We start from the raw sequence: 56,896 nt of genomic DNA on the forward strand, positions 1-56,896 counted from the left end.
GCACCCATGCTTAACTTACATTGGAGTGAAAAGACTCCCATGTGATCTGTAAAATTAATTAGAAAACTTCTTATAACCTTGGTACTTTGCTGCATTATTGAAAATTCCTGACAACAGAAGCCAAATCCTCAGTGCATCAGCTCAGGCAGACAGCTGAATGGCTTTGTCTTGACATGTGCATCGATTCAAGAGAAATGTTATTATGCTTGCAGTTTTAAGAGTACAAAATAATTCAGAGACTAAATAGAATATATATAAAAATATTCATAAAATTTATAAAATAATTTTTATCTTGACACTAACTTTGTTCTTATTTATGTTTTTTGTTTCTTTTTATCAGATTTTTTTTTTTTTTGTAATGTGTGTTGTTGAGCCTGTGATAAATATTTATTATATTTTGTTCACTCACTTCACCTCTCTGTAGAAACTGCATTTTGTGTAGCTTATTTGCATTGCTCTGAATGTGCAATAAACCTGACTTTGCTTAAGTTTTGCATGCATAAAAATACCAAAGATATTTAAAATGAATCCTAAGCAAAATTTATTGGCAAAGAAAGTTGCACTTGCAAGGCGTTCAATTTGCTGGTTTGATCCAAAGGACAGAGCTAATTCAGAATAGGGCAAAATGCAAGTTATACACAAGGACTTGAAAAATTTATTTCTTTTTTAAATAATGATGGATCAAATAAAAATTCTGTCTTCAAAACAGCATTTTGAAATCTTTTATTTCACATTTTTATTAAATCAGATTAGATTGATTTTCTGGAGGATCATGTGACACTGAAGACTGGAGTAATGCTGCTAAATATTCAGCTTTGAACCACAGGAATAAATTGCATTTTACAATATATTGAAATATAAGCCATCTCTTTTAAAAAGTAATAATTTTCACAATATTACTGTATTTTTGATTGAATAAGTGCAAAGACTTTTTTTCCTTACAAAACATTAAACATATCTTATTATATTTTATTTATCCAAACCTTTCACAGACACAATACACGTTTAATCATGTAGATAAAGATTGCAACTAGAGTGAGCATATAAAGTCTAGCTGCTATAGGATAAGTGACTTAAAAAGAGAGAGGAAATGCACTGAACAACATGTGATACATCTAAGTCTGTTTTAATAATGCAGAAAGTCACAGCTTCTTGACTTCAACTTTTATTCAATTTTAAAAGACCTCGACTCATTGGGGCATTGAGGTGAATTGCTGAGCATCACAACGACCCAAAGTCCTCCATCTTCATCGATTTTTCCGAGGGGAGGGTGCTGCTCCTGCCTCGTTGACAAAGTAAGCCGGCGTATAAATAGAACCGGACAGAACGCAACCATGCCTTCATCACACCACCAATTCACAAGCACCATTCACCATGGACATGATAGTGACCTCCCGCAGAAGGGCTCTGGATCCACGGAGTATCCGTGCGCCGTCCTCCACTGTGCGCTCGTGGGCTAAAAGCAGTCCTCTGTCTTTCACAAGATCCTCAAATGTGGCCGCATCCAGGGCTGGGTACGGTCCTGCCGTGCTCGCGTCTCCGGCCGGGTTCGAGCTGAGCGAGGCGCTCAATGGAGATCCGGTGCGCAGTAACGAGAAGGAGCAGCTCCAAGGGCTCAACGACCGCTTCGCCAGCTACATCGACAAGGTTCGCTTCCTCGAGGAGCAAAACAAGCAGCTGGAGGCAGAGATCCAAGCGATGAAGCAGCAGAACTTGTCGCATTCCATACAAAGCGATGCGTACGACCGCGAGCTCCAAGACCTGCGCAGCGCCCTGGAGCAGCTCCACAAGGAGAAAGCGCAGGTGCTGCTCGACACAGACCACATCGATGAGGATCTGCAGCGGCTCCGGGAGCGCTACGAAGATGAAGCCAGGCTCAGGGAGCACATGGAGGCTGCGATCCAGGGTATGAAGAAAAACAAGGATGACTCGCTTCTGATGAAGCTGGAGTTGGAAAGGAAGGTCCAGGCGCTCGTAGACGAAATGGACTTCTTGCGACAGAACCACGAGGAGGAGATCAGCGAGCTTCTGGCTCAGCTTCAAGCCGCGCAGGTGCCGGTGGTGGAGATGAGGGACCTCCAGAAGACCGACATCACCTCTGCGCTCCGGGAGATCCGCGCGCAGCTGGACGGGCTCTCCTCCAAGAACCTCCAGCAGGCTGAAGAGGTGTTCAAGTGCCGCTACGCCATGCTGACGGACGCCGCGGAGCACAACAAGGATGCTATGAAGTCCATACGGGACGAGATCGCAGACTACCGCCGTCAGATCCAAGCCAAGAACATTGAGCTGGAGGCTCTTCGTGGCACAAAAGATTCATTGGAAAGGCAGCTGAATGATATCGAAGACCGCCACAGCACCGACGTTTCCAGTTACCAGGTCAGTAAAAAAAAAAAAAAAAAAAAAAAAATTAAATGCATTGTAAGTTTAACTTCAAATTTTAAATATATAAATATATAATTATAAAAAATTAATAAATTAATGCAAAAATTAAATACACAATTATGTATTTCATGCAAAGTTTTATATATACAAAATAATTACATTTAAGTTCATTTAAATTCGAAAGAATTCAAATGTGTTCTCGTTGTTTTATGATTTGTATCAGATCTGAAAAAAACTAAAACAAATCCTGCTGCACTAGTATGATGTAAGAGTAAACAGCGCAGTTATGCGTCGCGCAACCACTTCAAATAATGGCTTTCGGATGCTGTTACATTGTTTTCATGATATGACGATAATGTTTTATTCTTAGTGTGTGTTTATTTGCTGATTCAAAGGCAACAAAGGCACATGGCTGTGTTGCAAAATATAGGATTGCCCCAATGCTGCACACTAGGATTTAAACCGCAGCCATTATTTCACAGGTGGTTTGCGCAATGCGTGCGTAATCATGGGCAATGAGCAGTGCGCATAGTTTTTACTAGCGCTGCAAGATTTCATTTTACTGGCCCGTTGACTTCGTTTGAACCAGACCTGGTATAATTTATAAATCAAGCTCACCAAACGGATGTGGGGTGCTGCAATGGGTTCTAAAAGAACCAAATGAGAACTTTAATAAATATAGTTGTTTATTAAAAGTTGTTTAATAAAACTGTACAGATTATTTTAAAATCATTTTTATTTCTTGGTTAATTTTAAGTTCAATCTAATGAAGTTGTGAATGGATTTATTGTATCTTCTTCAACAGGAAATGATTCATCAATTGGAAAATGATCTGAAAGGAACAAAATGGGAAATGGCTCGTCATCTTCGGGAATATCAAGATCTGCTCAATGTCAAGATGGCACTGGATGCTGAAATAGCAGCTTATAGGTAGAGTTGGGCTCCTTTTTGCTTTATAGCATGTCATTGAGTTGATTAATGACTCTTTTCTCTCTCAAATATAGGAAACTGCTGGAGGGTGAGGAGACGCACTTCCGTACCATCTCCGGAAGTATTTCAAGCCCCATGTTTGCCTACAGCCAGCCGAAAACCTCTAAGATCAAACATAAAATAGTGGAGGAGATCATCCAGGAGACCAAAGGAGAGAGTGACCTTGACGATGATCTGGCTGAGGTGGCTAAAGAAGTGGAGGAAGAAGCTGGTGAAGGTGAAGAAGAGGAAAAAGAGGAAGAGGAGGAAGAGATTGTCACCACCAGTGAGGCCAAAGTGAGTTCTGCTGCTCCTGAGGCTGAAGAAGAGGAAGAGGCAGAAGGAGGAGAAGATGAAGAAGCAGCAGAAGAGGGAGAAGCTGCTGAGGAGGAAGAGAAAGAAGAGGAAGCGGAAGAAGGCGAGGAGGAAGAGAAAGAAGAGGAAGCGGAAGAAGGTGAGGAGGAAGAGGAGCAACAAGTGGAAGTGATTGAGGAGACAGAACTCAGCGGTGAAAAATCTCCAACAGCAGAGAAAGAAGGCAGTGAGAAGGACGAAGAAGGAAAGGAAGAGGAGGAGGAGGAGGAGGAGGAAGGTGGTAAAGAACAACAGGCCGAGAGTAAAGAAGAAACCAAAGATGATGAGGAGGAGAAAAAAGAAGCTGATGAAAAAGAGGAGACCAAATCTGAAGGAGATGAAGAGAAGAAAGAGGAATCTGGAGGAGAGGAAACAAAGGTTGATTCAGAGAAGAGCGACAAAAAGAGCGATTCAGAAGAAGTTGAGAAGAAATCACCAGAAAAGGAGAAACCAGAAAGCCCAGTAGAAGAAAAGCAGCAAGAAGAAAAGGAAGAAGCCGTTCCCAGCGGAGACCAGAAGAGTCCGGCCAAAGAAGAAATCAGTCCGAAAGAAGAGGTCCAAACCAGAACAGTGGAAACCATCACCAACGGAGACAAGGAGAGCAAACCTGACACAGAGAAAGAGAAAAAGTCAGAGGAAAAGCCCGAGGAGACAAAGAAAGTCACCAAGAAGGTGGAGAAAGTCAGTCCACAGGCAAAGAAGGAAATCAAAGGAAAAGACTGATGCAAATGACTTTGAAAGGGAATTAGTTATAATCAATTGTTAGAAATAATTCTATTTGATGCAAAGGGCGTTTGATGCTGCTAGCAAAAATAATTGCATGTGTGGTAATGATTGACTTGCATGTGTGGTCTGGAGGGATGTACTGAGCCATGCTGAGCCGTCGCCACTGAAACACAAACTATAGCGCGTTTGAATTAAAGTGCAAGTACATCTGTGCTGCTAATGACTCGAACGATGAGAGATTTTACACAAATGGGAAGTTCTACAGCAGTTGTATGGCAATAATGGTGCTATAATATCATCACCCGCAGGCGCACTTTGAGCTCTAACTGCATTTCATTATTTCAAATGATATGATGTCTTTCTTGTATACTTCTTGCCTTAAGACATAATGCACTGACTCGATGATAAGATTCGGTTTGTTAACATTAAACACAACAGCTGTTAGCAATGATACTGTGAAAGCTAAAGGTGCTGCTCTTTGCAATATCACATCACTCAATAAAAGCCCATCAAGTCCTTACAAAACTCCTAGTGTGGTTGAATTTATTCTACTGAATACTGGAGTTCAGAAGCTCAGGGTGGATTTTTGTCATGTTGGTGAAAGAAGTCTCTTATGCTCATCAAATACACTGTGAAAGCGGAAATATTGTTGCAATTTAAAGTAGAATTTTCTGCTTTAAAACTTTTTAAAATATAATTTTATTCCTGTGATGGGTAAAACTGAGTTTTCAGAAATAATTACTGCAGTCTACGGTGTCACATGATCCTTCAGAAATTATTCTAATATGATGATTTGCTGCTCGAGAAACATTCCTTGTGAATGTTGAAAACGGTTATTAGAGTAAGTAAAAAATTTAAAATAAGATACATTTGAATAAAATAATATCAAAGGCAACTTCGTATTTTTGTTTAGTTTAACTTTAAGTAAAATAACAAAAATAAATGAATTATAAATAAAAACTACAGATGCTTGTTTAAAAAAAAAACACCTAATGTAATAAAAAGATTAAAATAAAAAAAAACTATATGATTTTTTTTTATTAAAGTGATAACAGGAAATATATAATCATATCTTATTAATATATATAAACTATAATAGTATATCAATAATACACTGGAAAACAGTTACTGTACGCTGCTTAATATTTTGTATAGACCGTGTTTTTTTGCCACTACACTTCCAGATTTATTGAAATTTGTAACATCATAAATGTCTTGGCTGTCTCTTTTGACCCATTTAATGCATCCTCGCTGAATACAAGTATCGATGTCTCTTAAAAGAACCAACTAGCACAAAGATTTTCACAAAAAAAGTAATTTCATGTTGGAAAGTTCACACATAAACCTAAACATCTATATTTTGTCACAAAGTCACAAATCCATCCCACAATTAACACAGTTGCTTGTCTTACTGCTTTCATAAACTGCTTCCTGCATAATAAAAAGATTAAGAATTTTTTTTTACACGATTACAAGGTTATCCTTGCATTAGAAGATAAAGTCCTTTACTAAGATTAATAGTTGGCAATAAAACCTTCATTTTGGGCAAATGCAAAGAATGACAGCCAGACTGAAAAAGTGAAGCATGACTGATCTCACAAACGTTTCATCAGGACATAGACATTAATCACATTGATTTTCTCAAACAAGACCAGTCTCTATCCCCCTCCATTAGTGTGACTAGACATCAGTGTGTAGCTCTCAATTAGGATAATGGAGAACATGTGCTGCACTGGCTTGTTAGAGCTTGAGCCAAGTGCTCTGGATCATCAGGTAACCGAATTTGTCGCTGAGGGGGCAGTAATTGATTTGCATTCTTCAAAACACTAATTCTGCAATGCAAATGTTAAATCAATACAGATTTGTGCTGATCACTGGGTCTGGTTTGGGATCACAACTAGGGTGACTGTGGCAGGACGTTTGGCTGACACTCTTAGTGCACAGTGGTTATAGTTCATGGATGAATTCTAATAGGGTTAAAACCAACAACTTTCAGGTTAACAGCTCCGATTTTTACTGCTCACCTCATGCATGCGTGCAACTACGTGGGAATCCAAAGCTGTGCTTTCTGTGGATTCTGCTCTGTGCTGTTGTTCAAGTGCTGAATGTGCACAAAATGGTCACATGACATCACTCTAGTGAATCACTTTAGCTGAGCTCTGAGGTTTCTTGCATTATATTGATTACAGCTGTCATGAATAAATAATCAATGCACAGCTGTACTGGAGTTGATGGCTGCATACTAGCAGACTGTAGTGTACCTGATTGAGAACAGGGGTAGTGCTTGGAATAGCACTGTCTCTGCAGTATGCAATATATATTGTGTGCAGTATGCCTTAGATATATGAATTACCTTAATTGTGTAGCAAACAAAAGAGCACACTACATGGGATACTGCATCCCACAATGCATTTGGACTTTCATTTCTGGCATTACAAATGATCCGGAAGCAAATCTTCAGGATTTAAAGCAATAGTTCACCCTAAAAATAAATTTTGCCTGAAAATATCTTCACCCCTTAGACCATTTAAGATATAGGTGAGTTTGAAGAAATTTAGCATCACATCACTTGCTCACCAGTGAATCCTCTGCAGTGAATGGGTGCCATCAGAATGAGAGTCCAAGCAGCTGATAAAAACATCACAATAATTCACAAGTAACCCACACCACTCCAGTCCATCAGTTAACATCTTATTAAGTGACAATCTGCAGAGTTTGTAAGAAAAAATCCATTATTATGGTGTTTTAATTTAAAACCTTTGCTTTGGGCCAAAATACCAGTGCATAATCGATAATAATGCTTCCTCTGTAAAATATATATATATACTATATATAGGGCTAAAAGGTAAAAACAGCTTAATGAGTGATTTGTTTTTCACTTCACATGGTTTTAATTGATGGTCATGTAGATTTATCAGCTGTTTGGACTCATATACAAACTCATATACATCTCTTACAGCCTGAGGGTGAGTATATTTTAGCAAATTTTAAAGTTTTGGTGAATTATTCCTTTAATTAAAAAGCTAGATGCCACTCCATGAATTATGCATGCCACGCAACTTGATTTGTTCTATGTCACATAATACCATAGCATACATTATATACTGCACAGTTGGCATAGGCAGAAAAACAGCAACAGAGCAATACACCAAGTTAAGGAGGTTTGTCAAGTTTTTATTGGAAGACAATGAGCCTTTCTTTGAGGATCTGGTCTAAGGCATTTTGAATAATAAGCACACTTGTGTTATCTTAGGCAGTTGACAGTGTGATTAATGCTGAAGGCATACAGACACAATGCTCAAAGAATATTATTTGCTTTTCAATAAATAGAATGACAATTGTAACAACACAAGCAACAACACAAGCAACCTGCAATCACAGCTTTCCTGCCAAGCGCAAAAGTTAGGCATGTCTTCATGCATAGGCTACTCTTTCTTCGGCCGATCTCTATGGTTGCATTTATTATTCTTGTCTGCATATATGGTTCGCTTTTAATTTGAACTGAATCTGAAATCAAGCAGCAGGACACAGTGAAGTTGTGGCATGTGTGAGATTAATGCACAAGGTTTGATCACCTCCAGATAGCACCAGGGGGGTTGGTTCGGTGTGTTTACTTCTCTTTTGGCTTAGCTTTCTCATCTTTACTCTCTTTCTCCTCTCCTCCTTTCTTTTTCTCCTCTTCTTTTCCAGCGTCATCCTTCTCAGCCTCATCTTCTTCTTTACCTTCACCTTCTTCTTGATCCCCTTCTTCACCCTCTCCTCCTTCTTCTTCTGCTCCTTCTCCCACTTTTCCTTCATCCTCTTCCTCTTCTACTTTTCCTTCTTCCTCTTCCTGTTCTCCTTCATCCTTACCTTCTTCCTCTCCTCCCTCTTCACCTGTAAAAGAGACAATAGGGTACAAATGTCAGCACTGCAATAGGGTGTTACAAAAAATAAATGAGAATAAATTATATACAATGTATAAAAAACAAATGATCCTCACCCTCTTCCTTTTCTTCTTCCTCCTCCTCCCCCTCTTCTTCTTCCTCCTCCTTCTCACCCTCTTCCTCCTCTACCTCCTCCTCCTCTTCCTCTTCTTCTTTCTCTGGACTTGCCTCAGCCTCCTGTGCCTTGCTGGCTTCAATGATTTCATCTGGTGTGGCAGAGTAGCTCATCAGTCTGGTTCCTAGAAGATAGGGGGCGCCAGAGGACAGACTGGACTGAACAGAGAACACGGGACGACCGAAAGAAGGAGTGGCGGCGATGGAGGGAGAAAACACGCTGGAGATCCCGCCAATACCACCCACGTTGAAGCGTGTTTCTTCTCCTTCTAGAAGCTTCCTGTTGTTATGTGAACAGACTCATATTCAAGATATATTTAAGTTTGAGGTAGATCAAATGTATTCAATGTGAAAACCATATTGATTGACCAATTGTTATGGCCTTGGTTATACAAATTCTACATGTCAGTTGCAACTAAGTTGCATGTTGATGTTACCTGTAAGCTGCTATCTCAATGTCCAAGGCCATTTTCACATTGAGAAGGTCCTGATATTCTTTGAGGTAATGGGCCATTTCACTCTTCATGGTCCTTAGCTCATTCTCCAATTCACTGATGTTGTCCTGTTAGGGGGGGGGGGGAAGTATGTAAAGATCAAAGTTTAGCTTTTTGTAAAACAGAATTGCAGTGTTTAGCTTTCATGTAGTTAAAACACTGGGACTTGGCCCTAACAATGCCAAGGCCATAGGTTCAATTCCCAGGAAAAGCAAGAACTGATCAAATGTGTACTATGAATGTAATGCAAGGCACTTTGCCAAATGCATATATTGTACATATAGTTATCATTCTGACCTGTAGGGCGGCGATCTCTGCGCTCTGTTTCTCCTCAACCTCTTGCAATTGTCGTTCCAGAGCTTGGTTCAAACCCTGGCATGCTTCGATCTCCAGGTCTCGAGCTTTCAGGAGGCGACGGTACTCCCCAGCCTCGTCTTTAGCGCTGCGGATGTTGTCCGTGTGTTTGGCCGTGTCACCCGCCATGGTGCTCACCTTCCCACGGAACCACTCCTCCGCAGCCTGGATGTTCTGCTGCGCCAGGCGCTCATACTGACCTCGGATTTCTCTGAGAGCTACCGAGAGGTCCGGTTTGGCCACTTCCATCTCAACGGACACCTGTGCGCTGTATTGCACCTGGGCTTGGAGCTCGGCGATTTCACTTTCATGGAGCCTCTTGAGGAAGGCCAGCTCATCCAGAAGATTGTCAGCCCTTTTTTCGAGCTCACAGCGGGCCAGTGCTGCATCATCCGCCCCCTTCCTGGCATCCACAAGCTGTCTTTCGGCTTCCTCACGGGACAGGACTTCTTCTTCGTATCGACCCTGCAAGGCCTTGAGTGCATCTTCCAATTGGTCCCTCCTTTCTTGAGCCGCTTGACGCTCCCTACGGGCCTCATCTACAGCTGCACGGAGTTCCCTAGCCTCTTGCTCATACAGCCCCCTGAGACGGGAGGGTTCACAGTGCCTCTGACGCAACAAGAGCAGTTCTGCCTCCAGGGCACGGTTCTGGAGCTCCAGGCCATGCACGCGGTCAATGAAGCTGGCGAAGCGGTCATTAAGGTTCTGAAGTTGAGCGCTCTCCTGCGTCCGCACTGCTTTGAACTCTGAGCTCAGCTGAGTGGCCTGGCTCAGGTCCAGATCTGGTGATGCAGCAGAAAGCTGCAGACCTGCCGAAGAGGACAGAACCGAGGCACGGGATGGGGATGAATAGGTCGAATAGACGGAGCGAGAGCGACTGCTTCCTCCGCTGAAGGGCGTCCCGCTGCGTACCACCACCCTCCTCCGCTGCACAGACGGTAGATAGGGGTTGTAACTCAAGGAGCTCATGTTTGCTGAAGAGAGAAGAGAGCAGAGACAGTTTCCGCAGTGCTTCTGCTGCTGCTGTGGAGAGAGGTCTGCGAGGATGCAGCAACACTGGCAGGGCTTTATATAGCAGGCGGCGAGACTCTGACGCAGAGCTTTTTACTGACAGCATTAATAGATTACCTTCCAGTCCGGGCTGGGATGGGTTCTCGGGGAGTGGAGTGGGAAATTACAGAAATGGATTGGCAATGCAATTCAAGAACGAATGAGAGAGAGTGAGCACAGCAGAAAGGTCAATCAGGACAAAGCTTGTGGAGGAAAAACACAAGTCATCGTGTGGCTTCTCTGTACTGTGCGAACAGGGGATACAGGCCACAAGGAGCTGTTTCAACAAAATCCTCTTGTATTATTTCCCAGTCGTTTTCAGGCTTTAAACTGTTTCTGGCACTGAGATTTAAAATCTTCATAATATTTTCACATTTTTAAAATGTAAAATCGGGTGTAAGTTGTTTTTTAATAGTCTGTGTAATTGTGTATATTCAGTTGCACATGCTATTGAAAGCTCTCAGTCACCAGGGGCCATGAAGGCAAATCCACTATAGACTACATATAAACATTAACAGAAGCACTAACACAAGTAAATGCTTCTCTCTAGTGGTGGTTGAAGGTATTGTGACAAAAAAAAAAATATAAATAAGATCACAGTTGCAGTCATTGCAGAATCTGAAACCTAGATCTTTAAAAAAAAAAAAGGGTTCATTAAAAGCAACATTTCAGCCCAAAGGCAGATGCAGCAGGAAGAAGACAAAGTAATGTTTGAAAATAAGTTTATTGTACATGTGTTACACCTAAGGCTTAATCTGAACAGAAACAATTTTAAAAAGTGTCATAATATCAAGCAAAGAACATGCTGATGATTTTAAGCAGTATTAAATCCCAGAAGACCTTGAATGGAAACAAATGTGATCTTTTACTGTGCATAAATTAATAAAGCCCAAAAATATATTTAAAGATACTAGTAAACCTACAAAAAAATACAGTGAATGAGGACAGTAAGCCTAATAAAATATTTTAAATGTTTTCTAAAATGTAAATAACATACTTCATCAACTGAAAAATAACTCTGAAAATACCTATCCCATAAATTGTTCCTTGTGCTCAAATATCATAAAAAAATAAGCTTATATTTAAGGATGGTCCAGCCAATGTGCAAGTCTAGTCCTAACAGGGCATCTCAGGACACTGACTGTTTCTATGGCAACATGAGTCTCTAGTCAGTGGCTGCTTCTGTATTTGCCCACTTCCCTACTGTACAGTAGGCGAAAAACAGCATGGGACAAAAGAAGTATGTAAAGAATACACAAAAATGACCCAGAATAGGTGTTTCTGAAGTGTGCATACAACGGACGTTTTACTATCCCATGAGGCTACAGAAGAAGATGTCATGTGTCAATGACAACATGGCAAATGCATTACATCCAGATTACACTGAAACTACACATTCATACTATATAAAATAAAATATTCTTTTTGCTGTCATGAGTACCTACTCAAGAGAGTGTGCGATTTCAGATGCAGCCAGTGACTTCAATTCATTATATGCTCTTTTATTGAAAAGGTGGGATGCATTTCACCATACTTCATCTAATGCCTTCATTTATATATCATGCTGATAATGTGGGAAAACCTAACTCTGACTCATTAAATATCATATATATATATATATACAAATACACACACATATACATGCATACATACATACAAACAATAAACATCAAATACAATTAAACTTTGTCTGTAAACAATTTTAAAGCATATTTTTTTTTGCCCATTGTCAAACAGCCATCTAGATTAACTTCTCTCATAATCTGAACATACAAGAAAATAAATTGCTGCTACAGTTTAGCAATTACTAATGTTAGGATGCTATACACCCAGATAGAAACACTGAACCATAAACTGCAAACCCAGCGTAGAGTGGTTCAGTGAACTTGGTTTTAAAGGTATATATGTGTGTGAGAGTATGAGTTTCAGACACGTCGTAAAAGGACACAGCGCCGGCCAGCCTATCCAGATACACTGCTACTCTGTTTGAGGGTTTTGATGGGAAATTGGCATCTGTTTTCTTGTTATCATGCCAGGCACTATATCCATCAGGGGTACAGAAAAGACTCCAGGACTTATCATTCCACCCAAATCTGCATTCATTCCCTCTTTTTTTCCCTTTGTTTTCTTTATATGTCACTGCAGCATAAGCCCCCCCGCTCCATTCAAGCTCCCAGTAAGAGCGTTCAGACAGAGTTTCTCTACACAGAACCTGCTCTTGGTGCTCAAATCTGTCCGGATGATCAGGATATGGCTGCTCTTCTTCCACATTTGTTGCCTTTCTGTTCTCCTCAGACAGAGCGAGATGAGCGTATGCAGTGTTTGGATCCAGCGTGAGATCACAGGCATCTAAATACAAGAGAAATTAGAAAAAAAAGACAGGGTCATAACCACCATTAACATTGATTGTGATGTTTCATCAATGTCAAAATTGGCCATTTTGGGCCAAAAGCGAGCATGCTAGTGCATCCCAGGGCCTTGAAGAACGTAGACAAACCTTATATTACTACAATAGTGTATTTATTTGGTTACATATATGTTCTGTGTTCACTGATACCATACTTCTGCATAAACATATGTCATACATTTCATATACTCAGCGTTAACTCAAATAACTCCGATTTTCTGTCTGTGAGCTCCCTCTGCTGCTCTGGCTGAAAATTAAAACAGCATGCTGACACAAATAAATAAGTGACTTTTTTTTCGCATTTAATGTAATAGGACAGATCAGATCTGACATGAAGTGAATAGAAAGGGGGTGGCGGGATCGAGAAAGGTCCTCAAGTTAGGATTCGAACTCTGGATGCCCATGTAGTTGCTGTAGGTCAGTGCTGATAGCCACACATCCAATTTGTTCCCTAATTTTTACATTAACTTAACCAGCTTCATTTATGATGGGTATTTTGACACTAGTAAAGTGTGTGTATTTGACTGATCTTTCACAATGGAGTAAATAGGAGAAATGAATGACGGGTTGGGTGCACGTGCTTCAGGTGTTTGTTGTCAGCATGCAGGTGGAGAAGACCACGTGCTCCACACTTTGAAAGCTCCTGACATAGATCATACTAATATATATGTTAAATATGTGTGAGTATATGTGAAAGAGAAAATACCTACATTTTTGTAGTCCTGGTTTGATTCTGAAATCTCCGAAATGGTCTGAACTATAAAATACAAACAAAAAAGTGTTTTTAAGACTTTGTCATGTTTTTTTTTTTTTTTTTAAACAAAGAGATGGGTCAATAATTATCAGAATCAGAAAAAAATCTGAATCAGCATCAAAACAAAGAGCTGGATCAACATTTACCAGGTGGAGATGGCAAAATTAACTATTTACACTATTTTTCTCTCTCAAAAAATTTGCCATAAAGCCCAACATACTTGAGTTTTTCCAGTTTGCGATCTGGATTTTCTAACAAAGCAGAAAACATCTGGACTCCTGCTTCTCCTGGGTGATTGTAGCTCAGATCCAGCTCTCTTAAGTGTGAAGTGTCTGAATCAAGAGCAGAAACCAGATGACAACAGCCTTCCTCTGTCACCATACACCCAGATAACCTACAAAGAGAATAATTAAAAGTGAGATTAGGATTTCTGGTTGCATAAGAACTGCATTAGAATATTGAATGTTATGATGATGATGATGATGATGATGATAAAAGAAAATACCGGTCAATACTGATTAATTTATTGCAAATTTATACTGGCAAAAATCATTTATCAGAACTTGAACTTACTTAAAACAAAACGCATGTTTCAGAGATGTTAGTTTGCCGTTACGTCTCACGCACTGTACGCATGATGTAAACAGACTATGAAGCCTACATTATCTAGCCTTACACACATTCGCCTGTCTGAACACAAATGCACTAGGTATCAACAGTCCTAACTGGGCTGCATTTTTATTTTTTGTATTTTTTTAAGTATTCAAAGATAATAGAAAATGGCCATAAAACAAATGGAAGAAGTTCAGAAGCTATTTGTGAGTATTAGGAGGATAACACAGCTCAGTGCTGTTCTCTGCTGGTCAAGTGAAATATCACAAAGCAGTGCACACATAAAGACCAAGTGTACTCCAGATATTACTCTTACTTCAGTATCTCCAGCTGACAGTTTGGACTCTTCAGGCCGGCACAAATGTGCTTGACACCAGCGTCCTGTAGGTCATTGTTACTCAGGTCCAGCTCTCTGAGGGGCGAGTTTAATAATTGTAGAGCAGACACCACGATTTCACAGCACTGAACTGTGAGATTACAGCAGGCAAGACTGAAAGAGAGTAAAACAGTTTTAGTTGATTTAATGGACATTTGCAACAAGATGTTAATAGACAATGATATATATATTTAAAACAGAAATAATTTGTACATTTGTAAAACAGTTTAATAGATTGGGGTCAATATATTTTATTTTCTTGCTAAAATAAATGAATACTTGTATTTAGCAAGGATGTGTTAAATAGATTTTTTTAAGTGATCATAAAAACATCCATTGTTAGAACATATTTTTAATTATTTTTAATAAATGCTTTTATTAAATACTTATACATTTAATTCTTAAAAAAAAGCGTCCACATATCTCTGGTTCCAAAAAAAATATTGAGCAGCACAATTTTTTCCAGAACTGATAATAAATCAACATATAAGTATGATTTCTGAAGGATCATGTGACAATGAAGACTGGAGTTGTGGCTGCTAAAAATTCAGCTTTGCATAACAGAAATACATTATATTTGAAATTTATATTTATGATTTTTTTTTTTCAGAATTTCTGATCAAATAAATGTAGCCTTGATGAGCAATTAACTTGAAGCAAATTAATATTTGACTCTTTACTTTGCTTTTCTGCAGTTCATCACAGCTGGTACCAGTCTCCTTCTGCCCTCATCTGATGTGTTGTATTTCATGAGGTCCAGCTCCTCTAGAGCTTCGTCTGACATCTGGAGCATGTAGGCGATCGCTGAGCAGTGAGACGGAGAGAGTTTATTCTGTGAGTCTTCATCTGATTTCATAAACTCCTGGATCTCTTTAACCAGAGTCTGATCGTTCATCTCCAGCAGACAGAGAAGAAGGTTGATGGATCTGTCAGCCGAGAGACCCTGTTCCTGTTTGATCTTGTCTTTAATGTAAGCTGCGGTTGTCCTGATGCTCTCAGAGCTCTTCTCAGTGTGTGTCAGCAGACCCTGTAGGAGTCTCTGGTTGGACTCCAGTGAGATCCCCAGCAGAAACCGCAGGAAAAGATCCAGGTGTCCATTCTCACTCCGAAGAGCCACATCTATCGCTCCTTTATGGAAATTTGGGAGCAAATCAAACACTTTCATTGCATCTGGAGTGTCATTTGTAAAGCTGTAGAAAACATAAAACGCAGCGAGAAACTCCTGAAAGCTCAGATGTATAAAGCAGTAGATTTTCCTCTGATGAATCACAGCAGATTCCTCCTTAAAGATCTCGGTACAAATCCCAGAATACACTGTGATGTCAATAGCATCTATGCCGCTCTCAATCAGGTCCTCCTCATAGAACATCACATTGCCCTTCATCAGCTGCTTGAAAGCAAGTCCAGCAAGTTTCACAATCTTGTCTTTGTTGGACTGCAGGAGTTCCTCTGGATTTCTCTCACTGGATCTCTCCTCATACTTCTGGTTCCTCATGTTCATCTGAGTCAGCAGGAAGTGGATGTACATCTCAGTCAGAGTTTTAGGGATTTCTGCACCCTCATCTTGTTTCAGGAGGTTTTGAAGGACAGTGGATGAGATCCAGCAGAAGACAGGTATGTGACACATGATGTGGAGGCTTCTTAATCTTTTAATGTGCGAGATGATTCTGCTGGCTTGATGCTCATCATTGATTCTCTTTCTGAAGTATTCCTCCTTCTGAGAGTCATTGAATCCCTCAATTTCTGTCAGACGGTTGATGTATTTGGAGGGGATCCGACTGGCTGCTGCTGGTCTGGAGGTGATCCAGATGAGAGCATTGGGAAGCAGCTCTCCTCTGATGAGATTAGACATCAACACACCCACTGATGAAGACTCATTCACGTCAGAAACACTCTCATTTTCTGAAAACATCAGTGTGATCCTGCTTTCATCCAGACCATCTAAGACAACTACAACTTTACACTCCTCGAGAATCTTTGAGTCCAGATCCTGAATTTCAGGATGAAAGTCCACCAGAAGTTTGTAAAGACTGTATTGATCATCTTTAAACAAGTTCAGCTCTCGAAATGAAAGCACAAACATGAGATCTACATCCTGATTGGCTTTTCCCTCAGCCCAGTCCAAAATGAACTTTTGCACAGAGACTGATTTTCCAATTCCAGCGATGCCGCTAGTAAGAACAGTCCTGATTTTTTTCTGCTTTTCACATCCCGACAGAAGTTTAAAGATGTTGTTGCAGTCAATTGGAGTCTCTTGCAGCATCTTGTAATTTTTCTCCTTCTGTAAGATCTCATGTTCTTCATTAACCCTTTCACTATCCCCCTCTCTGATGTAGAGCTGTGTGTAAATGCTGTTCAGGATGGTTTTATTCTCTTGTAATTGAATTCCCTCAAATAAGCTCTCATATTTGCTCTTCATGCTTGTTTTGTGTCTCTCCTTGAGGAAATCAATTGTTACAGTGTTGTGGGGAAGAGAACCAGCAGGACTGGATTTAGACTGAGCACCTCTCTCCACACTGAAGAAACAGCAAGAGAAACCACATTTCTTGATTACAATCTTTTTTTTACAAACATTTTACAACTGCTATTATAAGTGCAAAATGTGTAATTCAATTAACAATAATACAATATAAAATAATACATAAAAATAAACACCCAACAGGCACGTGCACAGGTAGGGCTCAACCTGTGCAGAGCACATGCCCTTTTTGCCCTTACACTCCAAAGTGCCCTTTTTTTTTGGTGGTGTTTTTTTTTATCAATGCTACTGGTCACCCTTTACGTCTGTCTGTCTGTTTTACAAATATTTAGCAAATGAAAGTTCTTAAAACGAGCTTGTGTAAATCTTATTGGATCCTCAAGCTGTCAGTAAGCTGATAACTCCGCCCCCTCTATATTCATTAAATCAACTGAAGTTCCACAGCAGTCGCACAGTAGACAACAGGTGAGCTGAACAAAGTTTTGCGAAGGGTAAATAAATATCTTGTTGTTTTAATAAGTACTACTAAACACTATGTCTATAAAGGCTCATATTTTATTTATTTGATGTCTGACTGACTCACTGACTGAGACGTGGGACGTCGCCTGAGAGAGAGGGCTAGCATTTGCCATCTAGTCATAGCCAACACTTAAATAGCCTGTGCATACAGTTGCATTTCATCTTTTATAAAATGCTATTTTAGCCAAATGCATTTTACCACAGGAAAAACCGAGCGCTCCGTCTATATAGCTACAAAAACTAGTTTGTAACCTGTAACGTTAGATGAAAATGTAATGTGATGTCGGCAGGGGCAGGCGCCGTCGCCGTTTTAATGACGGACAAAAAAAAAAAAAAAAAAAAAAAAAATTACATTTGCTGGCCAAAAACAATATATTGATAAGTAATACAACAACATATAATTAGTTTTTACCATCGGGAAATCATAACAGGTGCGCCCCCGCGCTGTTTCGTACTGGAACTTACACAAAGCGACGAGTGATCCTCGTCACCTACATAACTATATTTCTAAGAAATTTCTTCATTGATTTATGATTGCTGATCCACTTAATTTATTAACATTTAGGCTAATCACGTGATGGTATACTCTCCGCTCGTCCTCACATGTATAAAATGTTGTAAAACATGGTTTTACTACAGTAATGTAGTAAGTTAGTAACAATTTTTTTTTACAGAAGATCACTGTGAAATCGTTATATTTTATCATGCAGAATGTAATTCATGATTCATTCCAAGGGTTCATTTATTTGATCCAAAATACAGCAAAATCAGTAATATTGTGTCATATTTTTACAATTTTAAATAACTGTTTTCTATTTGAATATATTTTAAAATGTGATTTTATTTTTGTGATCAAAGCTGAATTTTCAGCATCTTTACTCCAGTTCAGTACTCTTCAGTGTAACGTAATCCTTCAGAAATGCTTTTCACTGCAACTGTAGTTTTCACACTATTTTTATTTTTTTTTTTATTGCTGGCTTATTTTAGGGAAAGTGTAGTGAATAAGAGACCTTCAAGAAGAGACCAACATCCCTGGTCCACCACAGTGTCAAATTTTTGCCAGGTACATGGCTCACAGAATGTTGATGTTGTAATTAGGGTTAAAGAAGCCCTTAAAACCCTGTTTATCTATATTATCTAATTATCTAATATTATTATTATGGTTGTTATTAATCGTGAATAAATCTAAAGCTTTTGAGACTATTATTTTGTGTTATTGAATTTGTCATGAAGATGTGACCATTTCTTCCTTTTATGCAGGCTTACTAAATAATTTTGATATAAAAAAGGGAGGGGGTGCCCTTTTTCAGTTTCAGCACATGCCCCTCAAAAGGTCTGTGCACGGCCCTGACACCCAATATGTTTTTATAGCTTGTTAAAACTGCCACTTTTAGGATATAAGCCAACATGCGCTGTTTTTGTGTATGTCGCTTTAAATGCAAATGAGCTTATGCTCTTGACCCCATCAGAAGAGGGCAGAGCTTCAAGAGCTCAAGCTCCGGCATACAAATAAACATTACACTATTAGTATAAACCTGTTTTCTTTACAGAAAATGTACTCGGTTTAAAAGTCAGTCATCTGATTGTACTAGAGGTCGACCGATATATTGCTCGGCCGATATCCGTGTTTAGTAGCCCCGATTTAAAATCAGGCAGGTCGGTGGGCAGCCCCGCATTATTGGCGCGGTGGAAAGTGCTGCTGCAGCCACTGCATGTAAAGCACCCCGAGCCAAAACTTTTGGAAGATTCAAAAACAGACCCGCGAGATAAAGGTAGTCAAAGAATTTCACTCTGTAAATGGGGTGGAGAAGTTGTCAGCTCTCACAAACACTGCAGCGTGATTGAGGGCTCCGTTACTCCGCCCCGCTCACACACAGCACCGCGCTCGGAGAGACAGCTGTCCTGGAGCTGCCCAGAACGGTGAATGACATTTGTTCGGAAGCATGGTTTGATGCAGACAATAACCAGTTTTCCATCCAACTCATTTGTATTTAGGGATGTCAATATTTGATCATTTCCATGATCGATCGTCGTTTAAATTAACGATCAAGTAATAACCTTAATGCTGCAAAATGCGTCTGCAGCGTATTATTATTATGTGCAAAAGCCACTTGAAAAAAAAGCTTTCTCACCTGAATTAAAGGGGTTTTAGTATGAATAAAATGCTAGTAGCAGGACTGTAAAATGAATAAATGTGATTATGATCGTTTGATAAAATGAAGAGAGCGCGCCATACGTTTGAGATCATTTTACTTTGCTGAATGTTTCATTGATCCGTGATCCGTTCAGATCAATATCTTCAGTTCGGCATACGCGTGACCCGCGGATTGATTTATGAAAAAAAAAAAAAAAAAGTTGCGCATGTTCAGTCCACACTCAGTGATAATGCCGAGCGGAGGAGCTTGAACGCCCCGCGCATTTTGGCTTCCCTGTCAGATATAATGATGAAGGAAAGAGGTTAGAGTGAAAAGATTGTGCCAGATCTTTATGAACAGGAGAAGAAAAAAGTTGTGGATGAGCTATCCCGAGCATCCTCTGTTGCGCTGACGACAGACGGGTGGACGTCCAGGGGGACGGAGAGCTCTGTGATGATAACTGCTCACTTCATCACAGCATACTGGGAGATGAGAAGTCCTTATTATTATGTTAAAAAGAAGATATTATGCCATGTGCACTAAGTCCATACGAGGACGAGCGAGCGCGGGTTTGACTAGATGTATTTGGAGGTTATTGCTCACGTCTCGTTCTGCACATATCCAAATGTTTCCATATTCGCAATGTATCTGAATGTTAAACTATAATATTTATTTTAATGTAAACTAGACGGAAAAAATCATCCTCTTCACATGAGCAATAACGTCCTTGGCATAACAGCAGAGTGGTCCGGTATACGGTGTATTTAAACTGACCAGTGTAACTTTTTAAATGTTTGGTTGACTGTACTTTATTTTAATAATGAACAGACTGCGATGTAAGTTTGAAATTAGAATGAACTTTAGATGTGCTGTGTCATTTATACCAAACACAAATGTTGCTGGTTGCTAGTGTCTTTGCAGCACTACTGTTATTTATTTTTTATATATTTATTTTTTTTATATTTTTCAGTTTAATTGATTTTTATTTCTAAAATTGTATTTATTTAAATGTATATTTAAGTTTACATTTATGTTCAAACAAACTTGAAAAATTCTACTTGATACATGTAAATGCTCTAAAACTTTAATGTAAATGATTGACACACACACACACACACACACACACACACACACACATATATATATATATATATATATATATATATATATATATATATATATATATATATATATTACCTGTTTTATATATTTAATACTTGGTCAGTTTATTAATTTGTTTGGTTAACTTTGGATAAATTTTTTTTATTTTAATACAGTGCAGTGCACTAAATTAAGATGAATAAAGAGATGGTTCAAGTCAGTGCTCAATAAATTATGATAGGTTTAGAAAAAATGTGTTGTGCATCCACTTATTATTAGTGTGACATTTTAGCATGCAAATCAAGGGGAAAACTCCAAGATATCGGCCCTAAAAATCGGCAGCACATATCGGCCATCCGCTGACCCTGACCTCTAAACATCGGCATTGGCATCGGCTATAGAAAAACCCATATCGGTCGATCTCTAGATTGTACTGTGCATAATGAATGAGTGTTTATGAATTACACAGATGAGGAGCACGGGACAATAAAAATAACGACATAGCTGGGCTCTTGGTGCCTTGGCATGCTATCACAAACTTTATAAGTCCGTGGGCATGACATCTGAGGCTGAGACTGCTTACAGAGTGCCAAGAAACTCTTTCAGGAAGGCCATTTGGAAAACAAACGTGTGATGCTTTACTTTGTCTGGAGCTGACTTTTGCATACAAAGCATTGGTATTGATCTCTAAACATATAGGGGACTTTATTTTAATTTTGGGGATATTTCCTATGAAAATAACATTTAACCACAGTGACCTCAGATGGACGGAGTCTATAGAGACTCCTAGATTCATTGGTGATTCCCAACCATAGACTGTATAAAAACATGGACATAATGTCCATAACGTCACCCGTAGGATTATGAAGTGCATTTTTGAAGCTCAAAGTGTGCGGAGCCATTCATGGCCATCTTAGCAGCACTTCACCGCACATCACACCCAGATAATTGAAACTGGGCAAAGAGGCAGGATGTGGGTGGAGATGGTTGCTGAAGCCACGCCCACTGAGCTAGATGCTGGTGAAAGCAGTGGCAACAAGCAACAAGAAAACAGTAATGGCAGACTGCTGCTTCTAACTCAGGGCTGTGTCTACGAGTTCAGAGTCTTTTTTCCTATGGTGACATGTACATATGGAACTGTCACCATAGAGACTGTTTGTGTATTATTGATTTACACAAAGTGTAAAGTAATGAGATTAAAAAAAAATAAAAATGCACAACAAACAAGTATGGAGATTTTTCTCTAAAAATAAAGGGTGCACACTATTGCTAGAAAAAAACGCAATCACTACTTAGCAGTAATATAGAGTAAGTTTAGAGTAAATGCAATGTGGTTAATGAGACACAAAGTTGATTTATACAATGTTTTTTTTGTATAAACCAATGTAAAGTCTCTTTATTCTGTTCAGTTTGGTCACTGAAAGAGGTTTGAGCTTTGAGCTTTTGTTCTCAAAGTGCACCAAACTGCTGCTTTTATCTTAAAAATTTAAAACATTTTCTTCTGGCAGAGTCTGTCCCAAAGTCCACCCAGCATCGTCTCACAAAATCCTGTGGGAAACACCCTTAATATAGCTTATTCAAAAATATCAAACAGCAATATACTGTGTATAGGTACTTGATTTGAATGCATTTGAGCATATGCAACAACACTGATATATCGGGAGTTTACATTTTAATTGTCCTATATCATAACTGGGAGAGTCAACAAAGGAAATGTATACACATTCAGTTAGTTTCTTTTTTGCCTGTATAATGCAGTAATTTATAGAAGCAGCGCCTAGTCTTACCTGAGGCCAAAAGGCACTGAGCTATCACTGAAGTCAGGTTGTGGAACGATAAGACTGTTCAGTGACACACCACTGGGTTCTGGAGATCCTCTTCTCCGTCTCTTCGCCTCTCCTTCCATATCTTTCAAAAGGTTAGAATGTGTCAACCAAATGAAGTTAAAACTAATTCTATATAATAAATGATTATATTTAAGATTTACTTCCTATAGTATTTGCACATTTTTTCCAACCCTAGTACCAAAATTTTGAACAATTACAGTAAACACCTAAATTAAATAGGCTATACCAGATTTAGATAATTAAAGACCTAAAATTCTACACTGGAACAGGGTTATAACAGTGGAAAATAAGTGCAACTTTAGTCTAATTTAAGCGCAGTCATTTTTTGTAATGTTGATATTAATTATTGCTTATTAAGCAAAATGACAATTCTGATCCTGATCCCAAAATGTATTTTAATATCTAAAGAAAGCACTGTACTATATATCCATAAAATAAAATGAAATAAATAGTGCTGGCAAAAGATTAATCACATCCAACATAAAGGTTTTTGTTTACATAATATGTGTTTGTGTACTGTCTATATTTATTATGTATATATAAAAACACACACACATACAGTATATATTTTGAAATTTATATATATATTCTTATATTATATATAAAATATATATAATATATATGAACAGATTTTTCTTATTTTTTCTCTCTATATATATATATATATATATATATATATATATATATATATATATGCATTTGTTTGTATTTTTATATACATAATAAACATACACAGTATACAGACATATATTATGTAAACAAAAACTCTTGTTTTGGATGCAATTAATTGCGATTCACGATAAATGTCTGACAGCACTAGAAATAAACAATATTTTCTTTTCTTTTTTTATTATTATTATTATTATTATTATTATTATTATTGCCAATGTACCTGTATATAACACTGAATAAATAGTTCAAAACGAAGACTTACACAATTAATTAAAAAGATGAACTTACATACATACATACATAAAATACATACATACATACATACATACATATGTATATTTATATTATATATATATATATATATATATATATATATATATATATATATATATATATATATATATATATATCCCAAATGAAGCCTTAAAAACTCCGCAGCTACTATAGATCCTATTCCATCTCTTTAAGACATGCTTTGACCATGGTATAATCCCGTCAATATGGCGTAAGTCTATTATTAAACCTGTTCCAAAGTCATCAAGAAATGATCCTAGAATGCCCCTTAATTATAGGGGAATTAGTCTTCTTAGTACAGTCTATAAATTGTATTCCAATATACTGAATTATAGGCTTACAAAGTACTTAGAAATGGGTCAGTATCTTGTTGATGAGCAGAATGGATTTAGAAGGAAACGAGCATGCATCGATCATATAAATTCTGTATCAACTATTATTAGAGTTAGAATTGCTGAAAGTAAATCCACCTTTGCATGTTTTATTGATTTTCAAAAAGCCTTTGACTGGATTAATAGAGAGCTGCTTGCTTTTAAACTAATTGAAGCAGGAGTGGATGGAAAATTCTATAAAAACAATACAAGCAATGTATAGCGGTACAGTTGCTAGTGTCGAGATTAATGATTTATTTACTGATTGGTTTGATACACCACTTGGAGTAAAACAAGGTGATGTACTCTCCCCAACCCTTTTTGCTTTATTTGTGAATGACTTAGCTTTACAAATTAAGGATGCTAATTTAGGAGTATAACTTGATGGTATTAAATTGGGAATTCTATTATATTCGGATGATATAGTCTTGTTGGCTGAGTCTGAGTCTGAATTACAGAAAATGTTAAATATGGTGTTTTAAATGGCGATTAGCTATAAATCAAAGCATCACACACGTAATGCATTTTAGAAAGAAAGGCATTGAAAGAATTACATATATATTTAGCTATGGCTCAGTCAATTTGGACTATGTTAGTTCATATAAATATTTGGGTTTTGTTCTTGATGATTTTTTGACGAAGTTGGTATTAAGTCACTGGTTGATTCGGGAGGGAGAGCTTTAGGATCAGTTATTAACAAACTAAAAGTATGTAAAGATCTTGGATATTCTACAAGTTGTAATGTCAATTCGCTTAAACATAAGCTGTTAATGAAATATGAAGAAAAATGGTTTGAAAATGTTTTATTAAAGCCAAAATTAAGAACATATATGCATATAAAACAGAATTTTAGTCCAGAATTATATGTTACATCTCGTTTACCTAGGAGCCAAAGATCTTTGGTTGCACAGCTGAGATGTGGGATTTTGCCTTTAGCCATTGAGGTTGGTCGATTAAAAAATACTCCAGAGGGAAATAGATTGTGTGTGCTATGTGATCTTGGTGAAGTGGAAAATAAATCTCATTTCCTTTTGTATTGTACTCATTATGATGATCTAAGGGAATCTTTGTTTCTGGAAGTTAAAAGACACATTTCTGAAATATTTTGGTATGCTGATGATCAAAAATTATTGTTCTTGTTTAACTATGATGTGTTTAAGTTTGCAAACTTTGTTTCAAAGGCTTGGAAAAGAAGGCAAGCCAGTTTATTTAATTAGATTTAATTTTGTTCTGTGTAGGATTATGGGTTTTTATGGGTGATTATGTGAATAAATGAGAATACATGTGTATAGGATTACATACATGCATGAATTTGAACACATATGTACTATTATTATTATTAATTCTATTACTATTATTTGGGGAGCAATGTATTCTATGTGCTTTGGATCTGTCTATTTGGTACATCTATCTTGTATATTAATCCTCTTACCTATGATTATTAATGTTGGTGTCTTGTAAGTCCATGCGGGCTGGGCATAATTATACGCATGACACAATAATAAAACTTCATTCATTCATTCATTCATTCATATATATATATATATGAACAGCTTTAAGATTCTTGGAAGATTAATTCAATTAAATTCAATTCAAGTTTATTTGTATAGCGCTTTTTACAATACAAATCGTTACAAAGCAACTTTATAGAAAATTATGTTTCTACAATATTTAGTAGTAGCTAGTAGTTTGTGCACGTTTGACAGGATTTTAGAAAAAATACAAAATAATAATAATAATACAAGACGTAGTCAGCTAGACGATGAACTATCAATATTATTAATTAATAGTTATTATATGATGCAGTCACACATGTAGCAATAATTGTTAGTTCTGTTTGTTGATTCAGATTAAATAGTTTGGATATACTGTTGAACTTCTATATATATATATATATATATATATATATATATATATATATATATATATATATATATATATATATATAATAAATGATTTTGATGAGTGAGTTTACTGCAATGGATATAACATGTCTGATTTAAACCTTTTTTAAAACACTTTAGCAAGGTAAAAAAAAAAAAAAACTATTTGATAGGCTACTTTTTTTTTCTTTTATTTGTCAATATGCGTTGTCAAATGACGTTCACATTCTCCACCTCCATTGTGTTTACGAAGCCATGAACAAACAGGTTTTTCTTGTTACGTGCTAAATCTTTTTGAAAACATCTTGAAAAGTTTAATAAATTAAGTTTAATTAAAAATAGTATTTTAAAAACGACACAAAAAAGTTAGGAAAAAAGGATTTTAAAAACGTCAAAACTGAAACAAAAATTTAGTGATTAAATTCCACAATCTGCCTTTACCATAAGAGATGGCGATAGAACGTAAATATGTCACTTTATGTAAATATTTACAACAGTGCATCGTTTCAAATTTGACATCAAACATACGTCTCCGTGATGTAGCTACGTGTGCTACCAGACAATGAGAAAACGAACTTACTGTGAATTTCTATCACTCTTTTCATCTTCCGTCTGTCCAAAACTAAACGTTGATGCAAAACAGCTTTCAGTCTGGTACTTTCGCTTTTGGCCTTAGAAAGAAAGGGTTGAGAGCAATCGACTTCCGTATTTTGTGAACATGTAGCCTATCGTCACTTTCGCTTCTAATGTGATGCGCTTCACCTCATAGCCATGCCTTACCTTTTCCTGGAGCTGTTTTGGTTCATATAACTTAAAATGAGATGTTAAATGATCATAACCGATGTCCATTATATATGCAAAATAAAATATAAAAGTTTGTTTCTGTTTGTATTATTTTCACTAATATTCGGATATTGAAACTAAATAAGCAATACAAACAAGCTGATTACCTTAGCCCTTGTACGACAATTTTCAGTTTGGAGTTTTTTTTTTTTTTTTTATCATTTTGCCTGTGTTAATGCCAACTGCATTAATGTTGGCACAGGTGTGTTGGCAAGGCTTCAAAATTAAAATGTTTTACTATTTTTTACTGGTGCCATTTTTTCAAGTTTGGCATATAAAGCAAATACTCGCTTTATTCTTGTATTCTGTATTATGCATATTTATGTCTATTATAGAGACATAGACCTGATAGCACTGGCTGTGGAAATTGAGAAAAACAAAGTTGACCTGAATGAGCAACAAAAGACGCTTGCATTAACTCTTAAACGCATACGCTCCTTAGAGAGGAACAGGTTTTACAGAAACACTGTTGTTGTGATGTTAGCTATAGTAACAGGAGAGTTTGCATTGTGTGTTTGAGAATTTGGGGTGGAGAAATGAAGACAGAGGTGTGTCTGTATGGGTGTTGATTTCAAATATCAACAGTGTTTCAACTGAATATTTATAACTCTCTTCAGTATTTCTAGTATTTGCTGTTTACAATTTTTTAGAACCATTCTAATGCAGTAACATGTAAATGAATAAGACATCAAACTGAATACAGATATTCAGTCATCCTATAGAATTCCCTATGCACTCAAATTATATATATATATATATATATATATATATATCAAAGTCCTAATCCCAGTTGAACACCTCTGGTGTGACTTTAAATGCTGACCTCGAGCCAAAACTCATCACCAAACACCAATGACTTGTATATATATGGACAAAATTATTTATGGACATCCCCCTCTTTAGAACAGAAATAAAGGCACTTCCAAAAAGATGGAAACAAAGGAGCATATCACAAATCATTTGATTAATATCAGAAGAGCACAGCTCAAATCATTATTCAGTTTCTGACTTCAGAGCACGTTTCATAATTCATAATTTTCAGATAGAGGCTTCGGAGTGCATATCTATCATTTTACTTAGATCAGCACTTCGGAGCAGGTTCGCACTACTTACATTTAAGCAGCTCCAAACTATATTATAAATGCACATTGTACAATGCAAGAGATTCAAACATTTTTTCAACAAGCCAACTACAAAGTTTATCTTCTGGAGGCACATTATAAATATCACGTAATTGATCATGCAAAAATTGGAGACTGATTTCGATCAGCTACCTTTAACACACACCAAAATGATGAATGGCACATATATCAGTGAGGCTTTACATAATATTTATTAAGACAGAACTGTGATAAATGATACATTTTCCTACTGAAAGATATACATACAAACTACAAAATGAACCGAAAATTATCTGTTAATGTGTAATACAGTGAAGTTACTGTCATTTTGGCACAGAAAACTTCGTCACACCATTTTCATTACATTTATAACATTTATTCATATAGTTTTTATTACTTTCTCACTCTCAGATCACGAGGAAAATTATCTTTCTGTATGTCGATTAGATGATACCCCCCTCGATAACGATCCCTTTAATGAATTCAATTCAAAATTCTATTCAGTTTAAACTTTAAAGTCTCTTCTATAGCCAGACAGCAGACACAGGAGACAATGATGATTAAAAAATATATTTTATTTAACATTCTTTCTGTCTTTGTCAAAGAACAATCTGGTCAGAAACAAATGCAACAAGTGTTATCATACCAAGCAAAGGAAATAGTCACTTCTCTTATGAGTGTTGTTTTCAGGAAGGAAAATAAAATGTGTAATTATTCAGTTCGGCTTATTATTGTGCATTACATCAATTATACAAAGTGTAGTGCATATCCAAATCAACAGAAACTGGACAAAGGTATATTTCCACATCTCTGCTCTTCATGTGACACTCGCACTAAAGATGAATGAGCGATGAAAATGCAGAAGCCTGCAATCATTTCACAGCCATCTACAGTATATGGCAATACATCACCAAAGTGTGGACTGAGGTGCAGTGCAAGACTTAAACATAAGGACTTACACTTTTATAATAGTACACTGTACACAACAAGAGCAGTGTTCACTTCATATGTGTTTGAAATAATATAAAATGTTGAAATATTTGGTTTTAGTTGACAAGGGATTCATACAATTATACTGAGAAAAATAATATATCTAAAAGCATGTGATCATAAGAAGTCATATTATAGCACAATAATTCAATCTGTAAAACTGCTTTGAATTGATGTGTAATGTATAAATGCTACTTTACAGATTAACTGTGCTCACAATCTAAATATGCAGCAAATATCATATAACAAGCATAACAAAGTGAGTCACAGAAGTGAAAGAACAGCAACTTAAAAACTTTAAATATCTTTCAGTGTTTCTGTGATGTCTAAAGGGAACACATTCACTCATACACTGTCATGATAAACATCTACATACAAAAGTTCACTATACTAAGAAACATTCTGCAACTCCAAGAAATCAAAACGTCCTCCCCAATACAAACAGAATATAACAGGAACTAAACTATAAAAATAACTCATTCTAAACCTCTGGACTCAAGTTAGCAGTCCTAGTGAGCAGAATGTGAATTAGGGCTAAATAAAGCAAAATAAAACTAAAATTACAATATAGCTTCATGGGATTTTGTATTTAGATTACATCAAATATGCTACAGATAAAGCATTCTCCTCAATACCATGGTAAAAAATTATCCATATGGTTTCTAGGTATTTGTATGAAAAACAGTAGTCTAAATACATTAAGTATAGATTCACAAAAGCTATATATCTTAATGTAGTAATTATATTCCATTACTTCTTTAATACTTTAAGTCAGCATTAATAATGTAATAAAATTTGATATGAATATTCTACATTTCTGCCACAATATCATGGAGCAGTTAGTGTTACTACAGTAAATCCATGGTATATTATGGCAAATGATGAAAGCCTTCTGACTGTATCGTTGCATAGTGTTTCTCCTGTTTGTCAGTGCTATATCAGCTGGCTTCAGGGGCGTCGCTAGGCCCTTTTTAGGGGGGCTTCAGCCCCCCTAAAAAATTATTTGATTAATTAATTAGTGATCGCTTCAGTCCCCTTTAAAAACTCATTTGAGACGGTGGCAAGCTGCATCAAGTTCCGGCTCCTCCCCTGATCTGAGTCTGCATGGATTCAGCGCGTTTTTCAATCCACAGGGGCGCCGAGCAGAGCGAACATCAGAGAGTACAAGGTGTGTGTGTGTGTGTGCGTGTGTGCGTGTGCGCGTGTGTGTGTGCGTGTGGTGTGTGTGTGTGGTGTGTGTGTTCTCGCATCCAATACCAGTACGTCTTCGCTGCGTTCACTTTCAGCCTTTATCACAGTGTGACAGATTTTTTTTTTTTTTGTCCAACAAAAAATGAAGCGATTAACACCCATGAAAACATACTTTAGAAAACGATCATGATTTATTTTAATTTACTTTTTGAAATTGAAAACATATTATTGTGTATTTCGGCATTACATTATGCAGCCATGCAAAATAAATTATTAACGACACACATCATTGTCTGAAAGTACTAAATGGCACAGAGAGAGAAACATCATGTGGAGTTATTTTGTTTTCTATTATTAAACATAATTTTGTATTAAGTAATAATTAGTCATTAGTGTATCATGATACATATATTAGAGTAAGAGTAAAGGTATCTGTGATTATTATTTTTTTTTTTTTAAGTAATTGATTTATAGAAGTGGCAAATTGATAATGATGTTATTTTTAATAAATATAAATAAATATAGAACAGATTAAACATATTGCCAATAGACAATTACATTAATACATGTTTTGTCTATATTCTTAATGAATATTAGCTGGTTAGTTAAATGATTTGAAATGAAATAAATGTTCAGGGGCTGACTTGATGTATAACCAACCGTATTGTTGATTATAAAGGCTAAAAAGCTAAAAATTAATAATAATAATAATAATAATAAAATATAATAATTTATATTTCATTGTAGATGGATATACAAATTTTTTTTTGTCGTGCGGGAGTAGGTCTGCAAATGAGCAACAGTCAGGTGAGAATAGAACAGACAGCCTCACACACACACACACAATACCACTGTGTTCCCAAGATTCATTGCAGTCATTGAACCCTTATGTTGTTTTAATTTTCTGCCAATTTCCACGTACATTTCATAAGAAAAAGCAGTGGTATCATCAAAGGATAAACATGAATGTCCTAATACTGAATCAGGAAGTCTTTATTGTAAAAAAATAAAAAATATAAAAAAAATATCTACATTCCCAATTCAAAATTTTCCAGTGACTGGTCACATCTAAAAAACTGTATTAGTTTTTTTTTTACAGTGTTATATATGGCTCAGTCAGTACTCCTACTCCCATATATGAAATACAGGGAATACAATGGAATAGTGGACTGCAATAAGGTTAGTAGTATACAACCCTACCCTAATAGTAAAATAATATTTTTTAATCATACCCTTATTGGGGGCTGAGCCCCCCTAAAATCAAAATCTTAGAATCGCCCCTGGCTGGCTTTAAATTTAAATCACCGAGTCATTTGCATTGCTTAATTCAAGTGTTTCACATAGAGCTGTGCAAAAAATCAAATGCGATTTTCATGCGCATCTCATCAGTAAAGACGCTCCTGTAATTAGAAGTATATCTCAAGCACGTGCGTTTAGATTAGGGTTGCCAGGTTTTCACAACAAATCCTTTCCAGTTCCTTCTCAAAACTAGTCCTAAACTAGCCCAATCACGTTTCCAGGAGGTTCCCCGATAAAAATTGCTTCCCGGGGTTAAAATATACATTTTTTGGAAAGGTTGCCTAGGTAAAATTCGCATTTTAGGGGATAAATATCAAGTTATTGGTATTGGGGTTGCTTCAAACCGCGGATATGAAAAACAATCGCAGACTTGGCAACACTGGTTCAGGTGGAGCGGAATTTACTACACAGAGCCGTAGTCTATCGACAACTGACACAAAATCGCTTTCAAAATAGACAAAGAATCGCCTGCGATTTTAACATCGATTTTGTGTAGATTGTCAGTGAATTACGGCTCGGTGTAGTAAATGCCAACCAGTGTTGCCCAGTCTGAGGTTGTTTTTCATGTCCACAGGTCGAAGCGACCCCAATACAAATAACGTGATATTTAGCCCCTAAAATGCGAATTTTTACCAAGGCAACCCTGCTAAAAAATTTATATTTTAACCCCGGGAAGCAATTTTTATTGGGGAACAACCTCGAAGCGCGATTGGGCTAATTTTGGACTAGTTTTAAAAAAGCAACTGGGCAGGATTTGTTGTAAAAACCTTGCAACCCTGATCCGAACGCACGTGCTGGAGATATACTTCTAATTACAGGAGCGTCTTTACTGGTGAGATGTGCAAGAAAATCGCATTCGATTTTTTGCACAGCCCTTGTTTCACACTGGATCTCGCAGTGCTGTTTAGTGTTTGCGTGATGAATTTTAGCAGCGAGTAAATGCATCTCATCTAGTAAAGCAGGTCTCACACTACAGGATTAGTGTTTTTAGCTGTATTCAGAAAATAGTTTGCATGCTTATAATAACTATGATAATCTGCAGGTAGCTCTAAGAGACGGCTTTTGGAGTATTGTTCATTGAGACAATCAGTGAGAGCTCAGCAAGAAGCGCCATTTATTCAATCAGATATTGCCGAAGACTGTCATTTTCTTTTTAAAAGTGAAATATGAGATGTTCCTAAAAAAAACTCTTCAAATAAATAGCACATTTGGGTTCTTCTTCAAAAGGTTTCAAGAATTGCTCATAGGAGTTAAATCTGGTCCCTGACTAAGTTTGACACAGGCATGGGAGCTGGCATCACACTATAAAGCAGTGCTGCTGTTACAGCGAGTGTAGTCTAGATGAAAACAGACTGTCTGTACTGTAAATAACAGGAGACAGTTCACTCTAACAGAAGCACCGAACCATAAACTGCAAACCCAGCATAGAGAGGTTCAGTAAACGTGGTGTTGAACGTGTGTATGTGTGTGAGTGTGTGTGTGTCGGAGACACCGTAGAAGGATAGAGTGCCGGCTGGCCTATCCACATACACACCTACTCTCCTGAAATAAGGGTCTGACTGGACATGTATGTCTCTGTTCTCATTATTGTGCCAAGCACTGAATCTATCAGGGGTACAGAAAAGACTCCAGAACCTATCATTCCACCCTAATCTACGATCACTTCCTCCTTTATACGTCACTGCAGCATAAGCCCCCCCGCTCCATTCGAACTCCCAGTAAGAGCGTTCAGACAGAGTTTCTCTACACAGAACCTGCTCCTGGTTCTCAAATCTGTCTGGATGATCAGGATATGGCTGCTTATCTTCCACACGTATTGCCTTTCTGTTCTCCTCAGACAGAGCGAGATGACAGTTTGCCGTGTTTGGGTCCAGCGTGAGTTTACAGAAATCTAGGCACAAGTACAGAAATTAGAACAGCAGACACAGATCATTCATCATAGAATATTTTGGAGTATCCAGTTCCAGAATAGCCAACTGGCCAATGGCAGCTTAGGACTTTCCAATTTAAAGTAACTAATTAACAATTAATCATGCCCCATAAAGTCCATAATAAGAGATTTCCCAGTTCCAAATATTGCAAAGTGATAAATAAAAAAAATATATAAATGTATACAATGTAACATCCCTTAATATAAATATAAGTTTGAATAAAATAATATAAATATCTATTTTTTGTTTTTACTTGGCCAGCACTAATTGCTATATAATTTCCACTTAACTGTTTATTTGACCACTTTGATGAAACCAATATGAAGGGATAATAAGCAGTATATATGTATTGTATGTTATTGAGTATATTAGAGAGAGGGAGAACCTACATTTTTGTAGTCCTGGTTTGATCCTGGATTCTCCACAGTGGTCTAAGCTAAAAAGTGAGAGAAATGTAGAAATGAAGTAGGAATAAGCAGTGCAGGTCTATATTGGTACCTTACACAGTTTCTTGTTTAATTACATTTTAAACAAAAAAATAAATGTAAGCAAATTTTATTAAGATCAAATAAGGCCATGAAAGTGGAGATCATTACAAATGTAAACAGGAACATTTATCAGGGCAAAACAAACTCTTAAACATAGTTTCAAAGCTAAATCTGCTTGGGAGTTCAGATTTAAAAGCTTTACAAATACACATTTATCTGAAATAAATATGTCATGAAATCCAACATACTTGAGTTTTTCCAGTTTGCGATCTAGATTTTTTAACAAAGCAGAAAACATCTGGACTCCTGCTTCTCCTGGGTGATTGTAGCTCAGATCCAGCTCTCTTAAGTGTGAAGTGTCTGAATCAAGAGCAGAAACCAGATGATAACAGCCTTTCTCTGTCACCATACACCCAGATAACCTACAAAGAGAATAATTAAAAGTGAAATTGGGATATCAACTTGAATTAGATATATACATCTCTTTCTAGAGCACTGAAAACAGGATGAAAACATATTTAGTGGCCTTTACTAACCTCAGTATCTCCAGCCGACAGTTTGGACTCTTCAGTCCGGCACAGATGAGCTCCACACCAGCGTCCTGCAGGTCATTGTTACTCAGGTCCAGCTCTATCAGGGGTGAATTGGTTAACTGTAGAGCTGATGTCACAATTTTATAGCACTGATCTGTAAGATTACATCTGTTGAATCTGGAAGAAAGTACAATTATGTTTCAGTTGATGTAAAGGACACCTGTGACAGGTTGTTAATGTCAATGATCATTATTTTTCAAATTAATATTTGGCAGATTCTGTCAAAAACATTTAGGGTGTTAAGCAAATACAGTCTGCTGGCACATAATACAGACTGTATTTTACAACTGAATAATTAGAAAAGTGTAGACTTTATGCATAAATTATTAATAATTTGGAGAAATTTTAAACTTTTAAAATGATCTCAAACAAACCTTAATATCTTGTTTGTGAGGTAAATAAGAAAATAACTTTATTTGAGAATAAAGTAGTCACTTTTTGGTAAACTGATCTTAAGGTAATACAAGATAAAAAGCTAACAAATGTATTTTTGATATTCCAATACTAAGTAGACTCTCACTTTGCTTTTCTGCAGTTCATCACAGCTGGTACCAGTCTCCTTCTGCCCTCATCTGATGTGTTGTATTTCATGAGGTCCAGCTCCTCTAGAGCTTCGTCTGACATCTGGAGCATGTAGGCGATCGCTGAGCAGTGAGACGGAGAGAGTTTATTCTGTGAGTCTTCATCTGATTTCATAAACTCCTGGATCTCTTTAACCAGAGTCTGATCGTTCATCTCCAGCAGACAGAGAAGAAGGTTGATGGATCTGTCAGCCGAAAGACCCTGTTCCTGTTTGATCTTGTCTTTAATGTAAGCTGTGGTTGTCCTGATGCTCTCAGAGCTCTTCTCGGTGTGTGTCAGCAGACCCTGTAGGAGTCTCTGATTGGACTCCAGTGAGATCCCCAGCAGAAACCGCAGGAAAAGATCCAGGTGTCCATTCTCACTCCGAAGAGCCACATCTATCGCTCCTATATGGAAATTTGGGAGCAAATCAAACACTTTAGTTGCATCTGGAGTGTCATTTGTAAAGCTGTAGAAAACATAAAACGCAGCAAGAAACTCCTGAAAGCTCAGATGTATAAAGCAGTAGATTTTTCTCTGATGAATCACAGATTCCTCCTTAAAGATCTCGGTGCAAATCCCAGAATACACTGTGATGTCAATGGCATCTATGCCGCTCTCAATCAGGTCCTCCTCATAGAACATCACATTGCCCTTCATCAGCTGCTTGAAAGCAAGTCCAGCAAGTTTCACAATCTTGTCTTTGTTGGACTGCAGGAGTTCCTCTGGATTTCTCTCACTGGATCTCTCCTCATACTTCTGGTTCCTCATGTTCATCTGAGTCAGCAGGAAGTGGATGTACATCTCAGTCAGAGTTTTAGGGATTTCTGCACCCTCATCTTGTTTCAGGAGGTTTTGAAGGACAGTGGATGAGATCCAGCAGAAGACAGGTATGTGACACATGATGTGGAGGCTTCTTAATCTTTTAATGTGTGAGATGATTCTGCTGGCTTGATGCTCATCACTGATTCTCTTTCTGAAGTATTCCTCCTTCTGAGAGTCATTGAATCCCTCAATTTCTGTCAGACGGTTGATGTATTTGGAGGGGATCCGACTGGCTGCTGCTGGTCTGGAGGTGATCCAGATGAGAGCATTGGGAAGCAGCTCTCCTCTGATGAGATTAGACATCAACACACCCACTGATGAAGACTCATTCACGTCAGAAACACTCTCATTTTCTGAAAACATCAGTGTAATTCTGCTTTCATCCAGACCGTCTAAGATAACCACAACTTTACACTCCTCGAGAATCTTTGAGTCCAGATCTTGAAGTTCAGGATGAAAGTCCACCAGAAGTTTGTAAAGACTGTATCGGTCATCTTTAAACAAGTTCAGCTCTCGAAATGAAAGCACAAACATGAGCTCTACATCCTGATTGGCTTTTCCTTCTGCCCAGTCCAAAATGAACTTTTGCACAGAGACTGATTTTCCAATTCCAGCGATGCCGCTAGTAAGAACAGTCTTCACTTTGTCTTTTGTCTGATTCTCATACCCTGGTAGTGGTTGTAATATATCATTGCAATTGATTTGAGTCTTTTGGAGCGTTGTGTAACTTTTCTCTATCTGTAAGATCTCATGTTCTTCATTAACCCTTTCACTCTCCCCATCTATGATGTAGAGCTGTGTGTAAATGCTGTTCAGGAAGGTTTTTTTTCTTTGTATTTGATCTCCCTCAAATAAGCTCTCATACTTTCTCTTCATGTTTGTTTTCTGTTTCTTCTTAAGTGCATCAAAAGATGAAAACTCATAGTCATTAGCAGTGTCAGTGAAACTGGATAATCCACATTTGGACTGAGCATCTCTTTCCACACTGAAGAAAGATAAACAACATTTCTTGAATACAATTTCAAAATAAGAACATAGGTGAGATTTGACTGCAAATAAAATTCAAACTAGAAACAATTATTAACTAAAAAAGAAAAAAATTACACAAGGCACTCTACAGTATAATCCTAATAATTTAAATTGACAATTGAAACATTTGCATACAGTCTATTACACTTAAAGTGTCCCATCATAGGGTATATGAACTTTTCACATATACTTTACACGTATGGGCTCCAAAAAAGTACTACTGTAATTTTCTTTGTAAAAACTAAAAATACTTATAAAAGCAGTGTCTAGTCTTACCTGGGGTCAGAAGCCACTGGTCTATCACATAATTCAGGAGGTTGATGCATGGAGTCATTGCCCTTCATAGATATGCAGCTGGGTTCTGAAGATGCTGTGGTAAACCGCTTCCTAAAAAAAAGCACCTGACTTGTAAACATGTTCACTTACTTTTCAGCCTGCAAAATGTAATATTTCACAGGAGCAGCATTGTTCCACCTGGGGTCAAAGATCACAGATTCATCACTTAATTCAGGAGGTTGCTGAATGGAGCCAGTGCTCTTCATAGATATGCAGCTGGGTTCTGAAGATGCTGTGGTAAACCGCTTCCTAAAAAAAAAAAAAAAAAAAAAAAAAAAAAAAAAAACACCTGACTTGTAAACATGTTCACTTACTTTTCAGCCTGCTAAATGCAATATTTTACAGAAGGAGCATTGTTCCACCTGGGGTGAAAGGTCACAGATTCATCACTACATTCAGGAGGTTGATGCATGGAGTAAGTTCTCTTCATAGATATGCAGCTGGGTTGCGAAGATGCTGTTCTGCATTTCTTCTTTTCTTCCATAGCTATCAAAAGATTACAGTGTGTCAGCCAAAGTAACCCAAACGTATTCTATATAAGATGTTGTATTTTCTATACATCACATATAAAACATTAAAACAAAATAAAATACTACTATAACTACTATTATTACTTTCACTTTCACTTTTTCACTTAGACGAGGATTACAAAAGTATTGCCAGAAAAATTGGTGCACATTTTGTCTAAATTAAGTCATTTCTGTAATGTTGTATAACAAATTGAGTCGGGGGAAAATACATATTATTCCTAAATAACTTTTGACATCTGAATCAGGGGCGTCGGACTAGGGGGGTAAAGGGTACCCAGGTCCCGAGGCACCTTAGAAGTCAGCTTTCTGTACATATATATACATGCACTAACATTTGTATAGCATGTATGTACAAATAAAAAAGCTCCTGTGCAAAACTAAACTTGTGGTTAGGCACTGGTTTGGTATATAAAAAAATACATTTTCATGCTGTGCAGGGCCCCCCCACCCCTCTCGAATCAATGTAAATGGTACGACCCGCTGTTCAGGTGCTTCTGCTGCGGACCTGCAGTGAATTAGTTAATGTTAATGAGACAGGAGCTGGAGTTAGCCGTGATACGAACTAGGAAGACAGGGGAAGAGTCATGTCTTTCCTTAAGAAAGGAAAATCAGGGGCTCAAAAACGAAAAGAAAAGAAGATTAAAGAGTGAAAGGCAAATTAGGGCAAACAGTTGCTCACTCAGTTTTTTTTGAAAAGGATAGTATGGTGAGCTCCAAATGCACCATCGAGCATTGACATTGTTTTAACATAAAAATCTACTCTTGGAGTTCTCCCAGAGTCAGAAGTTTACATGAAAACACTGTATATTTCCCTCCATTGTCAAAATAACACCCGCGAAAACACAGATCGTTAGCGCATATTTTACCGCATTATTATGCAAATTAGCTCGCGCACGCTCTTACAATAAGTACAGGATTGTTCTCAGTTTAATCCACATCTTAATGATTGAAAATGACTTATTTTAAAACGTAATTCAAAGACCGAATGTCTAGTTTGGCGGTCAGTGTACCCTGTGATTCTGATTCTATAGTCTGCATTTATTTTAAACCGACAAATAATCAACAATTTTAGCGGCATTGCCTGTTTTAACACTTAGTAATTAGTAATTAAGTGTTAAGAGGACATAAGCAAAATGGGTACATTGTTATTGTACACATTTGAACTTTAAAGGGATAGGTCACCCTCAAGTTGTTCCAAACCTGTATGATTTCCTTTCTTCTGCTAAACACAAAAGAAGATATTTTAAAGAAGGTTGGTAATTAAATAGTTCCTGGTCCCCATTGACTTCCATAGTAATTTTTTTTCGTACTATGGAAGTCAATGGGGTCCATCAGTCGTTTGGTTACCAACATTCTTCAAAATATCACACCCATTGGTATCACTATGGTATTTGGTACAGGGGCCCAGCAAGATGGTTTGTTCCCAGAGCCCAAAATTTGGTGCTATGCCCCTGCCCTCCAGTGAGCTAAATCCTTTTACTCGTCTATAAGTCACTAAAAAATGACCTAGGACCGTAATACATGGCAGATATGTTCACTGAATATAAACCTAACAGAGCACTCAGATCACTAGGATTGAGTCAGTTAGAAATACCAAGGGTTCACACAAAACAAGGGGAGTCCTCCTTTAGTTACTATGCTGCCCACAGGAATCAGCTTCCAGAAGAGATCAGATGTGCTAAAACACTAGTCAAATTTAAATCTAGACTCAAAACTCATCTGTTTAGCTGTGCATTTATTGAATGAGAACTGTGCAATGTCCGAACTGATTACACTATATTTTCACTGTTTTCTTTTTATGTAAAATCATTTTCTAAATGTTTTTAAATTCATTTTAATTAAGTAAATGTTTTAATCCTTTTAAAAGTTTTTAAAATTGCTTGTTTTATTATTATTATTTTTTTTCATGATTATTTTACTTTCTTTTGTGTAAAGCACTTTGAATTACCATTGTGTACGAAATGTGCTATATAAATAAACTTGACTTGCCTTGCCTTTTAGAGCTCAAAGTCTCTGAATTATTGCGGAACAAAGGGCACTCGAAATTACCTGAACGTTTTTCACCTACAGTACAACATTTGTTTAGAAAGCAAATGTCTACAAAGTTAACCAAAAGGTTGTTTCGTTACGTACTAAAAATACATAAATATTAAAAGTTTAACAAAGCATAATACAAATCATAAATGTTAAAACATAACAGATTGAAACCTAAAAACTGAGACAAACATTAAGCGATTGGGCTCCACATTCAGACTTCCTGCATAAGATACAATGTAAACTCTGACAGATAATGCAAAAATAAACTTACTGTGAAATGCTATCACTCTGGTAATTCTCAGATTTTCATTCTTAATCCTGTCCAGCTAAACGTCGATGGCTGTCTGTCACTTTCGGTTTGGTGAACAGTTGTCGTCAAGGTACAGAGCCCCTCCCCTCGATATCACGGTTGCACCCATAGACAGTAAAAGAAATCATTACAGCGATTCCGGTGGCATCACCACAGGAATGAATGAATTAATCAAAATCTTTATTTCGAACAATTAATAAAATGATAATAAAAATAATAAATGACAGCAATTCGTAAGAAATATCCATATAAACAAACAAAAATAATTAACATAATAATCAACCTGTTGAAAAGGGATAGGTAGAAGCCCTAGGCTTATCAAGACCTACCCCCAGTAACTACCTCAACCAATTCACAATTGAACAAGAAAATAATGCGTTATCTTAATATTAAGATGAAGAAAAAAAACATATACAAACATTATCGAGCATCCTTTCCCACCATAATGAATTATCATTCACCCTCTCCACTTCTATACTTATCAAGCATAAAACTTTTGTACCTTTTTTTAAATTGCAACATATTAACACTTTGTTTGATTGAACTGCTCAGACCGTTCCACAAAAGCACCCCACAAATCGAAATACACATACTTTTGAGTTTTGTCCGAGTCCTATGTTGACTCAAATTTAAATCCCCTCTCAAGTTATAACCCCCAACCCTATCTGTAAATAACTGTTGCATGTTTCCAGGCAACTGTTTATTTATTGCTTTATAAATTAATTGAGCGGTCTTAAGTTTAACAAGATCTTTAAACTTCAAAGTGTGCCATTTTAAATATAGTAAATTAGTATGCTCTAGATATCTTACCTTGTTTACTATTCTAATTACCGGTTGAACCAGTTCACCAAATCGATCTGAATCATTTGAAACGGTTTGCATCTCCAATAAGCATTAATCCACAAGTTACTTAAGATGTTAACATTTTTAACGTGACTGACACTCCCTCTGAGTTAAAACAAACCAATATCCCGGAATAATTCATGTACTTAAACAGTACACTGACTGAACTGCTGTGAAGACTGAACTGAAGATGAACACATAGCCAGATGACGAACGAACACGCCCACTGCTGGAGCAGTTCTCGTTCTCGAGTCAAGAACCGGTTGCATCGGTTTTCGGATCACCAGTACACTGAACCGAAAACCATTCATTTTGAACGTGTCCGATTCGAGAACCGAGGAGCTGATGATATTGCGCATGCGTGATTCAGCGTGAAGCCAACTGACTCATAGCGTGTCTGAACCGAACTGATACTGTTGGTAAACCAAGGGCTTGAATGAAAGGCAATCTGGCGAAACGTAAGTTCATTTAATAACAAATACATCGCAATGGATTATGTATAGTAAGTGGATCATGGTTTCTGCGCTGATGACACCTAATTTATTTTCTTTATATCTTCAAGACTATATATATATAAATATTTAACTTTTAATAAAATTACCCCCTCACAAAATATAAAAATATAATTAAATGAATATATATAAATATATATATGAGTGTGTGTGTGTGTGTGTGTGTGTGTGTGTGTGTGTGTGTGTGTGTGTGTGTGTGTGTGTGTGTGAGGGAGAGAGAATTTATACAATTGCAAGCATGTGTAACATTTAATAAGAATCCATTCTATTATAACACTTTATTTTATTAGTTAATTTAGTTGAAATACCATTCTTGTCTCTTGCATTCACATCAGCACCCAAATACAGAAGCAGAAGCAGACACAGCACCTTTTCCACCTTCTCACCGGCCAAATCAAGAGGACTTCACACTGTAGAACAGAACAGATCCATGTAAATCAGACAGAAATCATGTTGTCAGTCAGCAAAACATAACATACATAATACTACACAATTTTATACAACACATAGCAATCTCTTTGTGACAATTCAACAATGTTAAAAATTCTTATGGAGCAATTATGGTATGTAGTCATGTATAAATATATAGTAAGGCTATAATCATAAGAAACAATCAGTGAATCCTCTTTAGTTTTTAAATACTGCACATTCATTACCTGTGAACAGGGGCGGATCTACCGGGGTGGCAAATGCCACCCTAAAAGAAAGCCTTGCCACCCCTGCTGCCACCCCAGTTGGCAGCAACGAATTAAAGGTTATGGACAATTTGAAAATTTATGAGCGCGAATCTTTCGTGATTCGTGATCCCGCTCCGAACTCCCGAACTGATTCAAATGATTTGAGATCCCCAAACTGACTCAAATGATTCGCGAACCCGCTTTGAACTCCCGAACTGACTCAAATAATTTGCGAACCCGCTACGAACTCCCGAACTGTTTCAAATGATTTGTGATCCTGCTCCGAACTCCTGAACTGATTCAAATGATTTGCGATCCCCAACTGACTTAAATGATTCGCGAACCCGCTTTGAACTCCCGAACTGACTCAAATGATTCGCGAACCCGCTCCGAACTCCCTAACTGACTCAAATGATTCACGAACCCGCTCCGAACTCTCGAATTGATTCAAATGATCCGCGAAGCCGCTCAGAACTCCCGAACTGATTCAAATGATTTGCGATCCCCAAACTGACTCAAATGATTCGCGAACCCGCTCCGAACTCCCGAACTGACTCAAATGATTCGCGATCCCGCTCCGAACTCCCGAACTGACTAAAATGATTCGCGGCCCCCATAACTGACTCAAATGATTCGCGATCCCGCTAGGAACTCCCGAACTGATTCAAATGATTCGCCATCCCCAAACGGACTCACATGATTCGCGAACCCGCTTTGAACTCCCGAACAGACCCAAATGATTCGCTATCCCGCTCCGAACTCCCGAACAGACTCAATCGGCCTAGGGCACAAACTCCCAGAGGGGTCACCATCCCAGTTGCTCCAAAAAAAAAAAAAAAAATGTCCTCCATTCTCCCATCCGCGCTCGCGCCATTTTATTAAAATAAAGTATGAATCATTTAGGTAAAAAATGAGGCCTGTTTATCACTTTCAGGCACATTCCTGTGAAAGGTTTTTTTTTCAGGTTCCCTTACCCATTGTTTTAACAATAACACCACAAATCATTGTTCTTGTAGCCATGGTAACTGCAAATTAACCAGTATTAATATACTGTAATATTTGTTGTTGTTGTTGCTATAAAAACAGACCTAAGCCATCAATAACCTTTAAAATGACTTAAAATATATTATATAAAAAATAATGAGGCAATAATGATTGTTTAATAATAACACTGTTACAATACATAATGTAGGCAAATACAAAATAAACAATTTATGTACGTGTTATTACAAATGCCATGTGATTGCTGCTGTTACACTTGCAGGACGATTAAATCCTTGTTTAGGCTACTGACCAAAATTTAATTCAGATATTCACTAAATCTTCATTTTTGGACACCTTTTTGCTATAGATGACACAGGCTTTATAATTTCTTCAACAAAAAACGTGCATATCACAACCCTTACAAAAATAAACCATGGTTTTATCATAGTAAAACTGCTTAGTTTCCTTTTGCATGATTTCTGAATGCTCGAGACTATAAAATAAATTAGAGTAATAATAAAGTGTTAGCCACAGGTAAATGTTGAGAGCTACAATTGTGATTTGTAAATAATACAATTTATTCATTTAGTTTTTTATTTGATTACAGTTCCTTTTTCACCCCTATAGTAGGTGTTTTTTTTTCCATCATCATATTTGAGTCTGAATTAGCAGAAACTAAACCTATGATGCAAAATTATTCATTTTATTAGTTGTCTTATGTTGTGTAATCTTTTACGTTACTTGCCTGAAGTTGTACGTTCTGTGTGATTCATGTGGAGTCAAAGCTTCTGGAAATGTTTTTAACGTAAATATATTTTATACTTTGCCTTTTATTCTTATGTTTTTTGTTCCTTTAGCTTACCCCACTGTAGAACCAAAAGTAGTTCCTCTCATGTTTTAGTGGAAGTAACTGTCGTGAGGCAAATTTGTTCTTTTCCAAATAAAAGTACGCGCAGACACTTGGGCTTATGAATAATAAATGAATGTTAATTTCAAAATAAATGCCGCTACATATAAAAACAGCAACGAGTCTTTAGTCTTTCATGTCTCGTCACCAAAATTCGTATTTGTAATCTTAATCTAATATGAAAGAAAATTTGCATACTGTATTAAGGCTGATGATACACAGGGCAACTTTTTGATCAATGTTGCAATCAATGGGCAACCAGGTGAAACACAGGCCAACAACTGATCCAAATTATCTAGATTGAAATGGCAAAGTGCCCAAGTTGCCCAAAAAAGTTGACAGGCAAAACTGCTCAAAAAGCCCAACACAGGGTAAAGTTGAATAATATTATGCCCTTGAGGAGGCCTAATCATATTCAAATTTGGAATATTACTAGGTTTTCATTAAACATGAGATTCAATCTTTTAAAGTGAAAAATATACTTAAAAAAAAAACAGATAATATATGAAGGAAAACAGAAAGACCAAATGTAGCTTAATTCAGCTAGTGTGATTACATTTATTGAGTTCAACGAGGCATAAATACAGTAGTGTTATTGTGCAAGCGAACACAAGTTTAGTGACAAGCAGACTCAACGTTCTCATTCTCACACCCTCACTCTATAAGACACACAATGCACAACGGTGAACAAAGTATTATATTAACATCTCCTCTCTTAAGCTGACCACAAAGAATAATACATTTCACAAACAAGCACCACGTCCCCCAAAAACAGAAACAGAAACATCAGCCCTAAAACAAAGATAAGACACAAGTTTCTTTCATGGTCCACATGATTCAGTTCAGACTCACTCAAAACACAACAGTCATCTTGACGTTTACAGTAGGTTTCATTGCACATGATTTAAGCCAGCCTGCAAGGAAGATTCTGTTGCCAAGTTAGCGAAAGCTTGGAGTTGCTGTGGTTACTTCTGCTCCCGTCTCCAGATGATCACCATCCCGGTGGTGTCAGAGGAGGCCAGCAGGCTTTCGTCGCAGTTGAAGCTCACGTCCAGGACGGGCCCGCTGTGGCCCTGCAGCTTGTTAACAATGGCCTTAGTGTTGCGCTCAACATCGAAAAAGTAGACGCACGCATCCTCACTGCCTGTGACTGCAAGAGAGAAAGAGAAGGATTCTCTGACTCTGGCCTTGTCCCAAAACATAGTGAGCGGCCTACACAGCAGGGCTGGGCGATGTATCAAACATTAGCGATAATATCAGAATAATTTTGACGAAGATGTAAAATTTACCCTAATTTAACCCTAATATCGAATATTTCAAATTCAAGCATACTTTCCTAAAACAATGCGCCGAACATCCTAAAAAGGAACATGTAACTGTGGACTTCTCTACTATGAGAGTGGTTGCCAGATAACAAGAATTTAAAGATCTCCCAATTGCGATTGTGATCGCTGCATAAATGCACTTACTCGACCGCGATGTTTGAATAGAGAAACATAGACTATGGCCGTTTGGAATTACTATTGGGGAACTTCACTGTTATATTTACCAGTTCTCATAATATAGACCGAGACGGTGCAAAAAGTCTTTGGTATTCATATACTGTATATATAGTTTAAATTGTGAATTGCATGCACTAAAAAAAGTTGACACAATTTACTTTCTGTACTTGTTTTGCACTACTTCAGTTTAATAAAAAGCAGTAAGTGATCTCTTGGTCTAGATTTTTTTTTAACTGCTTAAATTAGCTGTTCAATCTAAATTATATATATATATATATATATATATATATATATATATATATATATATATATATATATATATATATTATTTTTTTTTTTTATGGGCAAAAGAAAATCATGTTTTATTTATTTAAATGCAAATGCAAACATGTTGAGATATATATATCGAATATCGTAAAAATGTGACAATATCGAGATATTATTTTTTTATATATATCGCCCAACCCTACTACACAGACAAAATCCTAGCTGAAAATGAATTTCATTAAGTCACTGTTATGTGACACTGAAAAATGTTAAAATATATACGATCCCTCCACTTTCCTGGAGTGCTGCATTTTAAATTAACGTTCATTGAATGGAAGTCAATTTATTTTTTTATCAAATAAATGCAGCCTTTGTGAGCATAAGTAGCATAAAACATAAACACAATCACGCCAACCCAAAACTTTTGAATATTAGTGAATGTATAACACACCGAACAGACAGAAATTGCCCGTAATATGATGATTGCGTTCTTACCGACACAGGCTCCCTGTCTGAAGGACATGAGAGGACAGAAGATGCTGTGCAGCGGCTGGGATCCGTGTTGAATGGGGAAGCTCCTCTTCAGCTGTAGAGTTCCCTCATTATCCACGACCCTGTCAACACCAGTTCCACACTGATCAATAATCACCTCAGTCAAGAGAAAGTGACAATCTAATGTTAGTGCATTCTAACCTGTAGAGCAGTAATTTGTTGACACAGGCGTTGATGAGCAGCGATGGATCCCGTGCCTCTCGACTGATCCACGAGCGGGCTGAGATGCTGGAGATAGGGCTGCCCTCATTCACCACCAGTCTCTTAGCTTTGGTCAGTTTTCCTGTGGAAAAAGAACCTTAGCTTTACATAATCAGGGACATAGTAACTATACTCTCATCTACATTATATTGTCCAGATTTTCCACTCGTGCTTTATGCAAGCAAATCGCTTTGTGTTGTACCTGTGGCCATGTCAAAGAGGAAGGAGAAAATGCTTCCCCTGTCGTCACCAGCCCACAGGATTCTCCCCGGAGCATCAAACGAGAGAGAAAGCACTCGACCGGTGAGCTTACTGGAGCCTCCTTTCACTTTCTTCCCAGTGGAGATGTTCACCACCTGCAGGTGGTGTTTACTGTTGCCAACCTGGGGACGGACAACAAAGGACACATCTGATGGATTATATCAACTGAAAATACTTCACAGCAAAATCATCACGCAGTGGATGGGATTCAGTGTAGGAAATGAGAAACAGATGTTTAAAGACTTTATATTCTAAACTGAAATACATAAAATAACTACAAAATTAAAGGGGGGGTGAAATGCTATTTCATGCATACTGAGTTTTTTACACTGTTAAAGAGTTGGATTCCCATGCTAAACATGGACAAAGTTTCAAAAATTAAGTTGTACGTTTGAAGGAGTATTTCTGTTCCAAAAATACTCCTTCCGGTTTGTCACAAGTTTCAGAAAGTTTTTTTCGAGTATGGCTCTGTGTGACGTTAGATGGAGCGGAATTTCCTTATATGGGTCCTGAGGCACTTCTGCCGGAAGAGCGCGCGCTCCCGTATAGCAGAGCAGAGAGAGCACAACAGACTTCACTGATCAGAGCGAGAGCGTCGCCAAATGTCACAAAAGGAGTGTGTTTTTGGTTGCCAGGGCAAGACAACCCTGCACAGATTACCAAAAAAAAAAAACAGCATTAAGGGACCAGTGGATGGAGTTTATTTTTACAGAGCATCAACGGAGTTGTGCAAGTGTTTGTGTTTGTTCCCTGCATTTCGAAGATGCTTGTTTTACAAACATGGCCCAGTTTGACGCCGGTTTTGCACATCATTTATTTCTTAAGGATGATGCAGTCCCAATGAAAAAGGGTCACGATCGTGTTTTCGAACCGCATGCGGTGAGTAAAACTGCTTAAAATATCCCTGCCCCCTTGTTAGTGCTTCCGCCTCCCATGCGGAGACCCGGGTTCAAGCCCCGCTCGGAGCGAGTCGTTGCTGCTGCTGCTCTTGTTCAGTTTCAGCCTTCACAGCTGTCACAGCTTCCAAACGCTCTCAACGCAAAAGCTTACTCGCGCTCGTGATTCTTTAGCTCCGCCCACACGGCACGCCTCCAGACGCTCGTGTTTTTCCGGGAAAAATCGGTACAGACTATCTTTCTCTTATGAATATAATAAAACTAAAGACTTTTTGGAGTTATGAAGGATGCAGTACTACTCTATAGGTACTCAAGATTAACAGGATATTGAGTGAAAACGAGCATTTCACCCCCCCTTTAAACAATCTGTAGTAGGGCTGCACAATATTGGGAAAAAATGACATTGTGATATTTTATTTTTCTGCGATATATATTGCGATATTTTTTCCTACAAACAAAAAATGAGGTGAGCACACTTACATTCTCATTTTAAATGATTTAAACATTGACACCATGGTGTCAATTGATTAATTATGCGCGAGGGAGCGAGAGCTAGACAGCACTCTTGTTGTTTGAAAAAGGCTCGCTCTCTCTCTCTCTCTCTCTCTCAATTCAATTCATATTGCTTTCTTGCCATGACATACAAAGGTACATATTGCCAAAGCATTGTACATAGCAGAATAGAAACAAACAAAACAAAAATACATATATATTCATAAGAAAAAAAATTACATGCAAAATAAATCCATATACATTTCTATAAACATTGATGGTACTTCTCTGTCTGTCTCTCTCTGCCTTGTTAAACTTGCATGTGTTTTTCAGTCCTGTCAATGATAAACTTTCACTCTATAATGTTTAAGCTGTGCAATTAATCCGCAAATCACATTCGTCAAGGCCGGGGAGCAGCTGGCCCATGTAATGTTTCTTATTTCAATGAATAACAGATCAACTACGACAGCCTACATCGCACATCCTGCGATGTGACTATCGTGGATTCGTACATCGCGTATATCGATGCTTAAACAACACATCGTGCAGCCCTAAGTAGCTCTCTTTTTGGTCTTGGTCAGTAATTTTTCTTTATATTTCTGCATTGTAAAAAAAAAATTTTTACATAAGAAACAAATTAATAAAAACAAATGGTTTAGACTAAATAAAAATAAAAAAGTTTGTCTTTCCTGCATTTATGGCTTTTCAGTGGTCCAAATCAATCAATATGCATTTGTAATTTATGACGGCCAAAAAGTAAGATGACATTCTGATTTTACAATAAATCAATGAAATAATTATAAAAGTATGGCAGAATACTTAAATAAATGCATATACGGTAAATTTCACTTGTCACTCTATATCACCTACTAATGGCCTATTTGTAACAATTTTTAAATGCTTAGTTTTAGATCAAAACTCTGCAGTTTCAAAACATTTCATGCAATGCAATACAATGATGACTGACGGATGAACAAATAAACCTTCCTTAAAATCCTAATGCATCATTTTTTATACTCACATTTTGCGAAAGTTTTTCTAAATAATTATGCATGGGTAATCAAGTGAATCCAACAACAATATAAAAGTTATTTTTCAATTGAATTTGTATTCACAATGCACGTTATAAATGAATCAAGCTCATGGCACCTCCTGAGACTGTCTGAGTTTAGTTGGAGTGTTCACATATGAGACAAAACTGCTTTAAAAAAAAAAAAGCCTTGTAAAAAAGAAAGTATAAGAGATACAGTCAAACCAACAATTGCATTTCTTGTCAAATGTCATGCAGAGCTATTTTATAGGTCGTCCTCACGGTGCTTGATGGGTAAGTCAAATTTCCCATCGCTGCACACAAATGACTCTTTTTGGCTGGTGGCACATGTTAATTTCACACCCTAATAGGATTTCTGAAAGGGCTGATGGTATTTGTCACAGCAGTCTGCAGTGTTTCATCAGCATAAACAATTCCATATACACAGGCCAGGAAAAATCTGTCAACTTGAATAATCCAATTCTAATTTTATATTCACTAAAGAATACTGTATTGTGGTTTCTACAAAGATATTTACTGGCTCAGCTGTTTTCAGAATATGACAATAATAAGAAATGTTTCTTGAGCAACAAATCAGCATATTAGAATGATTTCTGAAGGATCATGAGACGCTGAAGACTGGACTAAAGATGCAGAAAAGTCCGTTATACAAAAAAAAAAAAAAAAAGATTCACAATTTCACGATATAACTCTTTTTACTGTACTTTGATCAAATAAAAGCATAGGAAGCTTCCTTCAAAAACATGTACGAATTTTACTGAGCTGAACTTTTAAATGTTGGTGTAAAAAGGAAACCAAAATGGCTGGCATCTGGCCTCACCACAGTCAGGTTGTTGTTCATGGGCTGAAAAGTGCAGCACAGCAGCTCACTGCCCTCTGGGTCAGCCACCTCTCGGATGCAGCGTCCATCCTCTGTGTTCCAGATACGCAGAGTGCCATCTTTTGATGTGGACACAATGATGTCATTGCTGAGCGACCAGGCGAAGTCAGTCACGGGACCAGCATGGCCCTTTAGTGTCACCTTTACAGTCGGTGGAGGCGGGGACAACGTCATTATTGACAATGTCCCATCCAATGAGCAGCAGGCAAGGAGGCGTTTATCATCATTGGCAAACTGCAATCGAGGAACTGAGGAGATAAAATAGTAAAGGATAAAATGAGAATGTAAAACAAGAGTCCGCAGCCTAGACTAACAAATGGCTACTTTCAAACATTTGCGTTCATGCACTGAAGCAGGATAGTGGTGATGGATTAAAGGCACGTATTGGTCAAAATACTGGTCTAGATGAAGCATTCATCCAAGTACTGACAGCGCTAAAGTGTCAAGACTTTTATATAGAAAAAGGTTACTACTACTACTACAATATTTGGTTTGAGTTCATTTTGTTATAAGTTTTATTATAATAAAGTATATAAAAATGCCAAGATAATGGATATAGTCTTTATCACTGCTTAAAATATCTTGTATATTATTGTGTGCCTTATTCTGTTTAAGAAGCCACATCATCTCACAGAAGGATTTATTTCAAAAACTAGACTAAGTAAAAACGTGTTATTAACTCTGGTATATGCCTCTGTGTAGTAAATGCTGCTCCATCTGAAAGCATGTGATGAAGATTTACTATTAATCACAGAACCGGCTTTACTGACAAGATATGCATGACAATAGCATTCGATTAATCGTGCAGCCCTAATATATTACTAGAATAGGATTCAGGTCTTAACAGTATAAGCTTTTTACTTACATTTGCAATTAAAAACAGATGTTTGCAAACTGTAAAATGTATTTATGAGCATGTGTGTCAAAGTAATGACATATTTTTTTTTAACTTTTTATAACTTTTTTTAATGCACTCCTTAATTTTTCAACTTAGGAGCACATGCTCCTTGGGAAAATAAGGAAGCATCAAGCTCTAAGATTCCAGAATCAAGAAGTCGCTGTCTAAAGTATAAATGTATTTATTTTATTCATTTTGTCATCAAAATGAAATATTTTCAATACTGCTTCATTTTCAAATTATTAATTTCTAATTTAGTAAGTATTAAGTTGATAAATCTATGGCATGCAGCATTTTGTTATTTACTAATTTTAAATTAAATAGGCTTTATATTGATATTCTTTCACCCTGCTCTTTAAGGTACTGACCATCAATAAAAAGTTTTTTAAAAACTTGTATAGACTAGAGTAAATGTTGTTGGTCACCACCCTTAGTCATATCATTAACAGCTCACTCACCCGCTGAGTCCACATGCTGGTCAAAGATGTGGTGCATGCCGGCAAAGGCGTAGTTCTCACTGAGGGTGGTGTCACCTGCCATGGCCCGACTGGCTTCTGCCACCGAGGTGGGCACCAGACTACCTGGAGGCCTAACACATAAGATATAACCAAAGAACTATTCATATTACATTAATAACACCCGACATCATATTTGCTTAATGAAATACATTACTTGTTTCTTACAAATTTTTGGGATGCTGATTGAACAAATAGTATCTGTTTTGCTTAAGCATTAGGGGTGTAACGATTCATCAATATTGATTGATATATCGATACGATGTCTGACAATATGATGCATCAAATGCCACACATAAAATATTGATATATGTAGTATAAACATGCACATTATTTGTCACTTTCCACATTTTCACATAATGTCTGTCTATGCATTACCGCCAACACGTGCATTCTTGCTCAAACTCACATATCAAATGTATGTAACTTATTACATCAAAATGTGTGTTTTGGCGAATATCGTAGTAAACACAATCGGTTAGGCATATGTCTTAACATAAACAGTTCAGAAAGAAAAGGCACGTGTATCAGTAACTTATATTAAATTCGTGCTTCATTCTTAAAGTGAAAGCAAACTAATAATAAATCTAATGCTGTCAAAGAAAAAATACAAGTGCTCACTGCTCCTGTCTAAATAACCATTGTAACATCAAACATTATTAATTTATATTTCATTTATACAGTGGAGACTGTGCAGTTGTTTTACATTCGATTAGCTTATTACATTTCTGTGTTCTACCTGAAAATGTATTTTAGATTGAGCTGTTGTACTGTATTTATTTTCTATCTGTATTTATATATTTATTTTATCTGTAAAAAATAAATATTTTAGCGCTGAGCCCATAGTAGCAGCCAGAATGTTTTTTTCCATTTATTTTCTTTATTATTTAAAAAAATTGGTAGGCCTATTTTATTTTTTATTTTTTTGTGAATGTCCCAAATGAGGTACAGAATGTACAAATTTCAGATAAATGTATTTATTCAGATAAATGTATATAAATGTTATATTTTGGTTGCATTTGTGAGTTAATAAAAATGTAGATGGTTGTTTAAAATAGATTTATAATATCAAAATATTGATATATCGATCAATATACTCCTGTATCAAATTGAATCATATCGTAGAATTGTTTTAGGTATGGAAATATATCGTATTGCTGGGTATGAGAATCAATATTGTATTGTGACATGACGAACCATCTGATTTACACCCCTTTTAAGCATGTCAAAGTTTCTCACAAAACATTATGCATTTCATAACATTTGTCAGATGAAGTTAGTGGGCTTTACCTTTCATCATACACCGCCCTGTTCATCTGAGCTTGTAGCTGGTATGAACCACGACTTACTGATCTCCGGTGGCCTCTAGCACCCTGAGCCCTGGGATCCTCCTCGAAGTCCTGATTGAAAGACAGAAGAGAGGATAAAAAAAGACCACAAAAAGAGAAAAGCAGGCAGTAATAAATGAGTTTAAGCAATTTGATTGTCCTTCATGCTCGCAATCTACATGCACTGCAGCTCTCACACAACACAATGACCTGGATCTGGATTGCTATTTATATCAAGGACTATACAGATGTTCTATCTTGCCCTCTGTCTGTTTTTGTGGGGCATATTTCAGCCCAGAACTCCCTTTCCGCATTTCTCCAACCCTTTTCCCTGTTTCTGAATGCACCTAACCTCCATGCGATCCAGTGTGGTGCGGGAACTGCGCACACTGCTGGCTCTGAAGCTGCTCTGCTCTGACAGAGGCCCGTAACGCAGGGCGAGCAACTGACTGCGCAGACGCAGATACTGCCTGCGCAGCCCCGGCTCAAAGCCACACTTGGCATTCTCGCGGAGCAGCTGGCTGCGCCGGCGGATGTACTGCGTGCGGAACTGGGGGAACGTAGGTGTGCGGTAAGCATTGTACCTGAGGAAGAAGACAAAAAGACAGAAAATAGACAATAATCCATCACACGTTTAGGCCCTACACATCAAAAGTACATACGAAAAAAAAAAAAAAAAAAAAAAAAAAAAATATATATATATATATATATATATATATATATATATATATACAAATAAAGGAGTCCTGCTCCAATGACAATCATGCACACACCTTGCGTCCACTGCCAGCACCTGCTGCCAAACAGCAGCCATGAGATCCACGAACACAGAGAGATGCAGGAAACACAAGGACTGCAGGAGACACAAATACACTAGACATTAATTAAATAATAATAATGAAAAAAAAACTAATATATAAAACAACTAAAGAAGTCACAACATTAATATCATTATCATTCAATTCATTCAAAATAACACTAATAAGCCTTAATATAAACAATAAATGCAATTAACAATGTAATTTAAAGGTTTTCAAACTTTTCAATGTTAAGGACCCCCAAATATGTTGATTCCCTAATGAGAAACTCCACATATAATAAATACGTATTCATAAACAAAAAGGCAGATGCATATTATATGTGCAAAATCCATTTATATACAGTAGTGTAAGGAAACTATTCTATGTTCTATTATTAAGAATAAAGTTAAATAACTGTTTCTAAAATGAAATAATTGGCTTTTGCATTGTCATTTTACTAATACAAAATGTTAAAAAGTTATCTTAACTTGACAACGTTCATGAAATTATTTTTAGAAATAAATAATTCTGTAAATATAAATGAATTATATATATATATATATATATATATATATATATATATATATATATATAGCAATTAAAGTCTTTATTTCTTTTGAAAGCAGAATTAAATGAGTTTAGTACATGCAAACGTAGAAAATATGTTGAACGTATTTGATTTCATTCAAGTTATTTCATTAACACCTTATAAGCATACATTAACAGTCCTAAAACATATTTTGTAAACAAATTAAAGAAAAAAAAAAAATCTAATCCAGTTTAATGTACAAATAGTACAAACATCCAACACAGTAGCACAATGCAACTGTGAGCATATATAACGTTTATAAGAAATATATAATAACAAAATGATTCATATTTGTGCACAGCATAAACACATAGTTTATTTTTAAACCAATGTTTTGACGCATTAGCCACAGTTAGCAGAGATGCTAACAACAACAGCCGTTAGACAGCGATTAACAATCCGCCTAAACAATCGTGTCAGTTAGCCTGTGGCTATATTTCGCTAATAATCATTTCTGAGTGGGGTAAACTTACTGAAACGTAAGGTCATGTTTAATTTGGTTTCCAAAGGACACCTACCGTGCGAGACTCTCACCGGTTCATTCTGTCTGAAGGGACTGGCGTGATCACGTGACCGACCCGCCCTTCCAACAGCTGATCTGCACATCATTGACGTCACCGCGGCGCGCGTAACGAATACAGCCCTCTTTGTATGATGTTGGAGATGGACAGGTCATGCTGTGTCACTTAGCCACGAAAACTGACTTTACATATATGTACATTAAAGAGCAGAGTTTTCTTTACATGTATTTTAGTGCATTTACAATCAGTCAATCAAAATGCCATCAGAAAAATCATTATATCTCTGTTTTCGAATGTGAAGTTCAACAGAATCACAAACGTCTCTGGAGTAAGGTTCACAAACTACAAATATCCATATTAATATATAAACACATTTAAATATTATTTTAAATATTATTTTCTAACTCAAAAAACGTTTAACAAGTATTTCATATATTTATATTACTGTTCATTTTATTTTATTTGTGCGTAGAGAGCATATCAATACAATTCTTGGTAACACTTTATTTTAAGGTGTCCTTTTTATACACATTATATGTGCTTGCAATTGCTTGCAAGTAACCCTAAACCAAACCATAACCCTAATCCTAACCATATAGTAAGTTCATTTAGTTAATTAACATTACTCAGTACTTAAATGTATAATTTCACTGTAACAAAGACACCTTAAAATAAAGTGTAACACAATTCTTAGTCACTTCTTGTTTATGTAAATAATGAAAATACAACATTGTCTTGGTAAAACTAACATAAATCATAGCTGTGGGAGTGAACTATCGATATGTGTTCAGCAAAATCAAAGGATTAACTGTACAAAAGCTACATACACATTCATGATTTCACCTGAGCTCAGCAGAGGCCCATGGCAGGACAGTGCAGAGGCACAGCTGACGGGGCTCTTTGCTTGTTCCTCATGTTCTTTCCCGAAGGGGGCCCGTACATGGAGTCATTCAGTGGCTGGGGCCATAAATAAGGGCCATGCCAGTGGCTCAGTACTGCTTATTCTACAAGGACACAAGGACTTTGGAGCGCAGACAAAATGCCTGGAACAAAAGGTAGATATTGAAGAAAAGCATGAAATATGCTAATATTTACAAATATGTAAAAATTACAAAAAACATTTTTATAATAATAATAATAATAATATAAGTATAATACAAAAGGCATGCAAAAAGTAATATCCTGAATATTTTAACATTTAACAGGTAACAAGTCGGACAAGAAATCCACCACCAAGGTAAAAATTGCACAGCAGACCCATTGCACATTGGAAAGTTATATATGCATGATTCATAAAGCCTGCTCAAAATCAGTCACTGTCAGTATTGGCTAATGTTCTGGCAAGATTCTTTCAAATGTATGGAAAAAAAATGTTCTTCCAGCAACATTAATAGAACTGTTGTCTGGGCTTTAATAACGTTCGCAAAACATTAGCACAAAAGCCTTATTTAGACATCGTTCATGGAATATTTCTTTTTTTTCCTGAAATATTTTATGAAATGTTTCAGGATGTTCAGAGAGCACATTAAAGATAACTGTTCCTATAATGTATGCACAATGATTAATGAAACATTTTCTTGATGTTTTCTCTGACATTCGCATTTACTAAGAAAAAAAACCTGGTTGTTTTAAACATTCTGAAAACAGTTTCAAAATAACATTTTCATATCTTAATAAGAATGTTAGTTAAACGTTCTTTTATTCACTGGGTTAAACATTCTTCCTGTAAGAATGTTCATTTAAAGTTGTCTGGTCTTTAATAATGTGCACAGAAATATATTGTTCATGGAACATCTTTTTCTGAAACATTTTTTAAATTATATTAATTATTACTTATTTCAGAACATTCATAAGTAACTTTCCTATAATGTTCGCAAAATGATGACGGGAACATTCTCTTAATGTTTTCTTTAACATATTTTTAAGTAGCTGCTCTTTAATATCCACACAAACACTTTATTTATACATCCTTTATTGAACGTTGTTTTCTGCAAAAAATTTTTAAACAGTGTTACTACTTTTTTCAGAATATATAAAGACCATACAAAAGGAACATTCTTCTAATGTTTGCACAATGATAAATGAGACATTCTCTCAAAGTTTTATCTAACAATCAGAATTTTTTATTTTTTTTTAGATATATTATATATAACGTTCATTTGAAATATTCAGAGAACATTCAGGCATAACGTTTTTATAACATAATAGGAACGTTAGCAAAACAATATAAGAAAATGCTTTTGTTAGTTGGGATAACTGAAATCTTCAAATGCTTTTATTTATTTTTTTTTTCCTGTAGCAAACTCAGAGTCCTAAG

General features: G+C 36.8%; 5 protein-coding genes across 7 annotated transcripts; 1 reads left to right on the plus strand and 4 right to left on the minus strand.

The window, feature by feature from the left end:
- The first annotated feature begins 1,323 nt into the window (after positions 1-1,323).
- Positions 1,324-4,956, plus strand: LOC127962934 (neurofilament medium polypeptide-like). The gene is made up of 3 exons (XM_052562546.1): positions 1,324-2,376; positions 3,188-3,312; positions 3,387-4,956. Exons 1-3 carry the CDS (start codon positions 1,375-1,377, stop codon positions 4,426-4,428), a joined length of 2,169 nt encoding a protein of 722 aa, XP_052418506.1. The 5' UTR covers positions 1,324-1,374; the 3' UTR covers positions 4,429-4,956.
- A 2,628-nt stretch (positions 4,957-7,584) lies between these two features.
- Positions 7,585-10,354, minus strand: LOC127962935 (neurofilament light polypeptide-like). The gene is made up of 4 exons (XM_052562547.1): positions 9,263-10,354; positions 8,909-9,033; positions 8,414-8,751; positions 7,585-8,307 (listed from the first exon to the last, which is right to left on the minus strand). Exons 1-4 carry the CDS (start codon positions 10,286-10,288, stop codon positions 8,042-8,044), a joined length of 1,755 nt encoding a protein of 584 aa, XP_052418507.1. The 5' UTR covers positions 10,289-10,354; the 3' UTR covers positions 7,585-8,041.
- A 720-nt stretch (positions 10,355-11,074) lies between these two features.
- Positions 11,075-26,520, minus strand: si:ch211-255g12.8 (NACHT, LRR and PYD domains-containing protein 3). Its single transcript, XM_052563795.1, has 7 exons — positions 26,400-26,520; positions 22,540-22,660; positions 15,199-17,034; positions 14,459-14,632; positions 13,751-13,924; positions 13,487-13,533; positions 11,075-12,718 (listed from the first exon to the last, which is right to left on the minus strand). The coding sequence occupies exons 1-7, from the start codon at positions 26,422-26,424 to the stop codon at positions 12,183-12,185; spliced, it is 2,913 nt and encodes a 970-aa protein (XP_052419755.1). The 5' UTR covers positions 26,425-26,520; the 3' UTR covers positions 11,075-12,182.
- A 5,577-nt stretch (positions 26,521-32,097) lies between these two features.
- On the minus strand, positions 32,098-39,991 carry LOC127963731 (NLR family CARD domain-containing protein 3). The gene is made up of 9 exons (XM_052563792.1): positions 39,865-39,991; positions 37,389-37,512; positions 37,165-37,275; positions 36,967-37,077; positions 34,796-36,646; positions 34,219-34,392; positions 33,931-34,104; positions 33,584-33,630; positions 32,098-33,154 (listed from the first exon to the last, which is right to left on the minus strand). Exons 2-9 carry the CDS (start codon positions 37,508-37,510, stop codon positions 32,646-32,648), a joined length of 3,099 nt encoding a protein of 1,032 aa, XP_052419752.1. The 5' UTR covers positions 37,511-37,512; positions 39,865-39,991; the 3' UTR covers positions 32,098-32,645.
- Positions 39,992-44,360: 4,369 nt separating this feature from the next.
- LOC127964213 (WD repeat-containing protein 13) lies at positions 44,361-54,668 on the minus strand. 3 transcript variants are annotated; one of them, XM_052564354.1, is made up of 10 exons: positions 54,577-54,659; positions 53,443-53,522; positions 53,022-53,253; positions 52,632-52,741; positions 51,285-51,415; positions 49,869-50,176; positions 46,551-46,731; positions 46,289-46,430; positions 46,091-46,209; positions 44,361-44,976 (listed from the first exon to the last, which is right to left on the minus strand). In XM_052564354.1, the coding sequence occupies exons 2-10, from the start codon at positions 53,481-53,483 to the stop codon at positions 44,792-44,794; spliced, it is 1,449 nt and encodes a 482-aa protein (XP_052420314.1). In that variant the 5' UTR covers positions 53,484-53,522; positions 54,577-54,659; the 3' UTR covers positions 44,361-44,791. The 3 variants fall into 3 exon arrangements, with proteins under 3 accessions (XP_052420314.1, XP_052420315.1, XP_052420316.1); XM_052564355.1 differs by having other exon boundaries at positions 53,443-53,539; positions 54,577-54,602; XM_052564356.1 differs by lacking the exon at positions 53,022-53,253 and having other exon boundaries at positions 54,577-54,668.
- Positions 54,669-56,896: the final 2,228 nt, after the last annotated feature.

This window comes from Carassius gibelio, chromosome B8 (assembly GCF_023724105.1).
Source record: "Carassius gibelio isolate Cgi1373 ecotype wild population from Czech Republic chromosome B8, carGib1.2-hapl.c, whole genome shotgun sequence".
NCBI classification, from domain to species: domain Eukaryota; kingdom Metazoa; phylum Chordata; class Actinopteri; order Cypriniformes; family Cyprinidae; genus Carassius; species Carassius gibelio.

Excerpts from the sequence above, each read along its gene's own strand:
- LOC127962934 (XM_052562546.1), top strand. The coding sequence starts at position 1,375 with ATGGACATGATAGTGACCTCCCGCAGAAGGGCTCTGGATCCACGGAGT. Across the intron at positions 2,377-3,187 it reads CCGACGTTTCCAGTTACCAG|GAAATGATTCATCAATTGGA; the intron begins GTCAGTAAAAAA and ends CTTCTTCAACAG. Across the intron at positions 3,313-3,386 it reads GCTGAAATAGCAGCTTATAG|GAAACTGCTGGAGGGTGAGG; the intron begins GTAGAGTTGGGC and ends TCTCAAATATAG.
- LOC127962935 (XM_052562547.1), bottom strand. The coding sequence starts at position 10,288 with ATGAGCTCCTTGAGTTACAACCCCTATCTACCGTCTGTGCAGCGGAGG. Across the intron at positions 9,034-9,262 it reads CAGAGATCGCCGCCCTACAG|GACAACATCAGTGAATTGGA; the intron begins GTCAGAATGATA and ends CCCCCCTAACAG. Across the intron at positions 8,308-8,413 it reads GGAAGAAGAAAAGGAAGAGG|GTGAAGAGGGAGGAGAGGAA; the intron begins GTGAGGATCATT and ends TCTCTTTTACAG.
- si:ch211-255g12.8 (XM_052563795.1), bottom strand. The coding sequence starts at position 26,424 with ATGAAAAGAGTGATAGAAATTCACA. Across the intron at positions 17,035-22,539 it reads TCAGTGCCTTTTGGCCTCAG|TGTGGAGAGAGGTGCTCAGT; the intron begins GTAAGACTAGGC and ends CTGTTTCTTCAG. Across the intron at positions 13,925-14,458 it reads TGTCAGCTGGAGATACTGAA|GTTATCTGGGTGTATGGTGA; the intron begins GTAAGAGTAATA and ends TTCTCTTTGTAG.
- LOC127963731 (XM_052563792.1), bottom strand. The coding sequence starts at position 37,510 with ATGGAAGAAAAGAAGAAATGCAGAACAGCATCTTCGCAACCCAGCTGC. Across the intron at positions 37,276-37,388 it reads TCTGTGACCTTTCACCCCAG|GAAGCGGTTTACCACAGCAT; the intron begins GTGGAACAATGC and ends TTTTTTTTTTAG. Across the intron at positions 36,647-36,966 it reads CCAGTGGCTTCTGACCCCAG|TGTGGAAAGAGATGCTCAGT; the intron begins GTAAGACTAGAC and ends ATCTTTCTTCAG.
- LOC127964213 (XM_052564354.1), bottom strand. The coding sequence starts at position 53,483 with ATGGCTGCTGTTTGGCAGCAGGTGCTGGCAGTGGACGCAAG. Across the intron at positions 52,742-53,021 it reads CCACACTGGATCGCATGGAG|GACTTCGAGGAGGATCCCAG; the intron begins GTTAGGTGCATT and ends TCTTTCAATCAG. Across the intron at positions 50,177-51,284 it reads CCAGCATGTGGACTCAGCGG|TTCCTCGATTGCAGTTTGCC; the intron begins GTGAGTGAGCTG and ends TTATCTCCTCAG.